The sequence below is a fragment of the Lithobates pipiens genome, unplaced genomic scaffold (assembly GCF_037356315.1).
Source record: "Lithobates pipiens isolate NorthernLeopardFrog02 unplaced genomic scaffold, aLitPip1_a1.2 Scaffold_16, whole genome shotgun sequence".
Taxonomy (NCBI): domain Eukaryota; kingdom Metazoa; phylum Chordata; class Amphibia; order Anura; family Ranidae; genus Lithobates; species Lithobates pipiens.
In genome coordinates this window covers 341,314,013-341,376,001 of record NW_027507748.1, presented here as the reverse complement: position 1 = coordinate 341,376,001, position 61,989 = coordinate 341,314,013, and the positions used below count along the sequence as shown (strand labels likewise).

The 61,989-nt window shown below is 43.3% G+C and overlaps 1 protein-coding gene and 1 pseudogene across 1 annotated transcript; both read right to left on the bottom strand.

Moving 5' to 3' along the window:
* Positions 1–8,529: 8,529 nt before the first annotated feature.
* Positions 8,530–8,648, bottom strand: LOC143986309 (5S ribosomal RNA; annotated as a pseudogene).
* A 4,371-nt stretch (positions 8,649–13,019) lies between these two features.
* Positions 13,020–58,553, bottom strand: SF3A3 (splicing factor 3a subunit 3). Its single transcript, XM_077481811.1, has 17 exons — positions 58,395–58,553; positions 53,786–53,833; positions 53,641–53,693; positions 53,454–53,559; positions 51,844–51,916; positions 46,458–46,549; positions 42,607–42,689; positions 36,488–36,626; positions 35,668–35,736; positions 34,623–34,690; positions 33,531–33,638; positions 30,585–30,654; positions 29,211–29,372; positions 16,997–17,107; positions 16,796–16,886; positions 16,413–16,468; positions 13,020–13,253 (listed from the first exon to the last, which is right to left on the bottom strand). The coding sequence occupies exons 1-17, from the start codon at positions 58,488–58,490 to the stop codon at positions 13,176–13,178; spliced, it is 1,503 nt and encodes a 500-aa protein (XP_077337937.1). The 5' UTR covers positions 58,491–58,553; the 3' UTR covers positions 13,020–13,175.
* Positions 58,554–61,989: the final 3,436 nt, after the last annotated feature.

Sequence of the window (61,989 nt, the reverse complement as noted above, 5' to 3'; positions counted from 1 at the left end):
GACTGCCTCTTCATCACCGAAAGCTGGTTAACCTCTGACTGCAACACCATCCTCACCGAATTGGTGCCGGAAAACTACAGGATCCTAACCGAACACCGGATAGGGAAAAAAGGAGGAGGCCTAGCAGTGATCTTTAAAGGTCACCTGGATCTCACTAAACCATCATCTCAGAACCCAGTGTCTTTTATGGAAACCCTGACGCTACATTTTCAACCAACACCCCATGACACCACTCATATTCTACTGTGCTACAGACCACCGGGACCAAAGTCCAATCTTCTTTCACCCCTCACGGAATCCTTTGCAATGCACACCCTAAAATTCAAAAATTTCCTGGCACTCGGAGATTTCAACCTTTGGGCAAACGAGCCTAAAGACCCCATCGGGACTGCCTGCATCAATCAACTAGAAGAACTGGGTCTACAGCAACTGATAAAGACTCCCACGCATGGGTCAGAACACACCCTGGACCTCATTTTCAAACAGAACATCGACGTCAACATACTCGACAACATAACTCTGCCATGGACGGATCACCACGCCATCAAATTCAAAATCACTACCAACATCACCAACGCAAAACGGAAACCTGTAACAACGCACTGGACCAGATCGCATAAAAAACTGTACTCCGAAGCCTTCAAAACCACTCTGTCCAAAAAAATATCTACAATAACCTTAAACCACTCTACGGAGGAAACACTCAACTCCCTGAACAAGGCATTACTGCAATCAGCAGACTCGGTAGCACCAAAACGCAGGGCTCTCATCAGGAAGAAAAATGCTGGATGGTTTAATAGCTCCCTCTCTGTACTAAAGCAAGAACGCAGAAGAGCGGAAAGAACATGGAGAAGAAATCCCACCGAGGAAAACCTATTTAACTACAAAGGTCTGACAGAGAATTATCGGAAAGCAATCTTCAAAGCCAAAAAGGACCACTTCTCATATACAATCTCAACGGCCGCAAACCAACCACGGGAACTGTTTAAACTGGTTAATCAATCAATGAATCCGGTGTGCCTAGAACCCCCAGAAAGCGAATCCCAGGATTACTGTGACAAACTGTCGGATTTTTTCATCGATAAAGTCAAAACCATCAGGGAAACAATTTGTCAGAAGAAAACATCCAACCTCAGCCAGCAAATACATAGAGGATGTCCGCACCAACATACCGCAACCGCCAAAATTTTCACTATCCCCAATTACCGTAGACACTGCAAAAAACATCATTAATAAACTGCGTGACAGTACCTCACCTATTGACATCATCCCCACAAAACTACTGAAAGAATGCTCCGACATCGTGGCTCCAACCATAACCCACCTCATAAACCGATCATTCCACGAAGGGATTGTTCCCAGCATCCTCAAACAAGGCATCGTCAAACCTCTACTCAAGAAACCAAACCTGGACCCTCAGGATCCAAACAACCGTAGGCCGATTACAAGCCTCAACACCATTTCTAAGATCATGGAGAAAGCTGTAGTACATCAGCTACAACTTCACCTGGATACTCACAAACTCCTGGACCCGCTGCAATCAGGCTTCCGCCCGGGTCATGGAACAGAAACAGCTCTCCTCAAGATTTGGGATGACGCCCTCGAAGCAGCAGATGATGGAGAGCCGTGTCTCCTCGTACTGCTAGACCTAAGTGCAGCGTTTGATACAGTAGATCACAATACTCTACTCGTCCGCCTCACAGAAGTAGCCGGAGTCCAAGACATAGATCTCCATTGGTTCGCGTCCTTCCTAGGAAATCGGTCACAGACAGTGAAACTAGGAAAATTCCTCTCCGAAACTCGGGCAGTCACCTGCGGAGTCCCTCAAGGCTCTCCGTTGTCACCCGTTCTCTTCAACATTTACATTCGCCCACTCCTTCAAATCATCAGATGCTCAGATCTCTGCTTCCACTCTTACGCTGACGACACGCAACTTTATTTCCAGATCAATGGAAAAAAAGATCACCAACAACAACTTGAAAACTGCCTGAAATCAATAGAGGACTGGATGACCACCAACTCCCTCCAACTGAACCAATCAAAGACAGAGCTTCTTATCTTACACCCAAATCATAAGCCCGCAACCAAAACCTCCTGGTCTCCACCAACCGTCTTTGGGCAGACTATCTCCCCCAAAGACCAAAGCGAAGAGTCTCGGGGTTATTTTAGACGCACAAATGTCAATGGATGCGCAAATAGGATCTGTAGTCAGTCGATCTCACCATCTGCTGCGCATGCTTCGCAGACTCATCCCTTTTATCCCAAAGAATGACAAAGCAGTGGTAGTTGGAACAATCATTAATTCACGACTGGACTACGCAAACTCGCTTTACATAGGATTACCACAATATCAACTTGCGCGATTAAAACTGATCCAAAACACGGCGGCAAGGCTGATAACAGGAAAAAAAACCCTGGGAATCCATTTCTCCTTCACTGAGGAGCTTACATTGGCTAACCGTAAAAAATCGGATCACGTTCAAGACCCTTTGCCTCACCCACAAATGCGTGCATAGAGAAGCTCCGCAATACCTAATGGAGAAAATAAATCATTACACACCAAACCGCAGTCTTCGATCAGCCAACAAAAACCTCCTCCTCGTGCCCAAAGCCCGGTATAAATCCAAGGGTGATCGGAGATTCGCTGTCCAAGGGCCTCGGCTATGGAATGCTCTACCAATCAACATCCGCCTGGAAGAAAATCACCTGGCTTTTAGGAAAAAACTCAAGACCTTCCTCTTTTAGCAGATGATCAAAGCTCGCCACAGCGCCTAGAGGCGATTCAGTTCGCATTGTGTGCTATACAAGTATTTCATTCATTCCACATCAAAGTTCCTTAAGGCAAAGAAGATCAAGATGCTTCAGGATTGGTCAGCCCAGTCACCAGACATGAACATCATTGAGCATATGTGGTGTAGGATGAAAGATGAAGCATGGAAGACGAAACCAAAGAATATTGATGAACTCTGGGAGGTATGCAAAACTGTTTTCTTTGCTATTCCTGATGACTTCATCAATAAATTGTATGAATCCTTGCCAAACCGCATGGATGCTGTCCTTCAAGCTCATGGAAGTCATACAAGATATTAAATTTGGATCTCACAGCACCACTACTTAATTTACTGACATAATTTTGGATTTTCAGTAAAGTTGTTCAATTTCTGTATAGGCGACAAAACTTTTGTCTTGCCAAAATTTGACCTGTCTGTCTTGATTAAATGATAAATCTTTTTTCAGTGAAACTTTTTTCCAGTACTGAACAGGAAGATAAACTCTCGAACACAATCTGAACTTTCTAAAGTATATATAAAGCCAAAGACAGCAGACATGCAAGTAAAGCCCATGCAGGGAGATCTGCCTCAATCCCCATGCACCATCTGAGGCCGTTCACCCCACTGGGCACCTGCGAGGGTCCACATCAAGTCCTTCCTGGAGGAAGAACACCAAGAACAGAGGGCACCCACCTCAGTTGCTTTTCAAATCATTGACTCGCAAAGTAGAATTGTCCGTATGGGCAGAGAGATTGCATAAATACAGTGCCTTGCGAAAGTATTCGGCCCCCTTGAACTTTTCAACCTTTTGCCACATTTCAGGCTTCAAACAAAGAAATAACATTTTTATTTTTTGTGAAGAATCACCAACAAGTGGGACACAATTGTGAAGTGGAACGAAATCTATTGGATATTTTAAACTTTAGCAAATTAAAAACTGAAAAGTGGTGCGTGCAAAATTATTCGGCCCCTTTACTTTCAGTGCAGCAAACTCACTCCAGAAGTTCAGCGAGGATCTCTGAATGATCCAATGTTGTCCTAAATGACTAATGGTGATAAATAGAATCCACCTGTGTGTAATCAAGTCTCTGTATAAATGCACCTTCTCAGGGTTCTGTTGAAAGCGCAGAGCATCATGAAGACCAAGGAACACACCAGGCAGGTCCGTAATACTGTTGTGGAGAAGTTTAAAGCCGGATTTGGATACAAAAAGATTTCCCAAGCTTTAAACATCCCAAGGAGCACTGTGCAAGCGATCATTTTGAAATGGAAGGAGTATCAGACCACTGCAAATCTACCAAGACCTGGCCGTCCCTCTAAACCTTCAGCTCAGACAAGGAGAAGACTGATCAGAGATGCAGCCAAGAGGCCCATGATCACTCTGGATGAACTGCAGAGAACTACAGCTGAGGTGGGAGAGTCTGTCCATAGGACAACAATCAGTCGTACACTGCACAAATCTGGCCTTTATGGAAGAGTGGCAAGAAAGCCATTTCTCAAAGATATCCATAAAAAGTCTTGTCTAAAGTTTGCCACAAGCCACCTGGGAGACACACCAAACATGTGGAAGAAGGTGCTCTGGTCAGATGAAACCAAAATCAAACTTTTTGCCCACAATGCAAAACGATATGTTTGGCGTAAAAGCAACACAGCTCATCACCCTCAACACACCATACCCACTGTCAAACATGGTGGTGGCAGCATCATGGTTTGGGCCTGCTTTTCTTCAGCAGGGACAGGGAAGATGGTTAAAATTGAGGGGAAGATGGATGCAGCCAAATACAGGACCATTCTGGATAAAAACCTGTTGGAGTCTGCAAAAGAACTGGGACGGAGATTTATCTTCCAACAAGACAATGATCCCAAACATACAGCGAAATCTACAAAGGAATGGTTCACAAATAAACGTATCCAGGTGTTAGAATGGCCAAGTCAAAGTCCAGACCTGAATCCAATTGAGAATCTGTGGAAAGAGCTGAAAACTGCTGTTCACAAATGCTCTCCATCCAACCTCACTGAGCTCGAGCTGTTTTGCAAGGAAGAATGGGCAAGAATTTCAGTCTCTCGATGTGCAAAACTGATAGAGACATACCCCAAGCGACTTGCAGCTGTAATCGCAGCAAAAGGTGGCTCTACAAAGTATTAACGCAAGGGGGCCGAATAATTTTGCACGCCCCACTTTTCATTTTTTTTATTAGTTAAAAAAGTTTCAGAAATCCAATACATTTCGTTCCACTTCACAATTGTGTCTCACTTGTTGGTGATTCTTCACAAAACATAAAAATTTTATATCTTTATGTTTGAAGCCTGAAATGTGGCAAACGGTTGAAAAGTTCAAGGGGGCCGAATACTTTTGCAAAGCACTGTATACCATGGCAAGGTCTCAGCGACCAGAGATTTTCTCTAAGCCAACGCAAGTCCAAATCTAGTGATAAATGAAAGCTTCTGACACCTTTGCATAAACCCTTGAAGTATGCAACAGGAGCAAAATCAAAAAGCCAACACCTGCAGGTTTTTTTTTTACGAGTAATCATTAAACACGGGTTTGTCCATGCATGCGGTTACACCCAGGAGCCTGTCAATTGAATGTTGCAGGGTCCATAATTTATGTTTCAAGTTTAGGAGAGAGAGGGAGAGAGAGAGAGGGGGGAGAGAGAGAGAGGAGAGAGAGAGGGGGGAGGGAGAGAGAGGGGGGAGAGAGAGAGAGAGGGGGGAGAGAGAGAGAGGGGGAGAGAGAGAGAGAGAGAGAGAGAGAGAGAGAGAGAGAGAGAGAGAGAGAGAGAGAGAGACACTTACCTGTAAAATCCTTTTCTTTTGAAGTACATGACGGGACACAGAGCCAGCAATTACTGTGGGTTATAGTCCACCTTCAAGTGCTGGACACTGGCACACCCTAAACAGGAAGTTGCCTCCCTATATAACCCCTCCCACTACTGGGAGTATCTCAGTCTTGTAGCAAAGCAATACACGTGTATACTAGAAAGAGGAGCGGGACCTCTGTGTCCCCGTGATGTACTTCAAAAGAAAAGGATTTTACAGGTAAGCGGTTATAAAAATCCTATTTTCTTTAATCGTACATCACGGGACACAGAGCCATGGTAATCACTATGTGGGATGTCCCAGAGCAATGCCAACTGAGGGGAGGGAGACAACCAAAAGTAGGGCACCATGAGATCAGATGATTTATACTGCTGCCTGCAGTACACTGCGCCCAAAGGTGACATCCTCATGTCTTTTTACATCCACCAGATAGAATCTGGCAAATGTATGGATTGAAGATCAAGTTTCGGCCTTGCAGAATTGAGCCATGGAGGCTTGGTGATGCACTGCCTATGAAGCACTAACAGCCCTAGAGGAGTACGCTTTGATTTGAGAGGGTAGAACTACCTCTTTAAACCATAAGCTTGAATGATTACTTGTCGAATCCATTTAGAAACAAGATTTTGATGCTGCTTGCCGTCTTTTAGGACCTTCAGGCAACACGAACAAAACATCCAAATCTGAGCAGTCGCCTTTAACCACTTAAGCCACGGACCAATTTGCAGCCAAAGGACCAGAACCCTTTTTGTGATTCGGCACTGCATCGCTTTAACTGACAATTGCGCGGTCATGCGACGTGGCTCCCAAACAAAATTGGTGTCCTTTTTCCCCACAAATAGAGCTTTTTGGTGGCATTTGATCACCTCCGTGTTTTTGTTTGCGCTACAAACATAAATAGAGCGACAATTTTGAAAAAAAAGCAATATTTTTTACTTTTTGCTATAATATCCCCAAAAATATACATAAAAATATTTTTCCTCAGTTTAGGCCGATATGTATTATTCTACATATTCTTGGTAAAAAAAAAAAAAAAAAAAAAAAAAAAAAAAAAAAAAAAAAAATCGCAATTAGCGATTATTGATTGGTTTGCGCAAGTTATAGCGTTTACAAAATAGGGGATAGTTTTATAAAAAATTTTTACTAGTAACGGCGGCGATCAGCGATTTTTAGTGAGACTGCTACATTATGACGGACACAGACATTTTTTGGACCATTGTCACTTATACAGCAATAAGTGCTATTTAAATGCACTGATTCCTGTGTAAATGACAATGGCAGTAAAGGAGTTAAGTGTGACGTGTTTTTTTACTGTTGGGGGCGTGGCTTGGCATGTGATGTCCCTGATCGTCACATGCCACAGTAGGAAGCACGGGAAGAGGTTTGTTTACACATACCTCTCCTCGTTCTTCAGCTCTGTGACCCGATCGCGGGACACAAGCGGCGATCGGGTCCGCGGCCACAGAGCTTAGGACCGGGACGCAAGCGCGACACCGGCGGCATGCAACCCACGGCTGGGCACTTAAAGAGCAACGTACCTGTATGTTGATGTGCCCAGCCGTGCCATTCTGCCGACGTAAATGTGCAAGAGGCGGTCCTTAAACAGTTAAGTAGACAGACTGGGCCTGCTCTCACCACATCAAGAGAATGTAGTGATTTTTCTTCCATAGAACAGCGTTCTGGAAAAACGAAGGTAGAACAATATCCTGGTTTAGATAAAAACCTGATATTACCTTCGGTAAAAAGTTAGGATGAGGACGCAATACTACCTTCAATAAAAATATTGCTCTATACAAAAAGGAGCAGCTAATTCTGATACCCTTCTTGCAGCATATATGGTTACCAGAAAAAAAACGTCCTCGTCAAAAAAGGACCAAGGAAATATCTGTCGTATCGGCCCCAAAAAAAATAAAAAAGGCGGTTTTGTAATGCCGACAAAACTAAATTCAAGTCCCAAGGGTTCAGGGATTACCTAACCAGAGATTAAGCCGTGTTACCCACTGAATAAAGTTACAAACCAAAGAATGCAAAGCAAGTAATAAAATGAAATAACGCCGATAAGGCCGAGACCTGTCCTTAGAAAGCACTCAAGGCCAGCCTTATTTCTCACCCCATTTGCAGAAGGTCAAGGATTCTACCTTTGACCTATTTCCTGGGGTGCACCTCCTGGTTTCACACCAGGAGACATATGTTTCCCAAACTCCATAATATAGAATTATGGAGGCTGGCTCCCTTGCATGGGGGCCATAAGAATCAACAGCTTCCCTTCCTGCTTGATCCTGCGAAGCAGTCCTGGACACAGGCAGAGTAGGAGGGAATGCATAAATCCGTGAGAACCACTTCCATGGGAGACATCATAGCAAGACATCTGTTCCGCAGGTTAGCGGATCCTTTGTTCTTGACACAAAATTGTCGTTTGCTTTGTTGAACCTGGACGCAAACAGATCTATAACTGGGATCCCCCATTTTTGACATATTGACAGGAAGATATCGGGGTGAAGTAACCATTCTCCCGGGAACAACTGCTGGCGACTCAAGTAGTCCGCCTGCCAATTTTCTATTCCTAGAATGAAGACTGCCGATAGGCACAGTACATTGTTTCCTGCCCAGGATAGGATAGGATTCACCTTTCTCTGGGCCGCACAAGTTCTTGTGCCCCCTTGGTGATTAATACAGGCCATTGCTGTGACATCGTCGGATTGAATCCTGGCAGGACAATACCGTAAACTGAACGTTCAGGCCCTCAGGACCAAGAGCTCTGCCTGAATTTCTAAAATGTTAATGGACAAGGCCATTTCTGATCTGGGCCACTTCTAGGACTGTTTCCCAACCTAAACAAAAAAAGGTTGGCATGCATTGTTACCACTTCCCAGGTAACCGAAGGATTTTCCCCTTAGTAGATTTTTGGGTATTAACCATAAACTGAGGCTATGACGCACCCAGCCTACAGTACCTGGTATTTCCAGGTGGTCTCTCATCCGGGTACTAACCAGGCCCGACCCTGCTTAGCCTCCAAGATCAGACGAGATTGGGCGCTATCAGGGTGATGTGGCCGTAGGCTTTGGAGTCAGACACATTGGAAATGTAGAGCTTGAACTCTTTGTTTCAAGCAGATAGGATACTGTTTTGCAGAAGTCTCAAATGAAACTGAGCACAAGGAATCACCTTGAATGAAGCCACCATCTTTCCGAACAACCTCATGCAAAGTTGAATATAAGAAATTCATCTTGCTTCGACCACCTAAATCGGTTCCTTCATGGTGCTGATCTTTGCCTGGGGTAAGAATACCCTTTTCTGGCTGTACCTATGATCGGATCCAAGTATTTTAGCCTTCTCCATGGTTTTAAAGATTTCTCCTAGTATGAGAATCTGACCTAGATATTCCAGGTAGTTGAATGTGGTGACCATACTTTGGTCTAAGCGGGCTACCGACTGGTCTGTCTAGAACAGATCGACTAGGTAAACCATAATTGTTATACCTTGGGCCCTTAATCTGGCTAGAAGAGGGGCCAGGACCTTTGTGAACACTCAAGGTGCAGTAGCTGGACTGGAAAGCAGAGCTACACACTGAAAGATTTTCCACTTTGAAAAGTGGATATTACTAGTGAGTGAGGAAATCGGCATATGGATCTTTGATGTCGATTGACGCCAGAAGTTCTCCTCATAGGATGGAGATAGCCGATTTGGCTTGACTCCATACGAAAAAAAAAGAGTGGTTATATTCAGGAATAGAATTTAGATTTTTGAGATCCAGAATGTTCATTTGGATTTGGCACCGTGAAAAAAAAGGTTTGAATCAAACCCCGACCTCTGTTCTTACATGGGGACCCCCCCCCCCCCCATGATCACTTTTCTTTTTCTCTGGATCCTTAGAAATGTTTGATATGAGAAAACAAGGAGACAGGAACTCTTGGAACTCCAGTTTGTACCCTGGAGCTATTGAGGAAGTCCTCCATTCGTCTCGACACTCTTCCTGCCAGACCCTAGAGAACTGCAGAAGAATTCCCCCTTTTCAATTGAACCTGACGGTGGAAGCCGCCATGACTGCCTGGAGGCTAATGCCTCTGGCACAGAAGGAGCTTTAAAACGAAAATACATTTACTCCTTTACTTAAATGGCAAAAGGGGTCCTTTCCACTAGAATTTCTTTGGATGTATTATCCAAAACCTCCCCAAATAGCTGTTTCATGGCAAAAAGGAAGACTAGCCAGGAGCTTCTTACAAGGCGCTTAGCGAAGGGTGCAAGGCCTGAAGGATAGAACTATTGCAAACATAAAGCTGCCACCTGGGCCTGATGAGCAGGATAACCTTGAACACCTGTTTAAACTGGTCTCTTAATGATTAAGCAATTACTGTCAGCGCAGGCTAAGACACTCAATCTGCCAGGAATTCCACCTTTTTATCCGTTGGATCCCTAAGCATTTGAGCAGTCTGCCAGACAAGACAAACGTATTCACAGAAAATATAGCAGCATTAATTGCTGGTATACCCTACTTAGTGAATTTCCTCCACCATAGGATAAAGTGTGAAACCTTTTTAGGAGGGAGAAAAAAAAATGCTTATCTGGGCGATTCTCTCAGATACAAAAAAGCTTTTTTTTAGCAATGAATGCACAGGAAAAGGCAAGCACAGCTTGAGGAGGCTTTAGTGAACCCAAACACTCAGTTAAGGGTACATAAATTTGGAGCGATCATTCAGAAAGAAATTGCACCATCAATCTTAAGATTGGAACAGCTGATTCTCCCGCATTTGACACCTCATAAGAGGAGTCATCAGCCTCACCACGGTCCCTAGTTACTCAGGCTCCTGGGTAATGGAAGAGAACCTGTCGCATTTTGACCCACACTGGGATGCGATTAAAATTTCATGGCCCTGATGCTCACTCTGATCAACCAACCCCTCTCAGGGGAGGATGCCATTTGTAGAGATGAGTAGGCTTACCAGAGCTTGAGAGAGACCCTTTTAGCTCTTTTTTGGGGGGTATTTCAACCCCCCCCCTTCTGACCATAGCCCGATGCACAAAGCAGAGGAACTACCAAAAAAAAAAATCAAATCCACTGCTTGAGCAATAGTCCAGCTACTGCCGCGGCTATTAATGCTCAGCCTGATGTAAATAACAAATGTGTCAAATAGGAAATGGCTGTATCACCAAAACCTATTTTATGCTCTTCTTTGCTCTTATGTCTTTCCGGCAATTTTGCAGCCAGCATAAATGGAGTTTCTTTTTTTTTTTAAAACACTCCCGCATTGGAGGAAGCCAAAGCTGCGCTAAGCCCTGCCCCCACTATCGCCCCCCTTTTTTTTCAAAAAAAGTTTTCCCACACAAGCACGGGTCTCCGATCTGACGGGATCACCTGAGTGAGGGAGGTATGGCGTGGAGGAGACCTGGAAGCCGCCATGTAGGTGGTGAAAGAAAACGGCATTGCCGAGAGTATTTATTTCTCCCTTACACTCAGCCTCTTGAAGAGAAGAAGAGTTCAGCACAGGTGGGGTGTCTGCCTGCTAGCTGAAGGAAAAAAAAAAAAAAAAAAGTCTGCTGCTTCTGTGACACAGTGTGACTGAGCAAAGCATGAGAAGGTACGTGCTCCATACAGCCCCCAGTGGTGACACGTAGGCATGACATTTACTTTAAAGGAGACATTTCATAAGAAAAAGTAAAAATTCCTTAGAAAAACTCCACTTACCTTTCCCGCCTCAGAGTTTTCAGTGGTAAAGCCAACAGACCCAATCTTCACCCTTCATGGTGGGTTCTGTTAAACCTTCAGGAACCGGGGACCCTTGGGGGAACCCACAATCCTGGACCTGTAAAAAGCACCCCGCCAGTTGAACTTTTTGGCCTTAATACCATAAGTACTGGATCCCAGGGCCCAGCTCTCTAAAAAAAGAAGCGTTACAGGCCTGGGTACCATTCAATTCAACCTAAAAGACACTGAGTGGATCTGGCTGCATAGCTAGCCCCAGCAAGGATTGCTCCAGAGGAGCTCAGCACAGCACATCTTCACTAGTGACCAACACCTTAGACACTGACGAAAAAACTGATACTCCTAGTAGTGGGAGGGGTTATATAGGAGGGAAACTTCCTGTTTAGGGTGTGCCAGTGTCCAGAACCTGAAGGTGGACTATAACCCACATAGTAATTACTATGGCTCTGTGTCCCGTGTTGTACGAAGAAATATATCTCTATATATATCCATCTATATAAAAAGTGACATTGAAGGATGTCTAACTCAGTGGTAGATGCCTTTTCAGTAAGTTTACAGCGAACAGGAACTTTAGTTTAAGGGCATGGTAGCCCACTTTTATTAAGAGGAACAAAATAAAGTTCTTAAATGCACTTGGTTGAGACACAGGGGTTCTTCTCACAAAAACAATAACAAATGAAAAATACAGAGCCACCTGTTTCTCTTCAGCAGTACTGCCACTTAGGCTTTACGCTTCAGCCCTCTTCGCCATATAACAGGGTTCCCGTACAACTATTGTACCTCTTTTCAGCTTCCTTGCTGCTCAGGCCTTCTACTTCAGGCTCTCATCTGTCTCCTTGGGCGCACACAGCATCTATCTAGAAAGCAGCCCCTCACTGCTCTGATCCTCAGACTTCGGTCTCTGCTTTTCACTAGTGCACACCTGCACTCTCTGGACTCCTGGAGACCTCCTGTCTCTCTGGGTGCAGCCCAGAACCCTAATCTGCTATAAGCCCAGGACCCACCTGCTCAATCAAAAAGCCAGACTCCTGGCCGTTCACAAAACCGGTCCCAGGAGTGGAGATTCCATCCCACCCATAACGCTGGAATCTCCGGGCTCCAGGTCCCCAACTGGATTTTACAAACTTTGGAGTAAACTGCTCTCCCTCCCTCCCTCCCTCCCCCTCTCTCCCCCACAATCCATGACTTAACTTCACAGTTCATACAAATACGTTATAAATTCAAACTGTAGCATTGACTAAAGTAATTTTTTATTAAACTTTAAGAAAAAAAACGTATAAAGTATATCTAGTATATTGACTGTCAATCACTTTATAGTAGGCAAGTAGGCATCACTTTAGCCAGTCACGCAGACATACCAGAGTGTTTACATTTTGTTGTTTTTTTTAACAACAATGTTAAAAACAGGTTATGGAATTTGCCTACACTTAAGCTCACTGAATGATCCCAGTTAACCACACCTATATTTACCATCACTGTCCAGTGACTTCACGGATATTGATGTCACTGGACTTGCCACGCCCCCCCCCCCCTTTATTAGCAGACGGAGGCACTTGGGGGAAGGGGGGAGGAGTCTGGTGAGGTTTAAATAAGTAAAAGGATTCACTAGAGTTGGTAACATGACACTAGGAAAGACCGGCTTATACATACATACCACTGATCTGTCATCAGACATCACACACTTCATTCTTTAAAAAGTATACAGGAAAATCATACGAATGGCCTTCAAGTACTGAAAAAGTTGCCGATACTTTAATTAAAAAAGACAATCTTACAAGCAAATACAACCCCAATCAGTGGGCTCTAGCAAACAAAATGTGGTGACAATTTATTGGGGAATCTGACAGAGGTAAAGGAAAATGGAACAGCTAGAGAAACAATCTGCGTTACAAAAGGCCTTGTCGCTTCAAATCTTCATATGTCTTTTTGTTGACAACATTCCCACTGGAATCTTCATATTCCTCCTGTAAATATAAAATATTCTTCATTAAAGTCAAGCTATTGGACAAACTAAGATTAAACAGAGTTACAGCCAAGTCAGGTTGCATCCCTTATAGGATCCTTTCATTTTATGAAGGTAAATTACAGTCACCAGCTCTCTACTCGTGGAGCTCTGAGAACCAAGCGATGAGCAGTCTGATCAATCGGTTCTCAGTGTTAGAGCCTGCAGGGGACAGATAAAGCAACAGACCAATACTGCATCCATCTAGCCAAGTATGATTTTGAAAATTAAAGTAAAAACGTATCCTAAGGTTTTCTTATTAAAAATTCATGGGGATACAGGGTTTATTTATAGACATTTAAAATGTTGGATAACAGCAGTCAGACAAATCTCATTATATAGGTTTGTTTCTATATACACTGTATCTATATCTCAATAGAAGCGATGCAAGCATTCAGGTACAGCTGAAACAACGAATCGATTAAACGGCAACTAATAGATTATGAAAATAGTTGTCAACTATTTTCATAATTGATTAATCGGCCAGCCAAAAAAAAAAAAAAAATTTTTATATATTTTTGGGGATATTTATAATAGCAAAAAGTAAAAAATAATGTTTTTTTTTTCAAAATTGTCGCTCTTTTTTTGCTTACAGCGCAAAGAATAAAAACCGCAGAGGTGATCAAATACCACCAAAATAAAGCTATTTGTGGGAAAAAAAGGACATCAATTTTGTTTGGGAGCCATGTCGCACGTCCACGCAATTGTCAGTTAAAGCGACAAAGAGCCGAATCGCAAAAAGTGGTCTCGTCTTTGGCCAGCCAAATGGTCTGGGTCTTAAGCGGTTACATACCCTCAAATTAAACCTGGGAGTGTGCACTTTCAGCCCATATCCATTATATAACCATAGCATGAATAGGTTTTGGTAAATACATGAAAAATCTAAAATTGTGCCCGTGTCCATATATATATATATATATATATATATATATATATATATATATATATATATATATATATATATATATATATATATATATATATATATATAAATAAAACTGTATACACACACACTAGATTGTCAAAAGTATTTCGACACATGCCTTTACACGTGCATGAAATTTAATGGCGTCTTAGTCCGTAGGGTTCAATAATGAGTTGGCCCACCTATTGGCACTATAGCAGCTTCAACTCTTCTGGGAAGGCTGTGCACAAGATTTAGGAGTGTGTCTAGGGGAATGTTTGACAAAACTTCCAGAAGCACATTTCTGAGGTCAGACACTTTACCGCCAGATTTGCGCTGCATTTCGGCCGCTAGCGCGGAGCTTTTACCCCCGCTAGCGGCCGAGAAAGGGTTAAAACCACCAGCAATATGCCGCAATAGTGGCGTTTTGCCAGCGGTATTACAGCGCTGCCCCATTGATTTCAATGGGGAGCAGCGGTAAACACACCGCTCCAAAGAAGCTGCTGGCAGGACTTTTCCCTGACGTCCTGCCAGCGCACCGCTGTAATGTGAAAGCCCTCGGGCTTTCACACTACAGACAATGGTGCAGCTTTTTTAGGGCGGACTGCAGGCGCTATTTCTAACGCTATAGCGCCTGCAAAATGCCCTGGTGTGAAAGGGGTCTAAGAGTTCCCTTCACTGGAAATAAGAGGCCAAGCCCAAGCCCAGAAAAACAAAGCAAGGTCCATAAAGACATGGATGAGAGAGTTTGGGGTGGAGGAACTTGACAGAGTCCTGACCTCAACCTTCACCTTTGCGATGAATTAGAGCAGAGACTGCAAGCCAGGCCTTCTCGTCCCAAATTAGTCCTGACCTCACAAATGTGCTTCTGGAAGAATGGTCAAACATTCCCATAGACACACTCTTAAACCTTGTGGACAGCCTTCCCAGAAGAGTTAAAGCTGCAAAGTGTGGGCCAACTCAATATCGAACCTTAAGGACTAAGAAGCCATTAACGTGCACGTGAAGGCAGGTGGGTGTCCCAATACTTTTGACAATATCATGAATATAGTGTATGTATACATTTATATTACACACACACAGCCCCAGATGGTGTACAGTTGGAGGGAAGGAGATTATCCATCAAATAAAAACAAGGTCACCTTGCGTTTTCCACGTGTTTAACTACACTAGTTTATTTCTGCTATCAGAACTGTGCTTATATCCTTCACACCCTGCAACGTACTGTAACAGATTATTAAATCTTAAAAACATGCATATATAATCGTCTACAATAAATTTAGGATTATACTTCCAAAGTGAAACATCCCTGTATTGTAAATTTCTAATAACATATTCTGGAAGATAGTATTTTTTTTTTTAGGCACAACTATTAAAAAATGCACTGTTTTTATTAAATTAAAGTGGCCCAAAAGTGAAACCTCCACTTACTTGCTCCCCCCACCCCCCCCCGGTGCCACATTTGTCACCTTTTCAGGGCAGAAGAGGGTACAGGGAACTGTTTTTGACAGGTCACTGTCCCCACTTCCGGAAGATGGTGCCATCCCTTGGAAGTTCGGCCCCCCTCCTTTTGCTGCCACTGGGCCAATTAGAAAGCACACCACGCTTTGCACATGCACAGTAGGGAATCGGCAGTGAAGCTGAAAGGCTTCACTGCCAGTAATCAGCTGGGGTGCCTACATCGCGGGCTCCCTGGACAGGCAAGTTTGCATATATACAGTATATTTTGTATAGGTTTGTGGTAGGATATAATACTATGGATTTTCCATAGATTTATGTGGCATTCAGTAACAGCATGTGGGCAGCATAAGTCTCAAACTCACTTTTGGTTTTGAAAAAAATGTATAAAACATCACACACAGACAAAGCAGTATTTCCATAATCAGAAAATGCCCCCCAAAAAAAAAAAAAGCCAATACATTTAATAGGGAAGAAATATTTTGTTTCCGGGTAACGCACTGTTGTGACATCAGTTGTTAGGTTACCACGTTGGAGGCACCCTGTGTAACAGTGACTGTGTTACTGGCAAGCAGAATATATACCTTTGAGGGATCTGCAAAGCCCCTAGTGGCTTTGTTTCCTATAAACGATTGTTATAGCACTGAAGTGAAAGTAACTGGATATAATAACTGTTTTGTGCAACATCATAGGCCTTCATTATATATTGAGCTGTCAGGACTGTTTTCAATGATAATAAAAATGACATCACTGGCTTACCTCTGTATCTGGCTGCCACCTCTCTAAAGCCTTCTGCTGCTTGAGTTTTGACCACACTAAAACAAAAAAAACAAAAAACAATTATATATATATATCCCATGGTTAACAACAACGTTAGGGTAGCACTTACAGACAAGATCAAAGACAAACTCAGAACTTTTTAAAAAGGCAAACATAACAAAGGATCATCACATTTTCTTGCACAAAAAACAAACAAAAAGCTCTAGGACTTCAACTCAGAGTTGCAGCATTTGAAAGATGTACTGCACAGTTCAAAAAGTGTGAAAGCACCCGTCATGCTTATTGGTCCAAAAAAATAAAATAAAAATCAGATAAAAAAAAAAAAAAAAAAAAACACAAGGAATGTGCCCATATTTACTTACAGGAAACTGCATCTTCTATCTGTGTGACATTAGCAAAGTGAGCGGTGTTTGGAATGCCCAGACAACGCATACCATGTGCATGCCTCCATTCCTAGTAATGGGATCAAAGCAGAAAGAAATTAGTGGCAGTTACTTGTAAGGTAAAAAAAAAAAAAAAGTTCATTTATCCTTAATTGTAGAACCTATTAGAGAAATACTTACTGCGAAATGGCGCTGAAAAGCCTTGGGCCCTCTGTAGGTGTAATTTCCACAAATCTCACAGTTGTAGTTTATATTAAGTCCGTGCAATTTGTATAGCCAGTATGGTATCGGCTACAGAAAAAAAAAAAAAAAAAAAAGATGGAAAAGGAGATCACAGTTTATTATATATTGTTTCATTACTTGACTCCACGGTGGACATAAATCAATGATTAAACAAAAAATAAATAAAATAAAATTGGGATTTAAATCGATTTTTTTGATTATCAAAATGTATTTTAATGAAATGCTTTTGGAATAAAAATCTAAAGATAGTTTTCTATTTAAGATACATTAATAATTTAGTTTATTCAGCATGAAATGGAGCTTAGTTATGTAGCACGAGGCTGCAATAATAGGATTTTTATAACAGCTTACCTGTAAAATCCTTTCCTTTGATGTACATCAGGGGAAACAGAGCCATAGTAATAACTATGTGGTTATATCGGACCATTAGGCGCTGGACACTGGCATGCCCCCTTAAGGCGTGAACTTCCCCCATATAACCCCTCCCACTACTGGGAGACAGAATCAAGGAAACAGGAGGCCAGAGGACTCATACTGCAGCATATGCTGTGCCCAAAGGCAATATCCTCATGACCTTTAATATCGATTTGATAAAATCTGATAAACGTTTGAACCGAAGACCAAGTTGCGCTCTTACAGATCTGAGTCATAGAGGCCTGATGATGCACTATCCAAGAGGCACTAATCGCCCTGGATGAGTGTGCTCTTAATCCGAGAAGGAAGAATTTTCTTCTTTAAGCTGAAGCTTGAACAATCACTTGACAAATCCATTTTAAATAGATTCTGATCACTCTTATTACATCAAGAGACTGTAGTGCTTTCTCTTCCCCAGATTAAGGCTTCTGGGGAGAAACAAGGAAGAATAATATCTTGTTTTAAATGAAAACCGGTTACCATTTTTGTTAAGAATTCAGGATGAGGACATAAAACCACCTCATCCTTATGCATGATGAAATATGGCTCTTACAAGACAGAGCCGTTTGTTACGATAATCTTCTAGCAGAAGAAATGGCAAGCAAAAAAGATTATCTTTCTTATCAAAAAACCAAGAGAATTTCTCGTAAGGTTCAAAGGGCTGATTTAACAAAGTCGATAAGACCAATCTTAAATCCTAAGGATTTAGAGGTGCCCTGATAGGGGGAATAAACAGTGTTACCCCTTGAATAAGCTACGCACCAAGAGTGGGAAGCAAGAGGCCATAGGAAAAGACAGACACAGTCAGGATCTGGCTCTTGAATCCTGCCTATTAACATACTTCCTGGGGGGCCAACCCCTGGATCCATACCAAGAAACCTATGCCTTCCATATTCTATAGCAAGTGATTCTGGAAGCCGGCTCCTGGCATTAGTCAAAGCAGACACTACTGAAGGAGATCACCCACAATCTTTAACCACTTACCGATCAGTGCACGACGATTTACGTCCTATTTTTGAAGGGGGATATCTCGGTAACGGCAGCAGCTGCTGCCACAACCGAGATATCCATCTCTTCAAGCGGCGGTCGGCTGTACGATAACGGTGGTCTCCGCGAGATCACCGCTATCGGCGGCGGGAGAGGTGCCACCCCCCTCCCGCACCTTCCGCCGCTTACCGGAGGCGATCGGGTCCTTTTGCTAGCTGGGTATGGAGACGAGTGAGGCTAAGATGGCCCCCACTCGTCTATACCATAGGAGGGCGGAAGCGACGTCAAAACGTCACTTCCGCCCATACCTCTTAAAGGGTATTTTTTTTTTTAAATGTCTTTTTTTTTTTGCATTTTAGTCCAGATATGAGATCTGAGGACTTTTTGACCCCAGATCTCATATTTAAGAGGACCTGTCATGCTTTTTTCTATTACAAGGGATGTTTACATTCCTTGTAGTAGGAATAAAAGTGATCCATTTTTTTTTTTTTTTTTAAAACAGTGTAAAAATAAAATCAATTAAAATAAATAAGAAAAAAAAAAGGTTTTTAAAAACACCCCGTCACGACGAGCTTGCGCACAGAAGCGAGCGCATACGTGAGTAGCGCCCGCATATGAAAACGGTGGTCAAACCACACATGTGAGGTATCGCTGCGATTGGTAGAGCGAGAGCAATAATTTTAGCCCTAGACCTCCTCTGTATCGCAAAACATGCAACCTGTAGAATTTTTTAAATGTCGATTATGGAGATTTTTGAGGCTAAAAGTTTGACGCCATTCCACGAGCGGGCGCAATTTTGAAGCGTGACATGTCGGGTATCAATTTACTCGGCGTACCATTATCTTTCACAATATAAAAAAAAAAAATTGGGCTGATTTTACCGTTGTCTTTTTTTTTATTCAAAAAAGTGAATTTTTTCCAAAAAAAAAGGGCGCTTGTAAGACCGCTGCGCAAATACGGTGTGAAAAAAAGTATTTCAATGACCGCCATTTTATTCTCTAGGGTGTTAGAAAAAAACAATATAAAATGTTTGGGGGTTCTAAGTAGTTTTCTAGCAAAAAAACTGTTTTAAACATGTAAACACCAAATCTGAAAAAGAGGCCTGGTCCTTAAGTGGTTAATAGAGTGAGATTCAACAGTCAAACCTGTTAAACACTTGTCTGTAAAGTATGATGAAATAGCGGACCTTGTGCAAGAAGGTCTGGCTATAATGGCAGAGTCCAAGGACTCATACTGCCATCTTTATGATCTCAATAAATTAAGATCTTCTGGGACCCAGCTGGGGCCACCAGAATCACCTCCTTCTCTTCCTGCTTAATCCTGCGGAGAAGGCGCGGAAGTAGCAGAGCTGGAGGAAATTCATAATCAGTGAAAACTGATCCCCTGGGAAGACTAATGCGTCTGTTCCGCCTGCTAGCGGACCCCTTGTTTGACATAAAATGGTCGACCTTATTAATGAATCTGGACACGAATAGGTCCATGTCCGGAGTACCCCATCTGACATATTGCTAGGAAGATGTCGGGGTGAAGAGATCATTCTCCCGGAAATAATTGTTGGCGTCTCAAGCAGTATGCTTGTAATATGAAAATTGCCGATAGGCAAGGAGTGTTGTGTTCTGCCAAAGCTAGAACATTATTCACCTCTTTTTTGGGCTGCACGACTTCTCGTGCCTCCCCTGGTGATCGATGTAAGCCACCGCCGTTGCTCTGTCAGACTGAATCATGTCAGGACAGTCCCGTAATCTGACCATCAAGATTCTATGGCCAGATGTACTGCCTGAAACTTCCAACAAAGTTGATAGGCAAGGTCCTCTTAAGTGGATCATCTCCCCTAGACAGAATCTTCTTCCAGGGCTGCTCCCCAGCCTAGAAGGCTGGCATCTGTTAACACCTTGCAAGATAAAGATTTTCCCTCCTGCTGGATAATCACCAATTTAGGCTCTGACCTATGTCGGGGGCCAAGCGTATTGGAAACAAACAAGGCCTGAATCCTATTTATTCCAGACCAACAGGATGGTGTCTTGAAGCAGTCTTTGAATAAAACTGCGCGTAAGGGACGGCCCTGAAGGAGGCCACCATTTCCCCTAAAAATCTCCTGCAGCCGAATGAAGGAATTTTTCCTTTATCCTGATAAAGTTGAATTAGTCCTACAATGGAACTGATTCACGACTGGGGTAATACCACCTTCTTCTGTATGGTATCTATAACCAGCCCCCAAGTAACTTCCTTGATGGTTTTAAGGAGAATCTTCCTAGGCTGAAAATCCAACCTAGAGATTTCAGATATCTACAGCTGAGATTAGACTCTGGTTTTAGACCTGAGACTGAATGATCCATTAAAAGTAGGTCTTCTAATAGGCTAGGACCATTATGCCTTGAGCCCTTAACCTGGCTAAAGGAGGTGCCAGAATCTTTCAGAACACTTGTAGTGCTGTGGCTAAGCTGAATGGCAGTGCCACAATTGGAAAAAAAATAAATAAAAAATAAATGGAATTACGTACCGGTAATGTCCTTTTCCAGGAGTCTTTCAGGACAGCCACCTTAGAGAGACACCGGCTCCTCCCCTCTGAGGAAACACCGCCTTCATTTTCATGATTTAAGCCTCCTCCTCCCTTCGTTCCTCAGTTCTTCCAGAGTACCTCCGGCCAAACTGGGGAGACACAAGAACACGTCAAACAAATAAACTTTTTAAGTCTTACCTGACGGCCTCATGTAATGAGTTCCCGATGATCTGCAAACAATTTGGGTGGGAACCGGTGCTGTCCTGAAAGACTCCTGGAAAAGGACATTACCGGTACGTAATTCCATTTTTCCCCAATCGTCTTTCAGGACAGCCACCTTAGAGAGGATAAGCGAGTACATTACCTTAGGGTGGGACCACTGCCTGCAGTACTATACGGCCAAAGGCTTGTTCTTTGGCTGACAGAAGATCCAGTCTATAATGTTTCACAACCGTAGAAACACTGGACTACGTTGCAGCACTACAGATCTGTGCAGGAGATGCCCCAGCCCACTCTGCCTGAGAAGTTGCCACTGCCCCGGCTGAGTGTGCTCTAACCCCAACTGGAGGACCTAACCTCCCTGTCACGTACGCCTGTCCAATGGCTAACTTAACCATCTAGCTATCGTACGTTTAGAGGCTTTGGAACCCTTCCTAGCCCCAGAAAACACAAAAAAATGAATCAGATTTCTTGAACTGACCTTGTGCAATCCAAATAATGAAGAACACATCTTTTTAGCATCTTAATCTGTGAAACATGTGTTCCTGTTCTCCTACTGGATTCGAACAGAAAGTAGGTAGCACAATCTCCTGTATTCTTATGGAAACTAGAGGCTACCTTAGGTAAAAAAGGTGCCCTAATAGAAAGGGCTTCGAGTCACTTACTCTCCCTGCTGTAGTGATTGCCACCAAAAATACAGTTTTGGGAGTGATCAATCTTAACGAGCAAGGTTCTAACGGCTCAAAAGGTTCCCTTGTGAGAACCTGTAAAACTAAAGCAAGATCCCGACTGGGAAGGGGGCGACCAAAGGCTTGGTCTTCACCTACTTAAGGCTCTGAAGAACCTTACTATCCCAAGGTCTGACATTAGAAGTCTATTCAGAAACACGCTTGAAACGGATACCTGACTCTCCAATGTTTCGGGGCTAACCTTTTATCTGCCCCTGACTGCCGGACCTCTAGAACGGCCCCCGAGCTGTGCTCCCTGAAGGAGTTCTCTGAGCACCAGCTATTGAACCGCCTCTATACCCTCAAAAAAATGGTCTGAGCTTCCATTTACCTGCCATTCAAAAGAGTGGCTACTAACAGTCTGAGACCCCTTTGCCATTCGGAACTTCCTCAGTAGCCAAGCTGCAAGGTTCCACCTGGGGGCAGCAGATTGGACACTGGGAAAAAACCCAGGGGAGTTCCACCGACAGGCCCTTAAGAATGGAGACCCACGGCCTCCTGGGCCAATGAGGTGCGATTAGAAAGAGTCACCAGAACTTCCTCAACTCTGCAGGAATCAAGACGGGAATCAGGACGGGAAGGGGGAAAGCATAGCACCTAGAGAAATCCTAAGTCTGTGCTTAGTGCGTCTGCTTCCGACATCCCATCTCCCCTGCTCATAGAACAGGAGATGGCTTCTTTCGCGTTTTCCCTTGGGGCAAAAGAAGTCTATCGAGGGCATCCCCCTCCCCCGGGTGATCATTTCGAAAACGTCCTGTTTGAGAACCTGGTTGCTCTCTCCCCGCGTTCTCCTGCTGAGGCATCTAATACCTGAATTTGCTCTCCTTTCCTCCGGATCACTGGAAGGACAGGAATTTAACATTTGGCCCATCTGAGGGTGGCTTTTCGCTAAGGCCCTTAAGGCTCTGCTCCAGAAGCCCCCGTTTTATTGACGTAAGCCACTGCCAAGGGATTGTCTCCATGACTGCTACCTAATGTCCCCAGAGCACTCTCTACGGGGTCCTGAGAACCAGATCTACTGCTCTCAACTCCCTCCAATTTTGAGGGTCTCTTTGACTCCCTCCTTCTTGGATATTGGCCAAATCCACTCTAGGCCTTGTGACAAACATGCTCCCCTATCCCACCAAAGGGACTTTAAAATACAGGCTATGTAGTATTATCTCAATGCTCTAAGTCGGTTACTCACTGCTACCTTGCCAGCACGGGACTGTCAGCTGTGACCTTTGCCATTCGGTGATCAGTCATGAGCTACCGTGCTAAAGCTAGCAACAGAGACCCTCGTGATTTGACACAGGGTGGACTAGAACTCAGACATACGCAATCCAACCGCAGACTGCGCCTTTGGGAGACGGCGCGCATTGTCACACGCCACCGCTCCTGGCTTCTTTACCTGAGTTAGAACCGAAAACAAAGAGTCCTAAGGCCCTCTACTGTGGCCCCAAACCTTCAAGATGAATAGCTTGCAGACGACAGTAACGTAACCCCGTCCACTGAACAGCTAGGAGCGTGGATGTCAGTAAGCTCAACCTGACCCTCTTTACTCAGGAAGGTGACCCCCTAGGGAAGAAGTTTAAGATGAGTTTCCGTAGGTTCAGAGGCCAACCCAGGCTCCCTAATAGGTCCCTTATAAGCTGTGGATCCCCGTTCAACTGCGCCAGAGAAGGGACAAACAGGAGAAGATCGTTAAGATACACGATCACAGAGACTACCCTGAGACGCAGGAAGGACAGGACCTCTACCATCGCAGAAAGGTGACCCCCTTTGGTGAAGATACTAGGGAGAAGGGGATAGCCCAAAGGGGAGTGCTTTAAACTGAAGGTGTAGCACCCCTACCGAGGTTATCCCTGCCAGCATGAGGAAACGCTGGTGGCTTTCTGCGTTGGAAATATGTAGGTATGCATCCTTTACTATCGATGCCCTGAAACAGTTTTGGTGGAAGAGGTGCCCTCACCCCGTGATTAAAACCAACCAAAAACTTCTGTAGGTGACCAAGACACCCAGACGATTCAGGCTCAGGATGAGCCTGAACTTTTCCACAGGCTTGCGAACCCCAAATGAGAGAATAGAAGCCTTGTCTATTTAATCTGCTGGGACCTTTATTACCACTTCCTATTCCTCTAACTCCTGCAGAGGAAAGAAAGGCACCTTTTGTCAGCTCAGTGACAAGGAGTCTCAAAGGGGGAAGCTCTGAAAATTCCACACGGTAACCTCTTTTGATGATCCCCAACACAAACTAATTGGAGGTGATCATCTCCCACTGGGGGAAGAAGGACCCTTTTTAACTGCTCCCCCTATTTTTTTTCTTAAGGGGAAAGGCCTCTTTCTTATAAGCCATGCGATAGCACTGCTTCAAGACCTGGCCCAAACAGCAGGTCTCCTCTAAAGAGGGATTCCACCAAGCTTTGATTTGGACGCCCTGTCCCTCTGCCATGTCTACAGCCTTAAGGCCCTCCAGGCTGAGTTGATCAGAGCCGAGGACCTTGCATACCATCGAATGAATTAAGCCGAAGCATCCGCAGAGGATGCCAATGCCTAAAGCAGCACGGGAAAAGGAGGATAGAAAAGACTCCTCTGCCGTCATTGCTTCATCTGGATAAGCCAATACTCTGTACTACGAGCCACCACTGTGGCTGCTATGGTAGGCTTAGAGATTTCCTTATGGTAAAACCCAGGCATCTTCAAACCATAGGGTCTAAAAGTGCCCCCATGTCCCCAAGGACAGGTCAGTATGCCTGGACATCTGAGAAAAGGCCGCATCTAACCCGGGGGATTTTATTCCAGATGAGAGCCTCCTCTTCCGCCCAAGGAAACCTTTTCTTTAATGCACCAGAAAAGAAAAGTTTTCCTTCGGGATCCTGCCATCCTTGATGGCATCAATCAAGACGTCATGACCCGGGAACACCCGCTCCCCCTAGGCCCTAGTACATCTGATCGTGGGGTGACAGTGCCTCCTAAGTGATTTGGACAGCTCTCAAGAGCCTTTCCATCTCATCCAGGGGAAGTTTATACCGTGAGGTTCTTTTGGGTTCCCCATCCAAGTCCTCACCCTCAGTCTCCCTTTGGGAGTCTGAGACGGCATTGTCCACTTCTTCCTCAACTTCCCTCTGGAACCCTCTGGATTCTCCCTAACCTGTGGGAGGAACAACCATTGGGTTAGGTGGAACACTCTGCTGTGCTGGTGAAAAGAGTGCTCTGGAGCTGAGGGCATTGAAACCTTTACAGAAGCCGCCAGATCTGCACCCTGTTCTGCTGCCTGCTCTCTAATGGCACCCAAACAGAGCTACGGACTGAGCTATCCAGGCCTTTAAAACACTCCTTACAAAGTGCCTTGAACCAGGAATTCCCCAAAGAGGCTCTACATGAAGGACACTTCCTCCAAGAGCCAAGGGGGGACCTGCTTAAGTTGAAGCAAAAGAGAGAGAGCAGCATAAACTTTAAAAAGAAAAGAAAAGAAACACCAGCACTACTTAAGAGAACCACCGGGAGTGCCCCCTCCTAGGATCAATCTCCACCTGGATCCCAGATGCACTGCCCTTCCCCCCCGACCACCTAGGGGGAAAACACACCAGTGGAGCTACTGGTTATAAGGTAAGGGAACCCCTCTCCAGGGCTATTACCTTTGAGTGGCTGGTGCTGTTATCTCCAGGAGTTCTTGAAGCCTCTGCTTCGGACATTCTCCCGTTGAGGAAGCGTGGTACGAACGTGCCTCCAACAGCTACCTGTGCAGACTGTAGAAAGAGAGGCTGCACCAGCCGAACGCTAGGTTCCCCTTCACGTGCCGCGTCCGGAACCGGAAGACGCGGATTGAACGAAGGGGTCCGCCCCCACCGGAACTGACGTCGCCCGCCTACCGGTCCGGCTTCCAGCTCCCAGCCGGCTGCATACACAGGGGGGCCCTGGACGCCTTCGTTCAGTACCCCACTGGGCGAAACGCAGGGATGAACCTCTCCAAAGACTTCCTGCTTTCCCCAAGCGAAGATTGGAGTGCGTGTAAAGGTCAGTCGAGTATTCAGCTTCCCCAGCCGACTGGACTGTTTGTTCCGTTGAAACACCCACGGGTGAACGAACAGACGACCCCATAAACTTCCTGCTTCCCCAAGCGAAGTTTAGGGTATATGGACAGTACGAACACTTCAGCTCCCCGCTGATAGGACTGTCCCGGACCGACCGATAAATGGTCGGATAGCCGAACGAGGCCGGGGCTCCGCTCGGATAGCTTTCAGATTCACCAACCGAATTCAGCCTTCAGGTTCCTTGGCGATGTCTCCCCGCCGGAGGAAACACCATAACTGAGGAACGAAGGGAGGAGGAGGCTTAAATCATGAAAATGAAGGCGGTGTTTCCTCAGAGGGGAGGAGCCGGTGTCTCTCTAAGGTGGCTGTCCTGAAAGACGATTGGGGAAAATTATATTTCAAACCGCTGAAATTTCTGGTAAGCGGGAAACTTTGGCACATGGAGATATGCAACCGATCACTGCCACATTACCAGCTGTCCCATTAAAGTGAATGGGATTGAGTCAACAGCGGGTCAGAGGAGGAGCCACTGGGGGACAGAGATGACAGTTGCTCTTTAAAAATTATGATTTAAAGTGACTTGATTTAAATCAAATCCACCCTGCTTGACTCTTAACCATTTGAAAGAAATACATATACAAAACCACTGGACATTTTCATCATTTTCACAAGTGATATTTTGCCTAAATTAATGAAATGGCTTATACTTGCCTGTTCTGTGAAAGGATATTGCACAGAGTAGAGCTACATGATTCTGGCCAAAATGAGAATGACAAATTTTTTTTTGCTTGGAATAAAAAGATTCTCAACGTAATTATTTTTTTTTAGGAGAAAGATTGCTAGAGAGAAAGGCCGATTGAAAGAATAAAAAACATTTGCGGATTCTTAAAGAGAGAAAAAAAAAAAAAAAAAAAAAGCAGTATAGCAGCAGCTCACATTTTGCCAGTGCCACTCAGTGCTGCAGTCACGCTTGTGATGGTGCGCTGTCCCCGAGAGCTCTGGGAAGAACATACTGACCAATCACATTCTTTTCTGACGTCCGTTCCGGAATCCCTACCATTAGCTTTTTACACTGGCTCCGTCTGCTTCCCTTCCGCTCTGTAACAGGTAACCTCATGCCATGGTCACAATAGTGATGCCAGCTTCCCGGGGACACCATTGATCGCTGCGCGACACACGCTTTTCAGCTGACAAAACTGACAATACTGACAATTTGTTTAATGGTCAGAATCATCAGAATCCAGGGTTGCGACACCTTAGAACCACCTTAACCCTTTTACTGCCAGGTTCGTACATCGTACAGACCTGACAGAGGGGAGGGGGCTTTACACACACTGGCATTTCCAAACACCCTTGTTAACAAATCATCACATAGGGGGGGAAAAAAATCCCCTATGTGATGAATGAAAAAAAATAAATAAAAATAAATTAAAGTTGCATCCAACTACTTAAAATCACCCCCCCTACATTTTTTTGAGGCATAAATACAGGTCTGCCTATGCACAAAAACTTTGATTGCGTGGCACAGGTTACAGAACAATGATTCTAGAACTAGAGCTTGGGTAACGCTATCCTGATGACCTGTATGGGCATTGAAAGCTTCTCCTATGGAAAATACATGATACTGAAGCTGGTCAGTGTTTCATGGGCACACACAATCTTAAGGCTTGAAATGTTGGATATCAAATTTACTCAAAGCAACCTCATCTTAAAAGTGAAGTAAAATGGTTTTGGGTAGGGCTACAACTAACGATTATTTTCATAATCGATTAGTTGGCCGATTATTGTTTCCATTAATAACCCTTAAAGAAAAAGTGGGTCAAATTGACCTTCATTTTCAACCACAGTGATGGGAAAATTTGGAAATAGAAAACTTCTTAGTCAAAGGAATTTCCAGACAGTGTATGTGGTTTTCGTTCAGAAATTACATTCATTTTAAAAACAGAATGTTAAAAACAAGTGAAAAGTTCAAACAAAATTCTTTCATTCAGCGAATGTACAAAGATTTTTCGTCTGAATATTCTCATCTGAAAATTGATCTGTGTGGCCGGCATAAGGCTCGGTACACACCTATGCAGTTTGCTTTTGATCTGTTTCTGCAGTGCTTTTTGCTGTACGTTTTGATTTTTGCGCACGTGATTTTACTGCAATTTGCATTTTTTTTGGGCAGATTAAAAAAAAAAAAAAAAAAAAAAAACAAATTGCTGCAAAAACAAATTACATGCTTTTCTGCAGCTTCTCCATTGAAGTATATTGAACCAATAAAGCACCATTTTGCGTTAAAAGTCCCTGACCCTTTCAGATGTGAACATGTCCCATATGAAACCATGTAAATGACCTGTAGTGCATTTCTGCAAAAAGCACCAATAAACACATATATGTGAACCAGGTCTAAGACGTTTAGTAACATAATGGGGGTTAAAACTGAAATGAGCCCTTTATAGTAGAAAAAATAAAAATAAAATCAGATAATCACTACTGTAAGGGGTTAATTTTTTTTACTGTAGAATTGTGAAAGTAATATTTACAGTAGCGATTATTTGCTCTTTTTGTACTATAAAGGGCTCATTTTAGTTTTTTTAACCCCATTATGTTACTGGCTGATTAATCGATTAATTTCATTATCGATTAGTTGTCGATCGATTAGTTGTTTCAGCCCTAGTTTTGGATCATAAACACTCATTCCCTTGTTTAACTTTAAGCTGAAACTACTAAACTTTATAAACTGGATTTTGTTTTTCAAGTGCCAAGAGCAAAAAATTTAAAATAATGAAAAAAGGAGTATACAGCTCCACCTGCTGGCAGTAAATGAAAATAGAAAATGTTTATAGTAAAATAATATTAAAGTGGTTGTAAACCCGCTGGGACCACTTTAACCTACAGGTAAGCCTAGATTAAGGTTTACCTGTAGGTGCAAGAAATATCTCCTTAACCGATATTTTACAAAAACTGGGCACCTCTGTCTACGGCGCATGCGCACTGAGCATACCGTTGGTGAAGGGGAACATGACGGCTCTAGCACGCATGTGCCGGAGTGACATCATCGCGACTGAAGTTATTTATAATGAGCTATATAAAAAAGAGATAGGATTGCTGCACAAAATAATATTTTAGATGAAAAGATTTAAAAATACATGGTATTCACGGTAATTTTTTGTACAGCAATCCCAACTCTATATATTTTGGCCCTTACACATACATGTATACACACAATGCACATGGTATATATGATAAAGTGGAGGGGGGGGGGGGGAAGAAATATAAATAAATAAAAAAGGAAGGGAGCTGACCTTTCCATCCCAGCCAAGTGGAAGGTTTTTGGGGTTATAAATTATTTCATTTTCCTCATCTTCACTTTCGCTCTCACTAATCTGCTCATCCTCTTCTTCCCTCTCATCACCTGTTCGAGCCTGCTTTCGCTGCACATTTTCATGAGTCAGGTGTCTCTGCTCCTGCAATAAATGTGAACATACAAGATGAAAAGATAATACTGACAGATTGTGTTAAAGGGTCAGTTCATTCTAAACCAATATTTCCACATTTGCATTTTCTGCATTAAGATAGAAAAAACTTTTGTGTCTAGGACCCCTCACCTATCCCTCCTTATTTACTTACCAGAACCTAATCTTGATCCAGCAATGTGCACAAAAGCGGCTTCTCTCCCTTCTCACAGGGCAATGGGAGCCATTGAGTCCAGAGGCCGTCATTCAAATCCTAACGGGTCTGTGTCTATGGATGTAGTTAGCAGCTTGCTGGGGGGGAGGGGTACTCAAAAGGGGGAGGACCCAAGAGGGGGGACTTAGGAGGAGGATCCAGTATGCTCAGTGCAAAACCATAGAGCAGGTAATTACTGTATCTCACAAAAGCGAGTACACCCCTCACATTTTTGTAAATATTTTATACATTTTCCTGATAACACTGATGTATTTCAGTTATCTTGCAAACCTGGCCTGTTAGTGGGTCCTGAGGACAGCAGTTGAGAACCACTGCTCTATGGTGTGTATTTGTTTCAATTAAGAGCACCAAGTGTAATTTCTGTCTGCTGCTTCGTACCTCTGCTATCAGCATGAATCACTTCTGACAAATTTTCCTGACACCAAGAGAAAAAGGTGACAGGGGAGGCAACTCAAACTGATTGACAGCCCCAGCTCTGTCCGTGTGTGAAGGTGGTGGTGGTGGTGGTGGTGGTGGGGGTCCCTTCCCTGCAATCAGTTCTCAGAGCTCTCCTCATTGAGCTCTGCAGAGTGTGAATTCAGCTCTCTGCCCCATTCTCTGTACTCACAAGCTTTAGAATTCAGCGCTTTGAACAAACGTAGAGAACAGAAGACTGTAGACAGGTATAACTTATGAAGGAGGATTTCTTTAATCTCTGTGTACCACCTAAAGCCAGTCAATTCAGTTGGTATACGCAAGGGTTTATTAACCACTTTAAGACATAAAATGCACCAGGCGATTCAACCTATTGGTCAAAACCACAACGTATTTTTAGATGTAGCTGTCGTTTGCAATAAAAAGTACACTAAAGGAAATCACTTTTCTGGTCATATAACCAGTCCTAACCTTATTAAGCAATAATTAATAAAATGTGTGCACTAAATTTGCCTGGTTTAGCGAAATACAAACAGGTATTTAAAATTAAAAAACAAAACAAAAGGATGACTTACAGATAGGATTTCAACATATTCATAAACCTGAGCTTCAAGGAAGGCAATGTCTTTATTCTTCTCTGTGTCTCTGTTAAAATATACATATTGCAAAATAAAGTTTCTTTATAATGGAAACATACTAATCAAATAAATACAAGGCACTTAAAAGAGAAGTGCATCTAAAAAAAAAAAAAAAAAAAAAAAAAAAAAAAAAAAAAAAAAAGTGAATGTATTTTTTTTTTTTTTTTTTTTACTAGGAGCCTGGAGAGCATTTCACCCTCAATCAGCAGATCACGGGTGCAATGCAGGGCTCTAGCAGACCGTCAGCCTGGGTTCACATTATTGTGAATTGGATGCGGGATCCCCGCATTCCAATTCGCAATAGCAGGAGAACGCGACTGGTTCTCTTTGGAGCCAATTCACATATCTCCGGTGCGAATTTGCACAGGAGCCCCGTGCGTCTTTTTGGTCCATTTTAGGTCCAAATTCAGCCAAAAATTTGGGCTGAAACTGTGAACCAGGACGCACAGGACCCCTGCTGGGAGCCGCATCGGCATCCAGTGTGAACCCTGCCTTAGTGCAAGCCATTTGCTCACAAGTGGTACACAAAGACAGGAACCACCAATGAACTACTTGGGAGCGCTCAACAGCATCCTGGTAGTTCATTGAGAACTACAAGCTGACACCTACAAGGGATGTTGATAGATGTAGTTCTCCCATTCACAGAGCCCTGTGAATGAATGACCCAATCGGGTGGGCTGAACCCAACATAGCCACGTTTCTTTTAACTTGTAAAAGCAAGTGCGGGGAGAAGATCCCCTTTTGCTGGCACAATAGGTGAATAGGGGTGCAACATGTTACAAATGGCGAACGTATCCACCATTTCACCATTATTCATTTCAGAAGTATATGCACATATTATAAGTGTAATTATTATTATAAAATACAGGATTTATAAAGCTCCAACAGTTTGCAATAAACCACACCCAGAACTACTGATCACAGAATAATAAAAAGCCCATACCCCAGGTGCACATGAAACTCTGACAGAGCTGTTTACATATCTGTACATATCTGTACTACATCCAACACGACACAATTAGTAAAAATAAAATAAAAATGCAGTCAGAGTTAAAAAGGGACAATCTCCCAAGAAGCTTCAGTCACATGAAATTGCTCCATTCAACTCTACATGCAGCTAGCAGGTAAGATATTCAGAGGAACAATGCAGACAAACCCACAGCCTTGTAGAGGTATGTGTACATCCGGGGTATGAGGTTTTAATAGCTCTATTAAGAAGGCCCAGGAGATGATTAAATGCACTTTGCATGAATTAGCGCTTAATCTAAATATATTCCCATTGGGAACACTTCAAACCAATTTCTGATCAAGAGACCACAAAGCGATGTGAAAGATCAACAAAAGAACAAGCAGAAACACCAAACAAAAAGGTACTGGCTTTCAAACTTTATAGAAAATATTTGGCTAGAGCTTCAGCTTAAGGCGGAGCACCAGCCAAAAGGGGAAGGTCCACTTGTTCCCACCCTCTCCTGCCACATTTGGCACTTTTTGGGGAGGAGGGAAGAGAGTACCTGGTTTTGGCAGGTACCCACGCTTCCACTTCCGGGTAAGATCGCCGAGGCGATCTACGAGTAATGTTCAGCCCCTCTTCCCCGCTGCCTTCTGGGACACACAGGTCCCAGAAAATGGCGAGATCATTCACAGTGTACAGTGCGAGTCGTGCATGCACAGTAGGAAACCAGCAGTGAAGCCTTCATGCTTTCCCTAAGAAGATGGGGGCATGTGCACCTGAAGCCGATTGAAGAGTTGACTCGTGTGCCGACATGGCTGGATGCTTGAACATGTAAATGCCGTAATATTAAAAATCAGCAGGTACAGTATTTGTAGCTGCTGACTTTTAATTTTAATTGGGGACACTGGTGCTCCTTTTCAACTGAACATCATGAACCTGAACTTTTAATGATATTCTTAAGGTGATCCTGTCTTACACCAAGCCTGTAAGAGAAGAGGCAGTCTACTACCTTTATGGCAGTCCATTAAAATGGAATTGTTTTTTCACACCAAGGTCTGTTTTTAGGATTTCCCCGTTTCACCTTTTCCAGATGTCAGTTCACAATTCTTAACTAACTTATAACAATATAAAGAAGAAGACCGCGTTTGTTGTGGTTTGTTTACTGATGAATTGTTGGGTGTTTAATAGAATATAGGGGACCGGCAACTCTAGGCATCCATAAAAGTCTTTATTTGCTACAGAGTGGTAAGGGGTAAAAACAGTCTACATGTTTCAGCAAGAAGCTATGCTTAAGGCTACTCACAGAAACATGCAAGCCATTTTTACCTGTTCCCTCTCTGTAGCAAGTAAAGACTTAAATCGATGTTTCGAGCTGCCGACTCCGTATATTCATTTGCACTAGATGTGAGTGACCAAGAGGACGTCATCACAGAACTATGAGCTGGCAAGAGCAACTACTTTGTGTGACAAGAGAGTTAAAAGTATTTGTCCCAACCGAAGTCAGTGGTTGGGGAGCAGCGAATTGAGGGTGTTCTCTTACAGCAGGGGTACTGAATAAGAATTCACGGGGGTCCAGTCAGAAAAATGTTCTTCCAGCAGAGGGCCAAGTGTCATATTGGTGCTATCACTCCACATATCTTTTACATCGCAGCCTCCCGCTCACGTCACAGGCCCTCCATTACAGACTGACCCATCACACGCGCGCGCACACACACACAAACATCCATCAAAGTACTCTCTTAATGGTAAACTCCTGTCCTTTCATAACACAGCACTACAGGGTCACTTTAGATATCTCTATAGTTTTAGTTTGTGCTGCCTTTGTAAACAAACCCGGAATCAAATCAAATAGTTCAAAGAAACTGTATTAGACAAAGCAAAAAAACAAAAACAAAAAAAAACAACAACTCAGAAATATAAATGACAGGTACCGTCTTATCCCCTTTGCCTTAGGGTTTTTAGTGAACAAAGAGGGATCCAGTGAATCCAGAGATCTTCCTTTTGTGCCGAACAGTCTCTGAGCTCTTTCTTCAAGTGTTCTATAAATAGTAAAAAAAAAAAAAGAAAAAAAAAAAAAGTTTTTACATTCATCTGTCTGACTTTTTTTAAAAAAAATTGTAAACAGTATGCTTGCAATATTTGCAAACATTGTCGCTTTTCCCATTCAGCGCAAAGCCTCTTTAAAGCCCACTCCCTGACCCAGCTAAATTCACATCCAATCTGATCTCCTTAAAACAGACTCAGTCTAGTAGATCTGATGGCAGTCAGGTGTAAACAGACAGGTGGTCCGTTTACATCCAATCACCCATAGAGTAGAGCGGACTGTGACTGTCTGCTCTGCATAAGCAAAGCAGACACAGAATAGCCATCTGCCTGCTTAGCAGGGATCAGCGAACTCCTGGCAGAGACTGCCCCACGTGAAAGGGGCCCAGAGTTCTGTGGTGGAATTGCAGTGCTTGAAAGTCACAGCAGGTATAGAGAGAAGTGGATTTCCACCCTCTTCTGAATTCTGGAGATAGCCAGAAAGCCAGCAGCCTGGGATTAGCATTTGCATTTCCACGTTGCTGATGGCAGGCCCACCTGCACAATAATGCATGGCACTGTGCAAATACAAGAAGTGGCAACCCTGACACATCAAGACAGCACCCTGGTTGAGAAACACTGGTATAAAGTATAGTTTTTTAAAATCAACAGTCTTAAAAGTATGAATTAGAGGGCCAAAATGATAAACCCCCCCCGCTAAAAAGTTAAATGCGGTACTACCAACAAAAAACTTAAGCTGATCCAGCCTAATACCCAATTAGAATAAACCAACCTATGCAGTCCTAACTGAAATAGGATAACACAAACATATTTAAGAAGGATGCTTACAGGGCATTAGGATGACCCCTGTTATGATCAGCAGTCATTGTAAGCTCCTCCCAAAAGTCTGGCAATAGCAGCCCTCCCATTTCTATCAAGACAAGTGTGCTCCAACTGTTGCTGAAACCATTAACACAACATTAGACTGCAATACAACTTACCCTCCACATTTTAGACCCAGAGCAAGCAAAGCAGATTTCAATCTGTCTAATCCAAGTGAAGCCAATTCCTGGCAGTAAACAAGAAAAACATGCACAATTTATTAGAATGTAGATCTGTACACAATACATGGTTGACACATTTCTCAATTTAGCACTGCAACCACCCACGACGCTTTGCCTCTAACATGTTCACAAGGCCACATCATACTGCCAATTCATCATGGAATACACACCAGCTCAATAGCAGGGGTGAGCTGGTTTATAAATGTGACAGCTGACTTTAGACACTGTAAGAGAAGTGATCAGGTGGGTGGAAAACGTTATGATCTGACTTTATCCTCCACAAAAAGTTCAGGATGCTGAAAGTTAGGAGATGAGGGAACCCCTATTCCTTGATCTCCTCTGCATAGCGCAAACTTGGAAGAGCTCAGTTTTAAGATCATTTTGCGTTCAGATCGGTCAAATTCTGGCTGTGTCAGAGTAAACAGAAGATCATGTATGTCTCCTCTACATTAAGGTCAATCTTCTTGGCCTTAATGTAGATTAGACATTGGGGGGGGGGGTCAAAGATCTAATATGCCACTATAAAGTACACCGGTCTCTTCATATGTACTCACACTGTAAGCCATTTGGGATGATAATAAATACATTTAAAACAATAAACTTAAAATAAAAAAGCAGGTGGTTGAGTCATGGTATTACTGCCCCAAATGCTTAGTACGTTAGTACACACTGCCATAGGTTGAATTCAACAGTCTGTACTGCTGCCAAACATGACCGATTGCAGTGAAGAGAGTCCCGCTGCCACCACATGTAATGGTTAACAAGCAGCGAGGAGGCAACATGGCCTCAAGCCACCTCTGGTAGCTTTTAATCCTGAGTCTTAAAATAGTGAGATTACCAAGTATCAAATATTCCACATCACATACCCTTCAATTTTATAGTTTTAATCTTATCCCAAAGCAGACTTTTGATATGTATTACACAAAGATATTGCTATACACACTTAAAAAAATAAAAAATGGCAAAAGTAATAAAGTCTTACTTCCCACGATGAAAAAGCAGAGAGATCCAAATGAGCTCCAGCATGTGTCAGAGCACTGCTAGTCTCTTTCTAAATGAGAAACAAGCAACACATTAGTAATATTAGAAACATTTACAACTCTGCTTTTCTTTAATACAATTCAAAATTTAACATTGCACAGAATTATCCATCTTTATTTTTCCTTAGGAACAAAATCTCTGTACTCATTTACCACTAATCTTAAACTGCAATTTCGTCTTCTCTTTTTAGATACTACAGTATATAATTTTGCATGTAATAAATTACCCAGTAAACCTAACATTACCATCTAGTGGCTATACAGAAAAAGGTAAAAATATTAATGTTATAGGTCAATTTTATATTGCATCAAAAATAAAAAAAAAAAAAAAAAAAAAGGGAAAGTACATTCCAGACTAAATTAGATCAGCAAGGTTTAGGAAAAGCACATTTGCTTTTCATCTCAACATGCCTTGGTATTCTCAATCTTCAGGATCACCTAAATGATTTGAAGCAATCCCTTCCACTTAGGCTACCCACTGTACTGCTTGCTGAGAATCTACCAGATATAAGTAAAATGTAGAACATTGTGGGGCTTATTACAGAAAGATGTAAGGAATGGTTTGATTATAAAATAGCTGAAATGGTTCCTGTGCTAGTCTTGACTGATGGACAGGTTTTCAATGGGACATGCAAGCTAACTGGCAAAGAAACGATGATTTAGACTTTCTCTGTCAATACCAGCCTGTTAATGGACCATCTCTTACTTTCAAGATACAGCTTTAATCTCCTCTCATTACTATTAGTAATATTATTTGCTTACTGGCCATCCTGGAAAAGTCCCCGTCTCCCATTTCTTCTCAAATTCATTCTGTATTTTTCCAAAGAGCTCATTCTGATCTAGCAGAGGTTTTACCCTATCTGTATAATCTTGTAAGTATTCCAAGACCACTTCCAAATACCTGTGAAAAAGGGGGCAACATAGGTCATCACATATACATATAAACACACACACACACACAGAACACCAATGAGGAACATTAATGAGATGTTAAAGACTTAAACAAGACACAAAAACAAATGCACATTCATCAAAACCAGAAAATATATAAAGTTTTCTTGACAAATCTTGTTCCTAATACCCAAGTAATATTTACAAAAAGTAGGATATACTCAAGAAAGATCAATATTAAAATATTGGGTATGATCTTCAATGACAGCAAAATGCAAGAACACTGAAAATATGTGTGTGTGTGCACACACCCCCCATCCACTTTATTAGGTACACCTGTTCAATTGCTTGGAAACATACGTTTCCGATTATCCAATCACATGGCAGCAACTCTTAGGCATCTAAACGTGGTGAAGATGACTTGCTTAAGTTCAAACCGGGCATCAGAATAGGTATGGTTGGCATGGTTGTTGGTGCCAGATGGGCTGGTCTGAATATGATCTACTGGGATTTTCACACACAACCATCTCTAGAGTTTAGAGAGAAAGGTCCGAAAAAAAGAGAAACTATCCAGCGAGCAGCAGTTGTGTGGACGAAAATGCCTTGTTGAAGTCCGAGGAGAATGGACAGACTTGAGACAGGTTTGAGATGATAGAAAGGAAACAGTAACTCAAATAACCACTTGTTACAAACAAGGTATGCAGAATACCATCTCTGAATGCACAACACATCAAATCTTGAAGCAGATGGGCTACAACAGAAGACCACACTGTGTGCCACTCCTGTCAGCTAAGAACAGGAAACTCAGGCTACAATTCACATAGGCTCACCAAAACAGGACAAGAAGATTGGAAAAACGTTGCTTGGTCTGATGAGTCTCAATTTCAGCTGCGATATTCAAATGGCAGGGTCATAAAATCATGGATCTATCCCGCCTTGTATCAAGGGTTCAGGGCTGTTGGTGGTGGTGTAGGCGATATAGAATTGGCACACTTTGGGCCCCTTACTACCAATTGAGCAGCATTTAAACCCACTGCCTGAGTATTGTTGACCATATCCATTCCTTTATGAACTACATTGTGCCCATCTTCTGATGGCCACTTCCAAGAGGACAATGCACCACGTCACAAAGCTCAAAATCACCTCAAACTGGTTTCTTGAACATGACAATGAATTCACTGCACTCCAATGTCCTCCACGGTCACCAGATCTCAATCCAATAGAGCACCTTTGGGATGTGGTTGATTGGGAGATTAGCATCATGGATGCGCAGCTAACAAATCTGCAGCAACTGCGTGATGCTACCATGTCAACATGGACCAAAAACCAAGGAAAGTATCGAACACCTTGTTGAATCTATGCCACGAAGGATTAAGGCAGTTCTGAATGCACAATGGGGACCAACCCGGTTGCTGGACCCAATAAAGGTGGCCGGGACGAGTGTATATATACACACACACACACACACTGATTAGCCATAGCATTATGGCCTCCCAACTAATATGGCGCAGGTCCACCTTTTGTTGCCAAACAGCCCTAACCAGTCAAGGCATTGACTTCACTAGATCTCGGAAGGTATGCCGTAATATCTGGCACCAAGCCATCAGCAGCAGATCTTTTAGGTTTAGAGGAGGAGCCTCCATGGATCGGACTTGTTGTGTTACTCAAACCATTCTTACCGTGTGGCAGGGTGCATTATCCTGTTGGAAGAGTAGACTCCTATCACGTAATACCAATTCAATTAATGAGTGTACTTGGTCAGCAATTTTTTTAGGTAGATGGCAGGTCTCAATTAACATCCACATTAATGGCAGGACCCAAGGTTTCCTAGCAGAAAAATCACCCACCCAAAGCAGCACACTGTCTCCCCCAGCGTGCCTTCTTTCTATACTGCATCCTGGTACCATCTCTTCCCCAGCAATGCACACACACGCCTCCATCCACATGATGTAAAATAAATCATTATTAAAACAGACAAGGCCACTTTTTGCTATGGCGTCCAGTTCTTAAGTCAACGTGCCCATTGTAGTCGCTTTGTGGACAAGGGTCAGCATAGGTATGGCCATTACAATATGGGCCTTGTCAAAAGCGCTCAAATCCTTACATTTGCTCATTTTTTTCTGCTTTCAACATCAACTTCAGGGACAACTTGCTGTCTAATGTATCACTTTCAGATGCCATTGTAACAAGATAATCAATGTTATAAACTTTACCTGTCAGTTCTCATAATGTTATGGCTGTTTAATTTTTTTTATACAAAAAAATATATACAGTATCTCACAAACATGAGTACACCTTTTACATTTAGGTAAATATTTTATTATACCTTTTCATGTGACAACACTAAACAAATTACACTTTGCTACAATGTAAAGTAGCGAGTGTACAGCTTGTATAACTGTAAATTTGCGGACCCCTCAAAATAACACACAACCATTAACCACTTCCCGACCGGCGCACGACGATGTACGTCGACAGAATGGCACGGGCAGGCATAAGGGCTTACATGTACGTCCTTGCCTGCCCGCGGGTCGGGGGCCTGCGGCGGTCGGTATTCGTTCGGGAGCGATCCTGGACGAGGGGACGGCCATTCATTCATGGCCACCCCCTCGCGATCGCTCCCGACGAATGAAAATGCTCCGTGACATCACTTCCTCTCCTGTAATGTAAACACAGGAGAGGAAGTGATGTAATCTCTCCTCCGTGTCGGTATTTTTCGTTCCGACACCGAGGAGAGAGGATCGGTGAGTTGCACCAACACGACACTACACAGTAGAACATGCCAGGCACACTCACACCCCCCCGATCACCCCCCCCCCCCCCAATTACCCCTGCCCCCCAGTCACAGTGACACCAATGTCATTTTTTTTTTTTGCATTGGTGTCATTTGTGACTGTAATAACTATTAGGGCAGTTAGGGTTAGCCCCCTTTAGTTCTAAGGTACCCCCCTAACCCCCCCAATAAAGGTTTAACCCCGTGATCACCCCCCGTCGCCAGTGTCACTAAGGCTGGGTTCACATTGCAGCGGTTTATGAGAACGGATGTGATTCGCACCGCAGTGCAAATCACATCCGATCTCTGTGCGATTCGAGTTCAGCCATACAGATAGTATGGCTAAATTCGTGTCGCACCCGCCGCAAACTCGCACGGGACCCTTTTTTTGGTCCGCAGCAGAATCGGATCGCATGGGTGTTCACACCATGCGATCCGAGTTTGCAGATCGCACTGCAATATGCGAACTGATCTGGGGGTGTCATTAACATTTCACTGACACTCCCAGCAGTTCGCATAGGGCAGTGTGAACTGCCGCCGGGAGGCATGCGATGCGGGAACCCGCCACGGATTCGTTGCGTTCCCGCATCGCTCCAGTGTGAACCCAGCCTAATAAGCGATCGTTTTTCTGATCGCTGTATTAGTGTCACAGGTGACGCTAGTTAGGCAGGTATTTAGGTTCGCCGCAGCTTTTTATAGCGCCAGGGACCTCCATATACTACCGCATAAAGCCCCCTGATTGCCCCCTAGTTAACCCTTTCACCAGTGATTACCATATAACTTACAGGTGACGCTGGTTGGTTAGTTATTTTTTTTATAGTTTCAGGGCACCCGCCATTTATTACCTAGTCTCACTAGTGTACCCCTAAATTTAGGGGTGTCTACTTTCCAAAATGGGGTCATTTGGGGGGGGTTTGTGCCATCTTGGCATTTTATGGCCTTCAAAACTGTAACGCCCTTAGAAAGCCTGAAGGCGGTGCTTGGTTTTCGGGGCCCCGTACGCGGCTAGGCTCCCAAAAAGTCCCACATATGTGGTATCCCCGTACTCAGGAGAAGCAGCAGAATTTATTTTGGGGTGTCATTTCACATCTGCCCATAGCATGTGTGAGCAATATATCATTTAGTGACAACTTTGTGTAAAAAAAAAGAAAAAAATTTTTTTTTTTTGTCATTATTCAATCGCTTGAGGCAAAAAAATAAAATATTCAATGGGCTCAACATGCCACTTATCAATTTCCTTAGGGTGTCTACTTTCCAAAATGGGGTCATTTGGGGGGGTTTTGTACTGCCCTGCCATTTTAGCACCTCAAGAAATGAGATAGGCAGTCGTAAACTAAAAGCTGCGTAAATTCCAGAAAACGTACCTTAGTTTGTAGATGTGACAACTTTTGCGCAAACCAATAAATATACAATTATCGACTTTTTTTTTACCAAAGACATGTGGCTGAATACATTTTGGCCTAAATGTATGACTAAAATTGAGTTTATTGGATTTTTCTAATAACAAAAAGTAGAAAATATCATTTTTTTTCAAAATTTTCGGTCTTTTTACGTTTATATCGCAAAAAATAAAAATCGCAGAGGCAATCAAATACCATCAAAAGAAAGCTCTATTTGTGGGAAGAAAAGGACGCAAATTTTGTTTGGGTACAACATTGCATGACCGCGCAATTACCAGTTAAAGCAGCGCAGTGCCAAATTGTAAAAAGACCTCTGGTCATTTACCAGCAAAATGGTCCGGTCTGAAAGTGGTTAATGTCTAAACCGCTGGCAACAAGAGTGAGTACACCCCTAAGTGAAAATGTCCAAATTGGGTCCAAAGTTTCAATATTTTGTGTGGCCACCATTATTTTCCAGGGAACCCTCTTGGGCATGGAGTTCACCAGAGCTTCACAGGTTGCCACTGGAGTCCTCTTCCACTCCTCCATGACGATATCACAGAGCTAGTGGATGTTAGAGACTTTGTGCTCTTCCACGTTCCTTTGGAGGATGCACCACAGATGCTCAACAAGGTTTAGGTCTGGAGACATGCTTGGCCAGTCCATCAACTTTACCCTCAGCTTCTTTAGCAAAGCATTGGTCATCTTGGATGTGTGTTTGGGATCGTTATGTTGGAATGCTGCCCTGCTGCCAAGTCTCCGAAGGGAGGGGGATAAAGCTCCGCTTCAGTATTTCACAGTACATGTTGGCATTCGTGGTTCCCTCAATGAACTGTAGCTCCCCGGTGCCGGCAGCACTCATGCAGCCCCAGATCATGACATCCACCACCATGCTTGACCGCAGGCAAGACACACTTGACACTATCTGAACCAAATAAGTTAATTCCAAATAAGTCGGTTCCAGTAATCCATGTCCTTAGTCTATTAGTCTTCAGAAAATTGTTTGCAGGCTTTCTTGTGCATCATCTTTAGAAGAGGCTTCCTTCTGGGACGACAGTCATGCAGACCAATTTGATGCAGTGTGCGGCATATGGTCTGAGCACTGACAGGCTGACCCCCCCCCCCCTAATCTCTGCAACAATGCTGGCAGCAATCATACGTCTATTTCCCGAAGACAACTTTTGCATATGACTGAGCACGTGCATTCAACTTCTTTGGTCGACCATGGCAAGGCCTGTTCCGAGTGGAACCTGTCCTGTTAAATCGATTGGCCACCTTGCTGTAGCTCAGTTTCAGGGTCTTGGCAATCTTCTTATAGCCTAGGCCATCTTTTTGTAGAGCAACATTTTTTTCCAGATCCCCAGAGTTCTTTGGCATGAGGTGCCACGTTGAACTTCCAGAGACCAGTATGAGAGTGAGAGTGGTAACACCAAATTTAACACACCTGCTCCCCATTTACACCTGAGACCTTGTAACACTAACAAGTCACATGACACTGGAGAAGGAAAATGGCTAACTGGGCCCAATTTGGACATTTTCACTTACAGTGTACTCACTTTTGTTGCCAGTTTAGACATTAAAGGCTGTGTGTTATTTTGAGGGAACAGCAAATTTACACTGTTATACAAGCCGTACACTCACTACTTTACATTGTAGTAAAAAGTAATTGTTTCAGTGTTGTCACATAAAAAGATATAGTAAAATATTTACAAAAATGTGGAGAGGTGTACTCACTTTTGTGAGATACTGTACACACACACACTTATTAAAATTAAAACATTAGGACCACCGATAAAAGCACTATTTGAGACAACTACTAAAATTCTTAAACCACCAACCGTTTGTATTCTGCATTTTTACGTTCTTTTGGAATGTCAAAAAGTTGGTCAAATGTTGTTAAGTATGTGATGTAATCCAGTTTCTGAAAATAAAAGTAAAAAAGGAATCGTTCATAAACATTTAAAGCAGTATTAAACAAACCTGCCCCCACTAACAGTTTTGCAAGGAACCTTGCATATCCACAATTGGAATAATCAGTGGTTCAACGATGAAATTTAACCACCTGAGTGCATATTTAGAACAAACGACCGATATAAAAAAGGAGAAATTAAAGTGCCACTTTAGTCAGTTAAGCCGTGATTTATCACTTGCTGACCTCTATTGCAGGTATAGGCATGTAAAACAAAAAAAAAAAAGTGCCTATACTGTTTAAAATCCAGTAATAGACTGTCAACTTACTCTGCACATGCTGAATTGCTCTCCATTTTTCGGCACTGTGCCCAATTTGTAGAGGCCAAGCTGCTGACAGCCTAAAGATTTACTGCTGCTAAGGGACTCTGGGCTTCAGCAATATGGCATCCTCCAGCAAGAAGAAACAGGAGCAATGCTGGAAGCAATTTATGTAGAATGTATGCACCTTGCTAAAGAACATTATTTTTATCACATTGTAATGGGTACAGTTCCACTTTAAGGTAAAGCTTTTTTTTGGTTGGAGTGGGGGAGGATTGGAAACCTTAAAGATTTTTATGCCTTCTGTGCTCTTCTGGGAAAATGATTCCATGATTCCCTTTAATTGGGGGGAAAAAAAAAGTCACTTACCTGCTCTGCTCTAGGCAATGGTTTTGCAGAGAGGCCCCGATCCTCCTCTTCTGAAGTTACTCCACAGGCACTCTTGGCCCCTTCTTTTCTTTGTGTGGCACCATAGAAAGCCGCTTCCTATGGTGCCACGTTTGGGCTCGATCTGATGCAGGATGTGTGCATCCAATGATACACATGTGGTTCGGGCCCAACTGCTGCTCCCTCCTCACTGGATTTAATTGTCATAATCATATCCAGCGAGGAGTGAGAAAGGGGAGCTGAACATAGAAGGTATTTTTCCTTAATGCAGAGAATGTATTAAGGAAAAAAATCTTAAGCCTTTACACTTTAACCACTTGAGCCCTGGAAGGCTTTTTCCCCCCCCTTAATGACCTGGCCATTTTTTGCAATACAGTACTGTCTTATTTTAACTGATAATTGTACCCAAAATAAAATGAACGCCCTTTTTCCCCTCCCCACAAATAGAGCTTTCTTTTGGTGGCATTTGATCATAATTTTTTACTTTCCGCTATAACACATCAAAAAAAAAAAAAAAAAAAGTTCATCAGGTTAGGCCAGTATGTATTCTTCAAAAAATTTTTTTTTAACCAAAAATAACCCCAATAAGCATAAAATTTTATATATATATTTTTATTTTATTTTTTAACAAACGTATATTGATTGGTATTGTGGCGATTAGCGATTTTTAGCAGGACTGCGACATTGCGGTGGACAGATCGGACATCTGCCATTTTTGACTTTTTTGGCAACCAGTGACATTACAGTGATCAGTTCTTAAAATATGCACTGACATTGTACTAATGACACTGGCAGGGAAGGGGTTAATATCAAGGGCTACCAAAGAGTTAAATGTGTTTTCTAACTGTATAGGGGAATGTGTGACTGGGGAAACACACAGACCCGGCCTTCCTGCTTGGCAGGAAGACAGATCTCAGTGTCACCCCCTGACAGAACGGAGATCTGTCTTGTTTACTTTGGCAGATCCCTGTCCTATCTCTGCAAGGAACGATCGCGGGCGGCTGGCAGACATCGAGTCAGCCAGACCTGCTGATTGGCTCAACCACAGGCCAATTAGAGTGCGCCCACGTAAGTTAGTGCATGAATCACGGTACCAGTACTGCGATTTGCACAGCCAAGCCACTTTGCCGCAGTACATCTGTGGTGGGTGGTCGGCAAGTGGTTAAAAGAGAAGTTCACCTTTGGGAACATGCTACACGTTCGACCTGATTTTAACAAGTCCCAGTGCAGCAGCCGCTGCCCCTTCTCCTCTGTGGCAGCAGTATGGGGAGAAGTTCTCCCTACTAGCGGTCATGGTTTGAAAACAGTCCTGTTTGTCTGAACTACAACCCCCGACACACTTTGTGGCTGTTAGCTTGTAGTTCTCAATGAACTACCACAGCACTGTGCTAGTTCATTGAGTCCTCCTGTCAGGCAGTATTGGCTTACCCGTACGGGATGTATGAGTAAGCAGATACACTGACAGTGTGCACGATCTGCTGTTCGCTGGAGGAATGCTTTACAGACTCCTACTACAAAAAATAACAAATGCACATTTTTTTTTGCAGGTAAAAAAAATAAAAAATGTGCATTTGTTTTGTTTTTTAAGTGAACTTATCCTTTAACCCCCCTGACGGTATTCCCGAGTCTGACTCGGGGTGGATTTTTCATACCAAAAGCGGTATCCCCGAGCCAGACTCGGGATTGCATCGCTGGATCCAGGAGGAGGATTACTTACCTTCTCCCTCGGATCCAGCGTTGTCTCCCCGCTGTACGAGCGAGCCGTGTCTCGCTCGATCTATTACATCGCCGATCTCCGTGCCCTGCGAGCGTTGCGACGCACGGGCACGGAGATCGGCGCCAAATTCAAAAAGTGAAACAAACAGTAAACATACAGTATAATGTAATCTTACAGATTACATTGCTGTATGTAAATATTTCACATCCCCGTTGTCCCTAGTGGTCTGCCCAGTGTCCTGCATGCAGTTTTATATAATAAAAACTGTTCTTTATGCCTGGAAACTGGAGATTGCCCATAGCAACCAAAACTGTCACTGTACATCAAAAATGATTTTAGACCAGCTAGAAAACAGCGATAATAAATTAGAATCACTCGCAGAATTGAGCGATAGCGATTTGTGGGGAGATCCGTCATCAAATACTGAAAAGTAATGACAGTGACAATTCTGCAACTGAGCAAATTTCAGTGTTTTTGATTTGATTACATTATTGAATAATTTTTATTATTGTTATATTATTATTTGGTACAATTATTTATAATTATTTATTATATTATAATTTATGATTTCATTTTTCAAACTTTATCATACCCGGGATGTCTGCTAGACTCTGGTTTGGACAGATTTAAGAGAGTTATTCCTAAGAATTGCAGGACTACAATATAAAACGCCAAATTTTCATGCAAAATAATGGTACCGCTTTTAGCACCTAAAATCCGAAATAATCGTACCGCCAGGGAGGTTAAAGCAGAATTCCAGTCCCCCACACTTAAAAAAAAAAACAAAAAAAAAACTGCTCTGCATTTGTCCAAACGTACATCAACGATTGCAACATGTCACATGTTGCAATTTTACCTTCTTTAAAAATAGTTTTGTACCTACTGATCTCGGAAAGCAGGCATGTTCCATTTAAGCTGTGGGCATCTGAAGCCCTCCTGTCTTCATTTCTGGGATTTCCTCCCGATTCCACGCATGCGCAGTAATGCCGCTGCGTGGCTCTCCATCTTCCTGACAGGTTGTCATAGCAATGTTGGCATAAGTTCCTGCCCCAATGCTATAGCAACCTGTTGGGCACGTTTGCGTCATTTATTCTCTGTAAATAACGCAAGATTTTGTCAGTGGGAGATTCGCAAGGACTCCTGGGATACATGATGGTGCTATCCCAGGAGCCCTTGTGAATCACCTAGGCGGGGAAATGCAGGAAGTGTGGGTGAAACCCTAAAATTAAAAAGGTATTTACATGCCAGAAAATAAAAAAATATTTCCATTAGTAAAAGCATGATCAATGTGTATGCAAGTGACAAATACATTTTTATTTTGAAACTGACCTTTTATTAAAACAAAAGCTTTCTTACCTCTGATGATTTAAGGTTAGTGTACTTCAAGTAACAGTCATGAAGGTCCAAGTATCGACCATAGCTCTCTTCATCTGTGAACTCCACCAAATCTATAGCAGAATCAAAAAAAAAAAAAAAAAAAAAAAAAAAAAAGGAAGGATTTGGCTTATTTATCTTACAATAATGACTGAAAAAGAACGTAAGGCTTCATGCACACGAGACGCAGATGCAAACGCTGCTGGACACATGTTGAAACCGGCGTTTAGAAACGCGCGTTTTGCCGCGATTTTTACCGCGATTTAGCAGCGTTTTACCGCGTTTGCGTCTAGAAGCGTTTAGTTAAGCTAACATCATAGACCCTCCCCAGCTCAAAAAATTTTTGTGAGACCAGAGTGAGTAGCAGCAGCTGTGAGAGCTGCAGTGTACTTGTATTTAGCGTGTCACTTGCCACGGCACCTGCCACAAGTTGTGGATTGTCCACTTGCCACGTCATCTGCCACAAGTTGTGGATTGTCCAACTGCCACGTCACCTGCCACAAGTTGTGGATTGTCCACTTGCCACGTGACTTGCCACGTGACTTGCCACGTGACCTGCCACAAGTTTTGGATTGTCCACTTGCCACGTCACTTGCCACAAGTTGGGGATTGTCCACTTGCCACGTCACCTGCCACAAGTTGTGGATTGTTCACTTGCCACATCACCTGCCACGAGATGTGGATTGTCCACTTTCCACGTCATCTGCCATGCCACCTGCCACAAGCTGTGGATTGTCCACTTGCCACGTCACCAGCCACAAGTTGTGGATTGTCCACTTGCCACGTCACCTGACACAAGTTGTGGATTGTCCACTCGCCACGTCACTTGCCACATCACCTGCCACGTCACTTGCCACATCACCTGCCACAAGTTGTGGATTGTCCACTTGCCACGTCACTTGCCACATCACCTGCCACGTCACTTGCCACAAGTTGTGAATTGTCCACTTGCCACGTCACCTGCCACAAGTTGTGGATTGTCCACTTGCCACGTCACCTGCCACAAGTTGGGGATTGTCCACCTGCCACGTCACTTGCCACATCACCTGCCACAAGTTGTGGATTGTCTACTTGCCACATCACCTGCCACAAGTTGGGGATTGTCCACTTGCCACACCACTTTCCACGTCACCTGCCACAAGATGTGGATTGTCCACTTGCCACATCATCAGCCACATCACCTGCCACAAGTTGTGGATTGTCCACTTGCCACGTCACCAGCCACATCACCTGCCACAAGTTGTGGATTGTCCACTTGCCACATCACTTTCCACGTCACCTGCCACGTCACCTGCTACAAGTTGTGGATTGTCCACTTGCCACGTCCCCTGCCACGTCACCTGCCACAAGTGGATTGTCCACTTGCCACATCACTTGCCACATCACCTGCCACAAGCTGTGGATTGTCCACTTGCCACATCACCTGCCACGTCACTTGCCACATCACCTGCCACAAGTTGTGGATTGTCTACTTGCTACGTCACTTGCCACATCACCTGCCACGTCACTTGCCACAAGATGTGGATTGTCCACTTTCTACGTCACCTGCCATGCCACCTGCCACAAGTTGTGGATTGTCCACTTGCCACGTCACCAGCCACATCACCTGCCACAAGTTGTGGATTGTCCACTCGCCACGTCACTTGCCACATCCCCTGCCACAAGTGGATTGTCCACTTGCCACGTCACTTGCCACGTCCCCTGCCACAAGTGGATTGTCCACTTGCCACGTCACCTGCTACAAGTTATGGATTGTCCACTTGCCACGTCAAATGCCAGTCACCTGCCATAAGTTGTTGATTTTCCACTTGCCACGTCACCTGCCAGGTCACTTGCCGCGTCACCTGCCACAAGTTGTGGATTGTCCACTTTCCACGTCACTTGCCACTTCACCTGCCACGTCACTTGCCACAAGTTGTGGATTGTCCACTTGTCACATCACTTGCCACCTGCCATGTCACTTGCCACAAGTTGTGGATTGTTCACTTGCCACGTCACTTGCCACCTGCCATGTCACTTGCCACAAGTTGTGGATTGTCCACTTGCAATTGTTTAAAATATTTTTCTAATGGTTTTTAATCATTTGCAATAATTTTTGAGATTTTTAATGTAAAAAAAAAGGTCACCTTTAAAAACGCATATAAAAACGCAAACGCGGCTAAATGCGGTAGCGGCGTTTTGCGTCTGAAACGTGGAAATTTTTGCTTCTGAATGCATTTTTTTGCTTCTGGAAAAACGAGATTAAACGCAACTGCATAAAAACGGAAAAAAACGAGACTGTGTGCATGGACACATAGGATAACATTGAATGAGTTCAGGGGCAGTTGAAAAAAACTGTCCAACTGCATCTGAACGCGCGTTAAACTGCGTCTCGTGTGCATGAGGCCTAAAAGGGAGTGGATAGATAGATATGCTGCGTTTCTTCATTCTATGACAGCCATCTATCGCAGCCATCTGGCAGATAGCTCACAACCCTGACATACCGACAGCTCCTGAACGCACCTAGCACCTTTCAGATAAGAGCGAAAATCTACAATATGTAAAGCAGAGCTGAGAAAAGTACTAAGTAACGGACGGAACTGCATGGAAATGAGTGAGACACCACCAATTAGTGAGCCATGGGAGCCCCTGCCCAGCCAGCACTGCAAAACCATGAGCTGTGTCTGTGTTAAGGCAGCCACAGGAGAGTCTGGTGGGATATGTGCTGCAAAACAGGTAACTGAAAGCTGGATATGAAAGGGCAGCAGGTGGCTGGTGCCAGGGGAAAGTAGGCTGTAATGACAGGTCCACAGTGCTGAGCTGGCAGTGTTATAAAAAGCTGCTGCCCACAATGCAGATGTGTACATGCCAGCAACATCACCATTTTGCATTACAGTGGAAGAAATGGTTAATGGCCTGGGCTGTAGATAGACACACAGTCAGTGGCTCGTTACACACCACTGACTGCCTTATGTACCACTGACATCTGCTTACATTTAAGTGACATTGTGTTGTGGTACTACTTACCTATGAACTTTGTTACAAACTACAGACCTCTAAACTACGCATTACTTATACCTTGCCCCCCTCACTACTGACCTCGGTATGCCACCCTCCTCTCTACTGACCCCCCCCCCCCCCCCCCTCCTATGGACTTTTTTACAGTGCTCTACACCCCACTGACCTCTACATACCACTAACTCCTGGGCATTGCCCCACATGCTACTTTCAAAAGGCCTCAAGCCAGCCAGTCAGGCCAGAACTCAGAGCAGACAGCTAGGCCTGAAACTAGTCAAGCAGGTCAGCCTGTAGTACCACTTGTTATGCTTTGATAATGCTGATGAAATCCTGTATCAGATTTTGGGTGTTTTCAGCCAAGGAAGCTGCCATCTTTGCCTCTGTTTAATCTTCAACTGCTATGGTGCTGCACATGCGATTCGTTATGACACCAGCCATTGGATGGTTTGATAGTTTGGCTGAGAGCACAGCCAATGTGCAGTTAGCATTCCCGGCATGCCTTTTTTTTTTTTTTTGACTGTCGATGGGTTTACTTCCACTTTAAGCTAACTTTTCAGGTAGGCTTATTTTTTCAAAGTAACATTTGTTAACTTTTCTTTTGATAGCTGAGTGAGCAGAGAAGTCTCTACACTTGTTACATGAAAGAATCGGGAAACCAATAGAGATCGTGAGAGGGATTGAATCACGATCACAATTTTTTTACGATTATTTGTGCAGCTCTAACCCACGTCCAATTCTCAATAGTTTCATCACCCTGCATATTCTTTTTTTAGTTTGGTGGAAACATTTTTTTCCCCATGATGATCCGTTTTGTTTTTCCACTCCCCAGAGGTCCCATTCTTCCTTTTTTTAATTTTATTTCATTTTTTTTATTGCAAGGGTGGGCAAAATGTATAAGGAAATAAACTAGCATGGTCCCAATAAAAAGTGAGGATGGCATGAAGAAAAAATTTAAATCAATACAACATTGTCTGTGCTAGTAGACAACTATAAACATTGTAACTCTTCCTTCTTAGATCAAAAGGGATAAACTTCTGTGTGTAAATGCAGGAAGTTTAACCACTTAAAGTCTATACCTTTTTCTGACACTTGTTTCTTACAAAGTTAAAATCAGTATTTTTTGCTAGAAAATTACTTGGAACCCCCAAACATTTCATAGATTTTTATTTATTTTTTTAGCAGAGACCCTAGGGAATAAAATGGCAATTGTTGCAATGTTTTATATCACACTGTATTTGCACAGTGGTCTTTCAAATACAATTTTTTAGGAAAAAAATACACTTTAATGATAAAAAAAAAGAGAAAAAAAAAAGTAAAGTTAGCCCAATTTTTTGTTTAATGTGAAAGATGTTACGCCTCAAGAAACGTGATCTATCTTCTAAGAAAAAAAAAAAAAAAAAAAAGTGATTCTCATTTTAGCCAGAATCGTGCAGCTCTAATGTGGGTTTCTCCGCATCCAATTCGCATGTCAGGAGACTGACCAACTCTCAATGAAGCCGGTTCACACATCTCTAGGATGGCTGCGGAGCGAATTCACACAGGTGTCCTGTGCATCTTTCTGTCCTGATGCTGGTCTGAATTCGGCCAAAAATTCGGACTGAAATCAGAGCTGAAACGGTGAACAGGGATGCACTGGACCCCTGCTGTGAGCCGCTCCTCACGGTGGTGTGAACCTAGCCTCGATCACATAAAATTATGAAATGGAAGAAATCAACCAACCACTAAGGCTGCATTCACACCTGAGCATTTTGTAGCTTGAAGCCTGAAGCTACAAAAACGCTGGAGGGGAAAAAAAATCTATTATTCTCAATGGAGATGGTTCACATCTCCACTCCAAGTCGCCTGAAGCTCAAACAAGTTCCGAACCCCTTTTTGTCACTTGAATCGGGCAGATATGGGCGTTTTTCTTCTTTTTACATTGGTGACCTTTTGCCCTGCACAAAATCACGGCATAAACGCTGCAAAATCACGGTAAATTCACGCGAGTTTCTGCCTGAAAATGCTACGCTCGGGTGTGAATGCAGCCTAAGGGTTTCAATAGAAGCTCTTGGTAGTAGGTTACACTGACATCTTTGTCCGTTTTAAAGCTGGGTAAATTGACAGCAAACTTGGCATTAGTAGGTCCATCTTTAGGCTAGAAGCTACTTCACAATTTAGCACTTTTTCAAAAAAACACAGGAATAGCCAACAACTATGCTCACCTTGCTAATAATTTTATTATAATCCAAACAAGATGAATCAAAAAAATTAAAAAGAAAAAGAAAGAAAAAATGTCCAAACAATGTGAAAATTTTCCCAGAAATCAAGGTAATTTAATGTAATAATACTGGCCGGGAAACAATCGCACAATTTACCTATAATAAGTACTTACTTTGAGCTTCTTCACTTGGGTTCTCTCTGGATTTCAGCAGCTCATCAAATTCCACTGACATTGGGGCACAGATCTGTCAAAGATATAGATGTTCCAATAACCTTAATTTGTTTTTGTTTTTTAATGCGAGAATTCCCTGTTTAACCTGCATAAAAAATCCTACCTAGCTTTCCTTTTGCATGTAATGTTACACAGGAAGCGGGGGGAGGGGGTTCACTATAATTGACCCTGCATGTTCTGTGCTGGCAGACCTCATTATCAACTGTAAACTAGATTTGCACACTGTCTAAACTAAGGGTTAAAGGTCTTATGCAGAATATGAACAAAAAAGTCCGGATGGCCACACTCCAATGAAAATGATTTCTTTATTGTTATAATAAATCCAGGCAGCAAGGATAAAACCACTAACATGTTTCACACAGTTATAGTGGGTGCTTATTCATAGCAGGAAAGCTATAAGCACCTGCTATAATGGTGTGGAACGCGTTAGTGGCTTTATTATAACAATAAAGAAATTGTTTTCATTGGTGTGCAGCCATCCGGACCTTTTTGTTCAATTTCTGCATATGGTTGCATATTGAGCTGCACCCACAGCCGGAGAGGGGAGAGATCATCAGGAAGTAGACACCTGGAGCGGGTTCTTTTTGTTAAAGGTCTTAAGGCTTGAGTGGTACATTGCATGTCAATGCAAAAAAAAAAAAATGGATTTTTTCATCATACTTACCTGTAAAATCCCTTTCTTTGAATACATCACGGAACACAGGGTTAGGCTATTCTTTACTTACTGGGTTATACGCCATCTCTAGGTGAATGGACACTGGTAGACAGTCTTAGACAGGAAGTCTGCCCCTATATAACCTCTCCTATACAGGAAGTACTTTAGTTTTGTAGTAAGCACTGAATCCTCAAAAGAGGGGAGGGACTTCTGTGTCCCACGATGCATTCAAAGAATAGAATTTTACAGGTATGACGAAAAAAAATACAATTTTCTTTTATCATACATCATGGGACACAGATTTAGGCTATTCTTCATTACATACTGGGATGTCCCAGAGCAATAGCCTTGAGGGGAGACACCCTGCCAAACAAAAATAGCCATCAGATTTTAAACGGCAGCCTGTAGTACACTACGGCCAAAAGCCAAATCTTCGCCTCTTCTAACATCTACCTGATAAAATCACGAACGTATGCACTGAAGGCCAGGTAGCAGCTTTACAAATCTGAGCCACAGATACCTGATGGCAAAAAGCCCAGGAGGTTCCTACGCCCCTGCTTTGCAGGGAGAAAACAAAGAAACTGACACATCGCTGCTGGCTATCATTTCTGTCACTTGCTCAGCCGATCCCGGTAATAAATCATTGGCAGGGACACGCTGATTGGCTTGTGCTGTAGCAAATGACAGCACAGCGGGTGTGCACCCCCTACCTGGAGATGCCAGATCACGTACATGTGATCTGGTTCAGGGGGGCTGCCATGCCTCAATATAAGTGCTGTGGGTGGTCCTGAAGTGGTTAACCATTTACCAACATCAATGCTGTTGCTACTGGGTATAAAGTCAAATGCCCCATTTAAAACTTGAGTAAAAAGTATAAAAACTATAATCAATTCACCTCATTTGGATGCTTCCGATGATACTCTTTAATCAATTTGAGTCTATTGTAGAATTCGCCAAACTCGTTAGGGCCAGATATTGCAGTCAGTTCCTCTTTTCTTAATCTATAAAACAAAAAAATGTTGTCAAAAATCACCTTAAAACCTAATCATCTAGCAATTACGGTATTTAAAAGTTATTCTCACCCATCTTTATCTTCATACAAATCCCTTAAATTTGAGCTGACGTCCATGAACCTCTTAAAACAAAAAGAAGACACACAAACACATAAGTGGGTCTGTGGAGCTGATATATATATAAAAAAAGGTTATAATACTGAACAGTACTTACATCCAGCATTGTTCGTGCTCTGTGATCTGAGTTGATCTGTTCACGGAACTGTAGTGAAAGAAACAATCATTATTGAATGACTTTATGTTTATTTTTTATAATATTCTTCTCATATTTTTGATTGCTTCCAGTTAGTCATGTTTGAGAAGTATGGGGTGGGGGGGGGGGGGGGGGGGGCTGCGATATGAACAGAGCTTGCATTCTTTCACATAGTTCCACTCTAAGGCTGCCCATACACTTGTATTTTAACCACTTCAATACCGGGCCTATTCTGGCACTCCCTTCCTACATGTAAAAATCATTATTTCTTTGCTAGAAAATTACTCAGAACCCCCAAACATATATATATATTTTTTTTTAAGCAAACGCCCTAGGGAATAAATGGCAGCCATTGCAACTTTTTATCTCGCAGGGTATTTGTGCAATAATTTTTCAAACGGCTTAAAAAAAAAAGTTTAATGAATTAGAAAACACAGTAGAGTTAGCCCAATTGTTTTGTACGATGTGAAAGAAAATGTTACGCCAAGTAAATAGATACCCGATACCCAACATGTCACGCTTTAAAAAATTGCGCCAAACTTCGGTACTTAAATATCTCCATAGGGGACGCTTTACATGGATGTCATATGACGGTGTGCAGTATTGAAGTGGTTAAAGCAGTACATTAACATTTCAGCTGTTTACAACAAAATGCACCTTCCATGGGGATAAATGGCTGCACATATAAAATACATCTAAATGCACTGCACAAAAACTCTGAAGTGACTCTGAAGCGTGAAAAAATTGTGGGTACAGGTGAGTAGAATTTAGTTTGAAAAATGTAAAGCCCCATACACACTATCATTTTTTCTGCTGAGTTTTTCCTTCAGATTTACCAAAACCATGTAATATGAGGTCAAACCTTAGGAGTTTCAATTTGTATGCAATCAGGCAGGCCCTTCTACTACATGGTTTTGGTAAACCTGAAGGAAAAACTCAGCAGAAAAACTGATAGTGTGTATGGGGCTTAATTTACCAAAATGTCCACTCGATTGTCTAAGGGTTAGTTGGGTCAAATCAACGTTAATTTCTGACTGAACATTTAAATGTGTGGGGTGAATTTTTTACCCCTGAAAGAACTTTTATAGCTGATCTCCAGCTTTACTTGCACTTTAACTAGTTTACGTGGGCCAAGCCGGTGCAAACAAACTATATTCTACACTGGGTGCGCTATATAAACTGTATGTAGCATCAGCTACATACACCATCAGCCTTGTGTTCCAAGTGTAAATCAAGACCTTCCAATCTCACACCCATCAAGTTGGGCTGAGTGGTGCTCAGCCATTTATAGGAAACTTATTCTGATTGGCTGAGGCAGAGATCATGATATCATCCCTCGCCTCTGCCTATCAGAGAAAGTTTTGCATTCATTCACAGGATACAAAGCTTCCTATGAATGGCTGAGCCCAGCTCAGCCTGACTATTTTATTTCGAGAGTGGCATGGGAAGGTCCTAGTCCAACTGCTGGAACACAGCGCTGTACACCATATGCAGCTGAGGCTACATACAATTTCTTACAGTGCACGGTTAGGTTTTTAGAAATAGTTTGTTTGACCAGCTTGCCCAAACTTATTAGTTAAAATGACAATAAACCTGGAGTTAAAGAGGTTGTAAACCTCCGGGGGAAAAAAAAATAAAAATCCCTGCAAGACAAAGGCATACTGAGCTACTATGCATCGCATACTAGCTCACCAAGAAATACTTACATCAGAACGATGCCCTGAATCTGCGTCAAGAGTTACTTCCTGACAGGAGCCGCAATGATGGTCACGGCGCAAGTCCTGAAGAAACGGCAACAGCGGCACGTTTCTTCAGTGTGGCGTCGGCAGCAGCACATATACTGACTATCTCCTAAACTGTGCAAGTTTAGGAGATATTCAAGGTACCTACATGTAAGCCTTGTTACACCACTTTTACCTACAGGTATGCCTACAGCAGAATTTACAATCACTTTAAGCTGTATATGTGAACATATTGTAATGAAACCTGTTCAGTACATCTGGGATTTCATTCATAGGTTGCCTGGATGAAAATGAACGGGCTTTCGAATTAACGATAGCAAGAAAAAAAAAATGTTCTGAAGAACGATTCTGTATTAATGAAAACCAAATTAAACTTTTAAATGTAAAATTAACAAAATACATTCCAGGGGCATCAAAACAAAACGGCGTCCAAGAAAAACCCCCTGTGAGGAGCTAATCTGAACCACTGATTGGAGGTGCAGGTGGCAAGTGTGTAAGTTTAGGCAAAAAGGCGGACAGTGACGGTGGATCCCCGAGTAATTGAGCCCCGCCGATTAGTGAGCCACTTATCAGCTGACTTCCTCCCCAGTGCAGACAGCATCCACCTCTCACCTGCATACCAGCCAGCGGTTCTGGTTACGATAATGGTGGTCTCTGCGGCAGATTCGCTGCAAGATCCCCGTTATCAGGCGGCAGGAGAGCCTCCCGACCGCTCTCCCGCACCCTCCGCCACTTACCAGAGCCATCGGCAATTGGGACCTATCCGTGGCTGGGTTTGGAGACGAGTGATGGGAAGATGGCCCCCACCTCTCTCCATACCATAGCAGGGCGGAAGTGACGTTAAAAAATAATAACAAAAAAAAAAAACAAAAAAAAAAAACTGCCTTTAGAGCCACTTTATTTATGAACATAGGATAACTTACCTTTACAAACACTTTAAAGTGGTTGTAAACCCTTACAAACCACTTTGACCTACAGGTAAGCCTAGATTAAGGCTTGCCTGTAGGTCCAAGAAATATCTCCTAAACCTACACGGTTTAGGAGATATTTACAAAAAGATAGGCACCGCTGTCTATGGCGCATGCGCTGTAGACAACAGTGCGCAGGCACACTGAGCACGCCGCAGATCAAGTCGATATGCCGCCTGTATCGGCTCCCATGCGGGAGTGACGTCATCGCGGCTCCAGCGAATCACAGCAAGACCCAGAAGTCACTCCGGTATACATGGCAGCGGTGACGATAAAGGGGGAGGACTGCTTTGGGGTCTTCGTTCTCAGGTAAGTTATTCATAATGAGCTAGTATGCTATGCATACTAGCTCATTATGCCTTTGCCTTGCAGGTTGCATTTTTTTTTAAATGCCTTTACTTCCTCTTTAATATTAGCCACAGCCAGAGTAGAAAAGTCTATGTCCTGCCAGCATGATGCACGATAGGGGCCCTTACTGATCATGGGGAATGCAGTGGTTTCTTTACAGAGGGCTGACACAACCCATGCTGAGAGCTCTCCAATCATAATGAACTTTGCTGATTACACAGCTATAGCTCTAACTTGGTAAGGGGGTGCATCTAACCTCTGTAGAGAGACCACTGCTTCACCTCAAACAGCAAGGGCCCCACTCTGCAGCTGCGAGCAGGAGACTGGCTTTTCTACTGAGGCTGTGGCCTCTAAGAAAAAAAAAAAAACTAAGATTTTGCACACCTTTTGCTTTCATGTACGACGTGAAGGGGAAATCTCCCAAATGGGACAAAAAATAAATGTTATCGTAGTTATAGCCCCCCCCCCCCCCCCCTACTCTATCCAAAATGAAAAACAGAAAATTACTTTAAAAGTAAACTATCAAATCAGAACAGCCCTTGTTGGCAGTTCTAAAGGGGGATGTGAGATCAGGTTGTACAGGCATACCCCACTTTTAAGTACACAATGGGGTTTATTTACTAAAGCTGGAAAGTGCAAAATCAGCTCACTTCTGCATAGAAACCAATGAGCTTCCAGGTTTTATTACCAAAGCTTAAACACGCCGAGGTTAGAAGATCATTGGTTTCTATGCAGAAGTGAGCCTGATTTTGCACTTTCCAGCTTTAGTGAATAAACCCCATTGTGTACTTAAAAGTGGGGTATGCCTGTAATATGTGTACGGGCCAGTTCGCTCAACATGCAGGCCAGTGTGTATTTGCTCTGCATGAAAAACGCATGGAAAGTAGATATGGTTTCTAATGGCACAGTTCACACCACTGCAGTCAGTTCCAGAAAAAAAAAAAAAGAAAAGAAAGTAGAACAGGCTGCATTTTTCCTGCACTAGAATGCAGCAAAAGGCATCAAAAATGCAATGAACCCTTAAGGGAAAAAAAAAAAAAAAAAGAAGGACCTGGAATGCATCCGGAAACACATCAAAAACATGCATGTAGAAACACATCCGTAACGGATCTGAAGTGCGTTTTTTGTGGCGTGAAGCGGCACTCAATGTTCACTCAGGTTACAGGTGTAAATTAAACGTAATGTGCATACAACCACAATGCACCTCAACATGCAGATATGGGAACCCCAATCCCTCCATAGAAGTTCTTGCCACAAAGTTGAAGAGGGTATTCCTATGGGGCCTGATTACACACAGCACTGCTTGTGGCCCTCCATTCCCTATAAAGAGAATTATACAATCATCCCAACTACTACTTTACTTTCTGTCTTACACTTTCCATTAACTGAATGATAACATGATATAATACACTGTACATTGCAAACATAAGGCTCATTTCCAGGGCCCCAAGTACACCAGCCCTGTACACAGCCGGCACCCCCCACCACCTCTGCACACACACCAAGCCTCACCGTGGCTTTTTTCGCCATCATCTCCTTGGTCATGACGTCCATGAGTCTCTCTTTTTCCTCATGGTAGCGCCGCTGCTGCTCTAACATAGTCTCCATGTTGGAAGAAGCCCGATCCGGAAGTGGAGTGTTCTGTAAAGAGATCCCCCTCGATTGAGAGAACCAAACACTTTAGTTCCGCGCTTTGAGTTCCTCCAAGCAGAGAAGGGTACGATGCCGCAGCGCCATCTGCTGGTGACTGCTATCGCGTGCGTCTAAACTGCGTGAAGAAAGGAAGGTGTAAAGTGCAGCATGCGCCCTCAGCTGGTGACTGTCTGGCTTGCACGCAGTGAAGGAAGATAGGTGAGAGCCCACGGCCGCCCTCTTCTGGTGACTGGCATCGTGTGCCTGCACCGAGGGTAGCATCTGAGAGGGCATTCATACCTGGAAATGTCCCCAATTTATTTAAAGTGGATATAAGGTCTCATGCAAACAGGAATCAGATTACATGTGCCCAGAGGTTTGGAGCTCATTTCTAAAAGCATCTGGAAGCAAATGCATAGCTCCCAACTGTCCCTGATTTGGAGCAATGTCCCTCGTTCTTCCTCATTTGTCCCTCAGTTGTATATAAAATGCACTTTTTATCTATCAAAAAGTGTTTCCCAGTGCTAAACCTTTCATCCAAATTCTAAATTGCTGCATTTTTCAATTTTAAAAGCCAAAATAAAGGAATAGTAGCGGTAAAAAAAGCACTGTAAGCAAACTCTTTTTGTTATTTCCCCATGGGGGAAAGTGGGCATGGAAGGGGCCATGTCCTATGCCTACATACATTTGCTAGTAGGTGTCCCTCTTTTCCATCTCAAAATGTTGTGAGGTATGCAGATGTAGCACCCTCCTAGTTTGCTAGTTGTTAGGTAAATTTTGTTGGCTCCCCTGTAGGCAGAGATGCAATGGTTAATTGTGTTTAGGAGGGTGTGGAGTGCTTCAAAGGCTGCCCCAAGTCTGGCATCAGCCCTCAATAACTCACGGAAATTCTGAGAGCATTACAAAAGCTACTTTACCCAAAGCCGGCGGGAAACTTCAGGGTACCTCAGTGAAGGAGCCAGTTGAGAGTCCCAAGGGGAAACTGTGCTCCAAAGTCAAGAAAAGAAACAAGAAAAAAAGGGGACCCAAGTCACCTGTTACCTCTACCCCTTCTTTACCTAAATGAGCAAAAAAAACAAAATACTCAGAGAAGGGAAGATAGAGGCAGGAAATCAATGCACACCTTACTGAACGAATAGTTAGACAAACTCCAACACCTCCGAGGAGGTTGGTTAGGGCACAAACTATAGAGCCACCTGTGAGAAACCTACCAAAGAACTTAGTTGGGTCCTCCCCCATAGTCTCAGTACAAGTAGAGGGCATCTATTCACAGACCCTACTGGATACTGGAGCTCAGGTGACATTGTTGTATCAATACTTTTACCACAAGTACTTGAAGCATATCCCTTTGTGCAAGTTCGAGGAGTAAAGCCCCGTACACACGAGCGGACTTTTCAACATCCAAAGTCCGACGGACTGATTCCGTCAGACTATTCGATCGTGTGTGGGCTGCAACGGACTTTTGACTCGCCAAAGCCTGAAGGACTTTAGAATATGGAACATGCTTCAAATTTTTCCGACGGAACTCCGCCGGACCCGGTCCCTTCGAAAAATTCGCTCGTGTGTATGCTATTCCGACGGACTAAAACCGACGCTAGGGCAGCTATTGGCTACTGGCTATGAACTTCCTTATTCGAATCCAGTCGTACGTCATCACGTTCGAATCCGTCGGAGTTTAGTGTGATTGTGTGTGGCCAAGTCCGCTCAGCCGAAAAGTCCGTCAGAACTCTGTCGGAACTCTGGCAGAACTCCGACAGAACTCCTTCGGAAAGTCTGTCGGACATAAGTCCTCTCGTGTGTACGGGGCTTTAGAGATTTGGGGAATAGGGACCCAGAAGTGCCCATATGATGGATATATAGCCATCAAGATAACCTTCGATTCTGCCATGGCAGGAAAACCAGACTTTCAATACGCTGGCTGTTGTCTGTCACCAACCTCATGGGCAGGCCAAAATTTCTTATTGATAGGCACCAACACCAACCTTGTGAGGAGACTACTCACTCCTCTGGCCTTGGAGGGTGCTCCAGTAGGGAAGATTCATCCTCACCTGAGGCAGGCGTTTCAGCAAGTCTTACAAGAGAAGAAGACACCTGTTGAAAGAGTGGGAAGATAGTTTAGCAATTGGATACCCATGAGAAGGTGTTGCAGCCTGGTGAGGGGGCTTGTCTTAAAGCCACGGTCATGCTGTCAATGGACCACCTGGGCCCTTACGTGGTGGTTGAAACTAATCCAGCATAAGAGGAGGCTGGAATAGAATTGGTCCAGGAGATCGTACCCACTTGGGCCTGAGAAATGAGGGACGAATTCCTGTCAGCGTGAGGAATATCACTAGTCACCCAATTAGCTTAAAGCCCTGTATGGTGATTGGAAAAGTGAGTGCTATGACTTCTGTGCTGGGATATGAGGTAGTTCAGAGGGGGGATGGAAGGAGAACCACTGTCCACTGCTCAAATCTACCCTCTGCCTGGGAAGAGAGGATTAAAGTCCAGATAGCTCAATGGGAGAAAATGTTCTCCAAGAATGACTTTGATATGGGCTGTGCCAGGAGTCCTCACCATCAAATTTGACCGACTGAAGATAAGCCTTTTCGAGAAAGGGCCAGGTGAATCCCATTGTGTGATCTAGAGGATCTTCAAGAGCAGCTGGCTGAATTGAAGCAATCCGGGGTCATTAAGGAGTCCAGGAGCCCCTATGCCTCCCAGATCGTGGTAGTGAGGAAGAAGAATGGGTCCCTTCGGATGTGCATCGACTACATAACCTTGAACCAAAGAACTATCCCAGATCAGTACACAACCCCTTGCATAGAAGAAGCCCTACAATGCTTATCAGCAGCCAAATGGTTCAGTGTACTGGATTTAATGAGTGGATATTACCAGATCCCCGTTCATACAGATGACCGAGAAAAGACAGCCTTCATTAGCCCTCTAGGGTTTTTCGAGTTTGACCGAATGCCACAGGGATTAATAGGGGCCCCTGCTACTTTCCTGAGACTGATGGAGAACACTGTGGGTGATATGAACTTGGTAGAAGTGCTAGTTTACCTCAATATCATTGTGTTTGGCAGAATGTTGGAGGAGCATGAAGCTTGGTTGGAGAAATTATTTAAGAAACTACACACATGAGGGGTTGAAGCTGTCTATAGAGAAGTGCCAGTTCTACCAGACCTTGGTCACGTACCCAGGGCATGTGGTGTCTGCCGAGGGAATAGAAATTGACCCTCAAAAGTTGGAGACTGTCATTTCCTGTCCTTGCCCCAATACCGTCACAGTGTTGATGTCATTCTTGGGTTGCTGCTCGTACTATCAAAGATTTGTGAAGAACTTCTCACAGATTGCCCAGCCGTTGAACAAGCTGTTACAGAAGAAAGTGGATGGGGAAAGCAGAAAACCCAGAGGGGAGGCCCCAGGAAGCCTTGTGAGTCTATCCAGGAACAATAGTCAGCGAAGTGTGAAAGGTCTTTTGAACAGCTGAAGG

Excerpts from the sequence above, each read along its gene's own strand:
- SF3A3 (XM_077481811.1), bottom strand. The coding sequence starts at position 58,490 with ATGGAGACTATGTTAGAGCAGCAGCGGCGCTACCATGAGGAAAAAGAG. Across the intron at positions 42,690-46,457 it reads CTAACCTTAAATCATCAGAG|AAACTGGATTACATCACATA; the intron begins GTAAGAAAGCTT and ends TTTTATTTTCAG. Across the intron at positions 36,627-42,606 it reads AAAAATGCAGAATACAAACG|GTATTTGGAAGTGGTCTTGG; the intron begins GTTGGTGGTTTA and ends CCTTTTTCACAG.